Source organism: Bos taurus, chromosome 11 (genome assembly GCF_002263795.3).
Source record: "Bos taurus isolate L1 Dominette 01449 registration number 42190680 breed Hereford chromosome 11, ARS-UCD2.0, whole genome shotgun sequence".
NCBI lineage: Eukaryota > Metazoa > Chordata > Mammalia > Artiodactyla > Bovidae > Bos > Bos taurus.
In genome coordinates this window covers 72607110-72668057 of record NC_037338.1, presented here as the reverse complement: position 1 = coordinate 72668057, position 60948 = coordinate 72607110, and the positions used below count along the sequence as shown (strand labels likewise).

General features: G+C 46.8%; 1 protein-coding gene, 1 long non-coding RNA gene and 1 other non-coding gene across 5 annotated transcripts; 2 read left to right on the top strand and 1 right to left on the bottom strand.

The window, feature by feature from the left end:
* Positions 1 to 2998: 2998 nt before the first annotated feature.
* MAPRE3 (microtubule associated protein RP/EB family member 3) lies at positions 2999 to 58406 on the top strand. Of its 3 annotated transcripts, none has more exons than XM_005212998.2 (7): positions 2999 to 3173; positions 53594 to 53721; positions 54704 to 54849; positions 55363 to 55564; positions 56812 to 56966; positions 57083 to 57235; positions 57475 to 58406. In XM_005212998.2, the coding sequence occupies exons 2-7, from the start codon at positions 53601 to 53603 to the stop codon at positions 57541 to 57543; spliced, it is 846 nt and encodes a 281-aa protein (XP_005213055.1). In that variant the 5' UTR covers positions 2999 to 3173; positions 53594 to 53600; the 3' UTR covers positions 57544 to 58406. The 3 variants fall into 3 exon arrangements, with proteins under 3 accessions (XP_005213055.1, NP_001069385.1, XP_024854582.1); NM_001075917.1 differs by having other exon boundaries at positions 3022 to 3173; positions 55363 to 55519; positions 57475 to 58404; XM_024998814.2 differs by lacking the exon at positions 2999 to 3173 and adding an exon at positions 45065 to 45283.
* LOC112448909 (small nucleolar RNA SNORA62/SNORA6 family) lies at positions 42674 to 42823 on the top strand. Its single transcript, XR_003037370.1, has one exon. It is a non-coding gene; the product is annotated as a small nucleolar RNA SNORA62/SNORA6 family (small nucleolar RNA).
* On the bottom strand, positions 55396 to 56812 carry LOC132346606 (uncharacterized). Its single transcript, XR_009496497.1, has 2 exons — positions 56578 to 56812; positions 55396 to 56046 (listed from the first exon to the last, which is right to left on the bottom strand). It is a non-coding gene; the product is annotated as an uncharacterized lncRNA (long non-coding RNA).
* Positions 58407 to 60948: the final 2542 nt, after the last annotated feature.

The window sequence follows — 60948 nt, the reverse complement described above, 5'->3', positions numbered from 1 at the left end:
AAGGGGACTGGTACTCAAGGAGTGATACCAAGAACTGGACCTGAAGAGCCATACTCACACTGAACCCTGAGTTAGATGATGAGATCCTAGACTTCAAGTTGGTGCTGTCATGGAATGAGACGAGGCAAGCGATGAGTGTATTTTGCATTGAGCGGGGTGTTAATTCTTGTCATCAGATGGTAGGGTGTGGCAGATTGCATTTTCCAAAGATGATTCAACAATATCTCTCATCCACATGCTCTTATCATGTGACTTGAACATGGCTTCCATTGAGAGGCAGGGTTTATGTTCCCTTTCTTTATTATTAGATAGATATGGTAGAAGTGATGTCTGAGGCTAGGTTATAAAAAGGGATGCAGCTTTTCTCTCACTATAATATTCACCCACGAAACCTACAGCTACCAAATATGTAATGAGAAAGCTAGCTCCGAGACAGTATGGGGAGGGTTGTCTAGCCAGTCCCCCAAGTTCCAGCCGCCATCTGGACTGTAACCACATGAGAAACCCTGAGCCAGAACCACCCAACTGAGCCCTTCCTGAATTCCCACCCCACACAGAGATAACGAAATGGTTGTTGTTTTAAACTGCTAAATTAAAGTGATCTGTTTTTCAGCAATGGATAACTGGCACATGGTAAAAATGTGGAGAATCTGGGTGAAGGGTATGCAGAAATTGTAGAATGGTCCTTTATCCCATGTGTGATGAATGGGTGGGGTTACTAGAATCACAGTCTCTTCTCAGGATTACTCAGGACCATCTGTACCACCCAAGTCCACACCTACAACCATAGAGATGAGCTGGAACTTCAGAATGGAGAAACAAACTGAGTCTGAAAATTTCCACTTTGTCTTTGTGGTACCCAGACACCCCATAGATACAGCTAGGAATGGCTTCAAGTCTGCAATTCTGTGGCTAGGAAAAAGTTTTCTCTTTCTAGAACATTTTCCTGTCCTAATGCCCTGATTTGTCCTGGGAATTACCCTCTACAAGAAACCCTCTCCTTTCTGAGAATTGCCTTGGATGGGCGGAGACAGTCTTGACTCACCATAGGTTGTGTCTCTCTCTTTTACTACTCACTTTGTTTGTAGTCAGCTGCCTTCTCCTTCTCCCCTGAGAAAATGGGCTTAGTCAGAATGCTTTGACACCCATAGTCCTGGGGTAGAATCTCTGTGAATTATACAGGGAGACTCAGAAAAGAATGCTTGCCTATGAATTCTTACTTCTGAGTCATTCGAAGAGAATGCAGCATGTCAACAAGCCCAGCAGAATCCAGTGATGTTCACCAAGAGTGCTCAATTTCAGCAGGGTTAGGAATGGCAGAATAGTAAGGCATGAAGAGCTTGCACTGATTATAGAGGGTAATGAGAGTACATTGAGAAGGTTAGTACCATGTGAGAAAAGTTATTCAGTGGAAATATTAGGGAGAGTGTAGAAGGGAGACTACCTACAGGTGAGAAGGCAGGAAATAGAGAATGCCAGAGTTTCAATTAATAGATGACTAGAGTTTTGGTGCAAAGATGGAGAGCGAAGGGAGTGAGATAGCAGTGTAACAGTAGCAGTAGAACTTAAAGATTAAATATGTGTAGGACTTCCCTGGTGGTCCAGTGGTTAAGATTCTGCCCTTTCACTGGAGGGGGCATGGGTTTGAGTCCTAGTTAGGTAAGTTCTGCATGCCACACGGTGTGGCCAAAAAAAAGACTAAATATGTGTAAAGATAAGGAAAATGTTGATGGAGACTCTGAGGCAGTTAGGTCAGAGAAAGTAAGAAAATATATTTTTTTTAAGTTTTATAATCTTTTGATTCCTTTCACCCATTTATTTGGGGTCAAAGAAAATCTTTGAAGAAACTTTGAAGAAAACCTTTGTCTTCACTTGATCCAATTCCATAAACACTTACTGTTTGTTTCACATTCAGCGCTAGATGCTGAGGGAGCAGGTGAATAAGACAGAACTCCTGCCCACAAGGGGCACATAGTCTGATTGAAGAGACACACGCAAATGAAGGTCAACACTATAAGATGTGTGTCATGAAAGGAGGCATGTACAAAATAGGCACAGAGGTGACCTTAAGATATCCATGGGAGTCAGGGCTGAGGGAGGGAGACCCAGAAATAATCTGCACAAACAGAACCAAGCTTAGGAAATCACAAACTGGTGAGCATAGGGAGCCTGGGGCAGAGCACTGGAGGACAAGGACAGGAAGAAGGATCTAGAAGAACTGGAGAGATCCACAAAAACTGAACTAGAACAGGGAATTCAGGAACACCAATGAATATATCAAAGAGGGAGCTAGTTATGAGGGGGTAGAATCTAAGCCAGCTAGTAGGCAAGCAGGAGTTGTTTTTACAAATGCATTGGTAGAGAGACAATAAGCTTGGTTTTTAAAAAAAAAGTGTGTGTATAGACGATTTTGTTAGCTCCATTTGGGGGTAAAAGTGTTGATTTTCTTCTGGTAAGAGACGGAAAGGAATGTTTAACACAAGTAAAGGAAAACTGAATTTTAATATTAGAGTAACACACTGCTATTGAAAAGCATAAACCAAGAGAGGAAAGAAAACCCAGCCTTAGCACTCTCGTGTTGCTGAAAAATAAATATTCTCTTTCTCCTTTGCAGTAGCCGTGAGACAGATCTGTCTTCGGGCTACTATGGAATCAGGTTTAAGCGCTTGTTCCTTCTGTCCTCAGTTAAGGCGGAGGAATTGTTACCCTGTTGCTAAGGGAAAAGGAAGGGGCTGTTCCCAGTTGCCATGGTGACAAGGTGAGCGCGTTCCCTCGATACCGCCGTAAATTTATGAGACGGTGGCCTCTCCTTGTTACTGTGGCAACTTAGAAGGACTGTTCTCGTCGCCCCCCACCCCCCACCCCATCTCCCGTCTCCGTTGCTAAGACAAGGTGAAGGTACGGGCGCTCCTTCCCTCGCCAACCAGTTACCTTGGAGACGGCGGGTGCCCTGGCCCCGCCCCGCTCGGACTGACAGCGGCGGCCGCATCGCGCCTGCGCAGTGCTCTCTTCCCCCGCAGTCTCTGTGCGTTGAAGCCGGAGACCGCGGCGGCCTCTACTAGGACCCTCCGCCCCGGAGCCGCCGGCCGGAGCCGCAGCCTCAGCCGCAGCGCTCCCCCCCCCACCGCCTGCCCCCCTCCCCCGCCGCCTCTGCCGGAGCCACCTCGCGCACTGTGAGTCCGGGCCGAGGCGACCGACGCCGTGGGGCTGAGTCAGCGGGAGGCCCGGGCCCGGGCTGGGGGAGGGGAACCGAGCTGCCCCCTTGGCCTCCCCAACCGCGCCCCCGCGTCCCCCAACCGCATCTCCCCCACGCCCGCGCCTCCCTTCCTCCATCCCCCTCTCCCGGGCTCCCCGCGGCCTCGGCGGTCAGGCCTGCCTTTTCTCCCTCCAGATCCACCTGGGGGGTTCTTCCCCGCGACATGCGGCGCTACCGCACCTCCGCTCTGGACAGATTTCCCCCCCACCAAAAAAAACTGCCTCCCGTTCGCCCTTCTCCCTTCTCCTTACTCTTCTTGGGCCTGACATCTCCGGCCTCCCCGGTTTTCCCCAGTGATATGCCAGAAAAAGAGTGACAAGGGAGAGAGCGAGGGCAGACTTGGGGGAGGGGGGGACGTTGTGCCTGCCCAAACCTTGGGGCCTCAGGCTTCCTACCCACACGCTCCTGCCCCGGCTGGCGTGGGGAGGCAGGTCTGGACAGTTCTCACTGGCTGCTGAGAGCGTGTGGGGCTTTACGGCCCCATCACCGTGATCAGCTACTGTTCAGTGAACAGCCGCCGGTGCGCGGTGGCTTTCTAGTGGGCTGAGCTCTGGCTTTGGCGGGCGCGGTGGAGAGGGACTGGAGGGAGGGGGGAGAAAGGTTGCGTTTGGGAGCTGAAGTTCCTGCGCTTCCAGTGTGGCGTTGTGAATAAGCATCTTGCAGTACTCTTTAAAATGCGTTCCCCCACTTCACCGGCCCCCACGCCCCCGCAGTACAACCTGGTGTAATAATGGGAGGTTTGGAAACAGGCCTGATATCCATAGCAAGTGCTTAACTGTTTGTATGTTGAAGGGTTGTGGCAGGACTTGATCTTTGATACCTGTAACTTCCAAGGGGTAACCAACTGGGTGAGCGTGAGTTTTCAGGTAACATGCAGAGTCGACAAGGAGGAACAGAACTGAGGTTTCTCGCTGGTATAGGTCTGAGGCTTGCACCCGCTGCTTGCTGCAGCTGTGAGTCTCTCTGGGGGCTGTCACCTGATAGGGGTTCTAGCATATGTGAACAATTCCCCAGGGTTATGTTTGCTGCCCATCCACCTGCCCATCGTGCATTCCCTGATCTTGGAACAGAGGAGGAGCCCAAATTGTTTTCTTTTTCCCGGAGAAATAAGGCTGAAGTCAGAGTTGGTGCCCATAGCCAAAAGCTCTTAATCAACGTGCCTCAACTCGAAGGCTCCTAACTACTTACTGTGTGTACCTCATTGCCAACTTCCTTTGATTCTTTTTTTTTTTTTGGCTTTAGATTTTAGTGTACTATCAGAAACTATGTGTAAATATCAGCCAGTTAAATTGTAGAAGCAGCTCAGGTTTTATTGACTTCAGGCTCAAAAAGAGTAGATGGTTCGGTTTTAAAAAATCATGCCGAGGGACACACAGATTTGGAGTTTCTGGCTTGCAAACAGTGAGGAATAACAATTTAGCTCCTTGACTTTGCTCTATCATGGCCTATTGGCAGCCTCCTCAGAGCCACTCCCCACCCCCATGCCCATCAGATTAGTTTACAGTAGCAAGGACGGCTGTCGCCCTAGTTTTAAACATAGAGATGAAGTTCAGGAAGACTACTGCCCCCATGTAGCAGTGCAGTTTCTTCTGTTTCAAATGCCAGTCTGGGGTTTGGCGGGATGCACCTGCCTGTGGGCTGATGGGAACCATGGGGCCTGAGCGTTACATTCCTTCTGTGTGGTCCTCTCTCTGTCGCATAGCTCACCGAAATACCCAGGCAGGGCCGGAGCAGACAGCTGTGCTGGAGAGCTGCTCCTCCTGGGTTGAGTGTATTTTGGGAATCAGTGATATTTACTGGGGTGGAGGGTGGTGAACTAAGAAGCAAGAAAATGTGTCAAGGCTAGATAGATCAGGAGGGTGTGAGTAAAATGTTCCCTTTGCAGTTTGCCATGGGATAGGACATTTTCAGAGCATCCCAGTGGTTTTTATATGGGTTAATTTGCCTTTGAAATCCATACCAGCATTTTATGAGATAATGATGGAATGCCTTTTAAACTGCTGCTGTTGGGAAACTAATACCTGTGTCTTATACATTGCCTATTCAGTTGTCACTGAGTGTAATTGTTAGGATCAAGGAGAGGGACATGATTTGAACCAAATTAGACCTACGTCTATGTGATCCGTGTTGTAGTTTTACAGCACTACATTTCCTTGATTCTAAGACACACCAGCAGTTTATCAGCAGCTTTTAGGTAAATTCATTTAACACTACCAGATCAAAATATATATGTTGAATTTAAGGCACATCCTAATTTCAGGAACATTAAAATATCTGGGAAGTGGCAAGACTTGAAGGAGGGATTTGCACGTCTTAGAACTGAGAATGGTATTTATAATATTCCTGGGTACGTGATCATCCTGAGAACACATGCATTGTGAGGAAGGATTTCCTTAAGTCCTTTCTGTAAGCCCACCTACTTTTTGGAGTTATGTGTGTAAGATGATTGACTGGAGTTAGGCATGACAGTTAGCTGTTGAACAGAAGAAAGTTACTGTGTAGGAATCTAATGCAAGGCCTTCATATAGTACCCTCCAGAAGCTGAGCCAACTAGCTGGCAGCAAACATCTTATGAGCTATACCTGAAATAGCCAAGTAACATCTCTCAGGAGCTGAACAGAAAGCGTAATTTTTCTGAGCCAGAATCATCTGATTTGTTTACCGACACATTTGTAAAGATCCTAAGAAACATGTCCTTCTCCCATAGGACATTAGAAGTAGAGAGGACTTCAGATGATTCAGTATTCTCATTTCCAGATTTTGACATGGGACACCAAGAGTTAGTGACTTGCCTGAGGTCACCCAACTAATGTAGAAAGTATGTGAAAACACTTTGTCAACTGTATACAGCGTGCAAATTAACAGTAGTAGTTATTAGTGGCTGAGTCAGGATTAACACCCAGATTGCCAGTCTAGGGCTATTCTTCAATGCCGTGTTACCTCATCCCTCATTTTTAATTTTCCAGAGGGTTTTAATAAAAGTAATTTAGTAGTCTGTAATTAGCCCTGTTGACAAGGGCTTGTTTTATTGTCTGAGACGTCACAGAGCCAGGTGAAATTGAGTGTCACACTGTTTAATTAAATATTTATTCTTGCCACCTTGAAAATAATCATTTTCCCTCACGCATTTCCACTTCAAGAAAGTTTTTCCTTCCTTAAATTTGAATCATTTAACATAAAGCAAATGCAAAGGTGGGTATCTGAAGTCATCTCAGCTTCTTATCCATGAGGCTAGTGCTGTCTTCCAGGAAACAAGGTGGAGAGGGCTGAAAGGGGGCAGAGAGGAGGCACAAACTGGATTATCTTCTAGCTCCCAGAATGTAACCTTCTGCGGTTCCCGGAAGCCATAGAAATTTCTAGTCCCTGGCTTCCCTAGTGGCTCAGTGGTAAAAAACCCACCTCCCAATACAGGAGATTCTGGTTCAGTCCCTGGGTCTGGAATATCCTCCAGAGAAGGAAATGGCAACCCACTCCAGTATTCTTGCCTGGAAAATCCCATGGACAGAGGAGCCTGGCAGGCTACAGTCCATGAGGTCAGAAAGAGTTAGACATGACTTAGTGATTAAACAACACCATTCTTGAGAAAGGGAGATGGTCTGGCCTCTGGAAGCAGACAAACCTGAGTTCAAGTCCCAGTCCCACCACTTCCTGGCCATGTGGCCTTGGGTGACTTACGGAACCTGAGTGCCAGTGTTCTCATCTGCAAGCCTGAAATGATAACCATCTGTTTTACAGGGTGGTTGTGAGGATTAAATGAAAGGAAGTATGTAGAGTACCTGCTTAGTAAAGGATAGCAACCATCTGTTTATATTACTAAAGTATAAAATAAAAAATAATGGTTTCAAAATTTTATCAGGACCCAAATCCATCTTGGACCCTCAATTGAGCAACCCCCCATCTCCCAGCAGCCCTTTTGGTTTGTTTGACATGCACAGAGGGCTTTATCCTGTGAAGACCTGGCACTTGCAGTGTTATTTCAACTGCCAAAATAGGAGTATATGAACTGCCCCTTTGTCTCCATGTATCCAGCTGACCTGGTTATCTGAAAGGCTGGCAGGGTGGGAGCAGTTGAGGAGGAGAGCACAGACTTGGTGTGTTTGTCTGTGTTGTGGGGGCGGTTACTCCTCCCTTGGGGAGGCCAGTCTGGGGAGGGATCTTAATTTGAAATGGAAAAGCTGCTGAGCTGTCCCTCGTGAGTAAAGCTCGCAGTGGCCTTCATTCAGTTCCTCTGCTCTTAGAGGCGTTGCTTTCATCAGTGACTGTGCTCTGATCAGCTCTGCATCTGGGAGACATGGAGAGCCAGGGAGAGGAACAATCCATCTTCAGAGGGAGACCTCCTTGCTAGTGAGGAGAGTAAAGAGAGATCATTTGGGGTGGCACCAGTTCCAGGTAGAGTCAACCACATAATTAGGGAGCCAGGACAAGCCATTCAGGTGGAGCACAAATGAACTTAAATTCCTAAAAAATCTCATTTGGAAAGAAAATACTCCTAAATAGGCATGTAAAGACTGAAAATTAAAACACAATAGTTTTTACCTCCAGAAAGTGGAATTTGAGAGTGGAGGAGTGAAAAGGAGACTCAAGGGAGAACTTCTCCTTTTTTCATATAGAATTCTATATGTGAATTCTATGTATATGTGATTTCTCCTTTTTTCATGTATAATTCTACATGTGAATTGTTACAAGAAGCAGGTACGCTTTTGTATTGAGGTTGGGAGGAGAAGGGGGTGACAGAGGATGAGATGGTTGGGTGGCATCACCAACTCAATGGACATGAGTTTGAGCAAACTGGGAGATAGTGAAGGACAGGGAAGGAAGCCTGGCATACTGCAGTCCATGGGGTTGCAAAGAGTCGGACGCGACTTAGTGATTGAACAAGGAACAACAAAATGCTTTTGTGATTTAATGAAGACCAATAGGGTTGGTAGTGGTTGTTTTCCAGTAATCACATTTTGGTGCGCAAGAACCAGATGCCTTTACTTGGAGCCAGCACTGCTTGGGGCAGATAGGGTTAGACTACTTCCTTCCAACAGGCTGAGCTGTTTGTACCAAACCAGGGTCAGGAAGATCTACTGGAGAAAGGATAGGCTACCCACACCAGTGTTCTTGGGCTTACCTGGAGGCTCAGCTGCTAAAAAATCTGCCTGCAATGCAGGAAACCTGGGTTCGATCCTTGAGTTGGGAAGATCCCCTGGAGAAGGGAAAGGCTACCCACTCCAGTTTTAGGGCCTGGGGAATTCCATGGACTGTATAGGCCATGGGGTCGCATAAAGTCAGGCATGACTGAGTGACTTTCACTTTCAGGCTTGTAAGAGAACTCAGGACCTTCCAAAGTGGCTGCTTCCTGGCAGCCCAGTGTTCATCACTAACCTCCTACCTCACTGCCTTTTCCTAGTCTTTTCATTCCCTTCTTGAGAATGATCCCTTCCTTCTCTTGAATGGTTGACATAATCATTGCTATCTAATATGCTAATTTAACTTTCAACTATTGATGAAAATGGCATCTAACTAGATGACCTTTATGATAAATCCAGGCCCCTTATATCCGGAGAAAAACATGATCTGAAAGGATGCTTCTGCTGCTACTGCTGCTAAGTCACTTCAGTCGTGTCCGACTCTGCGACCCCATAGATGGCAGCCCACTAGGCTCCCCCGTCCCTGGGATTCTCCAGGCAAGAACACTGGAGTGGATTGCCATTTCCTTCTCCAATGCATGAAAGTGAAAAGGGAAAGTGAAGTTGCTCAGTTGTGTCCGACTCCCAGTGACCCCATGGACTGCAGCCCACCAGGCTCCTCCGTCCATGAGATTTTCCAGGCAAGAGTACTGGAGTAGGGTGCCATTGCCTTCTCCAGATCTGAAAGGATACATGTACCCCAATGTTCACTGCAGCACTGTTTACAATAGCCAAGACATGGAAGCAACCTAAATGTCCATCGACAGAGGAATGGATAAAGATGTGGTACATTTCTGCAATAGAGTATTACTCAGCTATTAAAAAGAATGAAATAATACCACTTGCCACAACATGGATAGACCTAGAGACTGTCATACTGAATGAAGTAAATCAGATAGAGAAGGAGAAATATTGTATGACATCTTTTATATGCAGAATCTAAAAAATGATACAAATGAACTTAACTTACAAAACAGAAAGAGACTCACAGACTTAATATCTTTAACTTATGGTTGCCTGTACACACTGCTATATTTAAGATGGACAACCAACAAGGACCTACTGCATGACACATGGAATTCTGCTCAATGTTATCTGGCAGCCTGGATGGGAGGGGAATTTGGAGGAGGATGGATACATGTATATATACGGCTGAGTCCCCTTGCTGTTCACCTGAAGCTATCACAACCTCGTTAATTGGCTATACTTCAATACAAAATAAAGGTGTTTTTTTTTTAAATTTTTAAAAAGAAAGATCCATGCCCCTTACTTAGCATCAAGAAGGCTTGAAGTATAAAGGTGTGCAGCTGAAATGCTGACACCCTCTATTACGGTAGCTGCATTTCAGATCAGATCTGGCCAACAGAGTACAACTTTCCAGAGCAATTTTTTAACCACTTCCCCTAGGAATCACTGATAACTGACAGAATTATTAAATATTGTTGAGCTTTAATTTTCTCATAAGTTTCAGTCCTGTTTTCTAGCCAGATGTCCTGTTTATTATAGGAAGATGACACACCTATCACTGGACACGTGCTTTGACTTACTTAACCCAGAGCTAGCATGGGTTGTGCTGAGTAATCCACATTCCATCACCCAACCTTCCCTTTGGCCAAGAGTACAAATTCGTGTGACAGTTGGCCAAGGATGGTTTTTCCTCTGTGTAGAGCTGACTGGCCAATACCGGCTTCAGTCTAATATCTTGTTCTTACTAGCATCATGCCCTGCCAACTTTGTTAAATGGAGTAACATAACACTGGTGTCTTGAGCTTTGGACATGTCATTTGCCTGAAGTAAATAAAGATTTGGTCTATCTAAATGTTTTGACTCAATGTAAAATGATTTTTTTCCTGAAACTATTTCCTGTGTATAGGAGATACATACCAGTTGTGGGATATGTTTAAAATAACTGAGCAAGAGCATGTCTTCAAATCTGCCCTGTCATTTTGACAGTATGTATCAAAAGCCTTAAAAGGAACATACATTTAGATCAGAAATTGCTGTTCTAGGAATATTGAGTAAATCAGAGTTGCATATAAAAGTACCTATACAATGATTTTTATTAATGCAACATTATTTATTATAATCATTATTAACATAATCAAATAGTTAAAACAACCAAAAAGATCCACAATTAGGCATTTGGTTAGTTCACCCAGATAGAATACTGCACAGGCATTAAAAATCTCCTGGAATATTTATTGATATCAGAAACTTTTGATATAATCAATTAAAAAAGGATGCAAAATTGTGTGTCCAGAATGATACCAATTTTACTTTAAACGATATGAAAAGATACTAGAAGGGCGTATGCCAGAACCATCAGTGATTATCTTTAAGTAACAGGAATACTTTGTTTTCTGAGTGCTTTTCAGTGTTTTCCAAACTTTTCTGCATTAAGCAACTATAACTTTTATTACAAAATTTTTAAACCAATGATGTATAGATTCCATGTAGTAGAGCAATCTCTTAAGAAAACCCCAAGGTATTTAATTTTTTACAATTTTGTTTCACTGTGGTTTTGATTAAAGATAAACACTTCTCAAAGGTGTTCCTTTGGATGCTGCTTCATTTCTTCTTTGAGAGAGAGCATGCCAGTGAGTATGACAGTGTGGGTGTGTGACTAAAAACACAGCCTAGAAACTCCCAAGTCCAACCACCCAAATGAAATAGTTCCTCTTGACTCAAATGAGATGTAAAAAAAAAAAATTTTTTTTTAAGAGAATGTCTTACAAAATAGTCTTCTTTACCTCTTAACTTTTCCTTTTTAAGCTTATCAGGTTTCAGTAAAACCCTGTATGGCACAGGGCTCCATTTTAGGGGGGCTTTTTCTCCCCCAGTCTTTGCAGATTCTCTGGTGTTGCGGTTCCCCCATGGCTCAGGCGCCTGATTTGAGGCTTTCTCTCTTGCAAGAGTTGGACATGACAGCGATTACACCACCACCACCACCACTCTTGTTTTGGTGGTTGTCTACCTATCTGAACTACCTGTTTTGAAAGACTGTGCCCAGGCCTCTGGCAGCCTCCTCTCTCCCTTTGCCCTTGGCCATATTCTGTTCTGCCATGGCCCTTTTTCTTCCAGGCGTGGAAATTTTGGGTGCCCGCCAGTGGCCACCTGATGACAGAAGCCCTCAAGGGAATGAGCTGGGCAAGTCCCTGGAGCTGGTGGCTGTGAAGGGACAGGCTGGCCCGGCAGCTGTCCTCTCGCTCATTTTCCCATCCCCGAACACGCTGTGCATCATCTCGATGGCCCGTCCAATGGGCCGATCGCTGTCCTCCACCCGCGGTGGTGTCTGCCCACCTCTGAGCACTGGGGAGCCCGGATGTAGACTTGAGGAACTGTGTGGCCTGTCACACAGCTCAGCCTGTGCTGTGATATAAAATGTTTTCTTAAGCAGGATCTGCTGCTTCTTCCAAGTGGTTCTGACTCCCAAAACACCGCCCCAGATGGGGTGGAGGCCTCTCCTGCCCTCAGGAATTGTTAATGAGCAAGTCTTTGGGTATGGCTCGCTGGAGACGCTCCACCACCTGGAGAGAGTGATTGAGGAAGAAGCATTCATCTTCTCTTGAGGGTGTTATTGTCCTGGTCACCTTCTAATTTCAATGTTGTTTCCTAACTGGTAAGAAATAAAATCTTAGCTCCTTTGAGTCAGCAGGATCCTAGCTGAACTAATGTGTGTTGTGCCATGTGAAAGGGGCAGGCTTTGAACCACTGGATAAAATTAAATATCCCTTCCTGTATGAGGAGTATCTCCAGTTAGGGTAATACGTACTGTGTAGCTAGACCTTTCTGTAGCACCACACTCTTGGCAGATGGCCATCAGGCCCCTCTCCCGTCCCTGCAGATTATTGCCACTTATCAGGGACTCAGGTTTAGTCTCTGATCTGTTCTGATTTTAGATGGTAGAGTTCACAGCTGAAAGCTCCCAGTTTGGGCATCCTATTAACACCTTTAAGTGACAGGACCACTGCTAAGTGAAGAGACGTGTTGTGCTGGCCTTAAAATAGCAAGGTGCAGTGTTTTGAGACTTGATAAGACTTGTATTCCCCGGGAGGTATAGTTTCCAGGTTTATAGGTTATTCATATAAATTTGCATGTTGTCATCTCAAGGGCTTATTCGAAGTGTCCTCTCAACAAGTATACTTTCTGTTTTGCATTCTGAGTCATTGTGGGGTGTAAAAGAAATGAGATTCAGCCCCTATCCATGAGAGACTGCAGTCTGGTTTGGAAGATAAGGTGGATGTGTGGAATGACCAGTGTGCATGACAACGCTGGACGTCGGTAATGCATCTGTGCTGCTTCGTTGTGTAAGACACGGTCTTTGCCCTTAAGGAACTCAGCTAACATTCTGGCGAGAGAATTGGACACAAATTTATATAGATCACCGTAACACCAGGGGATGGAAACTCCAGCAGTGATGGGAAGGGGTGCTTTGGGAACCCTGGGTGCAAGAGTGACTCTGAACCTGTAAGACCCCTGGAAGGCTTCAGAGAGGGAGGCGCATCACCGCTGCTGGGCAGGGTTGACAGAGGGTCCCACCCACCAGACGACAGATGAGTAAGACAGTTCAGGCAAAAGAAATGAAAAAAACAGAGTATTGTGTTATGTCACTAGCGCTGTAGAGTCTAAACTCAAAAAGGACTCCGAGAGGAAAACAATCATTGTGAACCAGAGAAATCAGAAAAGACTTCACAGAGGAAGCAGAACCTGAGCTCATGTTTAAGAGGAGCAGGACACCAGAGAGGGCCTTCCACGAGGTAAGGGGCCATGTCCTGGAAGGACTGGCTGGCTGAGGAGCATCAGTTCAGTTCAGTTCAGTTCAGTCGCTCAGTCGTGTCCAATTCTTAGCAACCCCATGAATCGCAGCACGCCAGGTCTCCCTGTCCATCACCAACTCCCAGAGTTCACTAAAACTCACGTCCATCGAGTCAGTGATGCTATCCAGCCATCTCATCCTCTCTCGTTCCCTTTTCCTCCTGCCCCCAATGCCTCCCAGCATCAGAGTCTTTTCCAATGAGTCAACTCTTCGCATGAGGTGGCCAAAGTACTGGAGTTTCAGCTTTAGCATCATTCCTTCCAAAGAACACCCAGGGCTGATCTCCTTCAGAATGGACTGGTTGGATCTCCTTGCAGTCCAAGGGACTCTCAAGAGTCTTCTCCAGCACCACAGTTCAAGAACATCAATTCTTTGGTGCTAAGCTTTCTTCACAGTCCAACTCTCGCATCCATACATGACCACTGGAAAAACCATAGCCTTGACTAGACGGACCTTTGTTGGCAAAGTAATGCTTTTCAGTATGCTATCTAGGTTGGTTGTAACTTTCCTTCCAAGGAGTAAACCATCTTTTAATTTCATGGCTGCAATCACCATATGCAGTGATTTTGGAGCCCAAGAAAATAAAGTCTGACACTGTTTCCACTATTTGTCCATCTATTCCCCATGAAGTGATGGGACCAGATGCCATGATCTTCGTTTTCTGAATGTTGAGCTTTAGGCCAACTTTTTCACTCTCCTCTTTCACTTTCATCAAGAGGCTTTTTAGTTCCTCTTCACTTTCTGCTATAAGGGTGGTGTCATCTGCATATCTGAGGTTATTGATATTTCTCCCGGCAATCTTGATTCCAGCTTGTGCTTCTTCCAGCCCAACATTTCTCAGGATGTACTCTGCATATAAGTTAAATAAGCAGGGTGACAATATGCAGCCTCGACATACTCCTTTTCCTATTTGGAACCAGTCTGTTGTACCATGTCCAGTTCTAACTGGTGCTTCCTGACCTGCATATAGGTTTCTCAAGAGGCAGGTCAGGTGGTCTGGTATTCCCATCTCTTTCAGAACTTTCCACAGTTCATTGTGATCCACACACTCAAAGGCTTTGGCATGGTCAATAAAGCAGAAATAGATGTTTTTCTGGAACTCTCTTGTTTCTTCGATGATCCAGCAGATGTTGGCAATTTGATCTCTGGTTCCTCTGCCTTTTCTAAAACAGGTCACCCTTATCAGATTGAGTCTGAGAATTTGGACAACATTGGTAACAGTCAGAAATTAGGAAGTTGGAGAGACGGTTTGAAGATAAGTTTTGGCTTAGGCACAGAGAGCTAAAGGTGACAATTGGTGACATCCAAGTGGAGTGATCCCAAAGGCCCAGAAGCTGAGGGTGAGGTTGGATGGAGCCGTGGGTGTGAGAGTCAACAACACAGAAACACTGGCTTCCCTGAAAGAGTTGGGGGGTCTCTCCAGGGGTCTTGGGTACAGAGCACAAAGACCAGAGCTCCTGGTAGTAAGCTTTGAGAATTGCCCATAATGAGAGAAAAAATGAAGCACTGTGGGAAGTAGGAGGCTTCAGCAGCAAGAGCAGAGCACTGCACGGCTGCTGCTTCAACTAGACTCAAGGTTTTATCCAGATGAAGATCATGGCAAGAGTGTTGTTCCAGTAAAACCCTGGAGTTGGAAGCCAAGTTGGGTAGGGTGAAGTGGGACCTGGGTGTAGAGAAAGTAGAGGCGATGGGTGGTCACCATAGAGCAGCAGAGAAGGGGAGGAAAGCAGTGACCAGAAGCAGCAGGATCAAACTTTGTTTTGTTGTAACTGTATTCTTGATCAGCAAACAGATATAAAATTTTAGTTAGCAGGTATTTTTTGTTTATATAATTTTTCTGTATTAAAGTATGCTTCATATATAGATTTCTCTGTATCAACATAAGCCATATATTTATCACTTCAAATATGCTATTCCTTCTGTGGTATTCCATTACACTGATACCAAAATGTGCTTAACCATCAATCTATTACTGAGCAGTTGGGGTGTTTCCATCATTTTGCAAATGTAAATATCTCTGCTCTGAGCATCACTTTACAGATTTACTCTTTTTCTTTTGTGGGCTATTTCTTCAGGGGTATATCCTATAAAGTAGAATTACTGAGGCAAAATGCACAAACAATGTTGTTTTTTTTTAACAGATATAGTTGACATAGCAACGTTATATTGGCTTTGATGACTTAATATTGATGACTCAATATTTGTATATACCTCAAAATGATCACAATAAATCTAGTTAGCATCCATCACCACACATAGTTACAGACTTTTTCTTGTGCTCTTTTAAGATGTGCTCTCTTGGCAACTTTCAAATATACAGTACAGTATGATTAACTATAGTCACCATGCTGTCCATTATCTTCCCCAGCACTTACTTATTTTATAACTGGAAGTTTGTACCCTTTGACCACCTTCACCCAGTTCCCCCACCCCCACTCCCAATCTGGCAACCACCAATCTGTTCTCTGTATCTATGAGTTCAGTGCTTTTCGATCTCACATGTAAGCGAGATAGCACAGTATGTCTTTCTGTGTGCAGCTTATTTCTCCTAGTGTTAAGCCCTCAAGGTCGATCCGTGTTGTAAATGACAAGATTCCTTTTCCTTTTTATGGGTGAATGATATCCCCATTGTGTACGTATACATTTTCATTGCCCATTCATCTACTGATGGGTACTTAGGTTGCTTCCGTGTTGTTGTTTCAGTAGGCTTATTATACATTGTTCTCCATGGTGATCCCACTAACTTACAATCCAAGTAAGAATTTGGTATCAACTTAGAATGATTTCTGATAATAAGACCTCAGCGTGTTTGATAGTGGGAAGGAAAAGGGGTTATCTGAGGGAAAAAGTCTGATTTCTACTGCAAAATGATTACCTAGCCAAGGCCCCAAACTCAAGATATTTATTGAAAATGGCTTCAGATGCAATAAAAACATTTTAACGTAAAAAAACAAAACCCAAGAGAGAAGGGAGGAAACAGGAGTAATCTTGAGGACACCAGGGTAGGGGTAACTTTGTAGGAGAGGGAAGGGCTGCCTTCCTCTGAGACTGGTAGGAGGAGAGAGTGGGGCTCTTTCTATCCCTGACTTGCAGAGTGAAGTCCAGGGGAAATGGCTGGAGTTCCCGCTAATAAAAGACCTTTTCCTTAGTGAGATAGAGCCAAGGCCAGTTGCTGAGGTGGGGTGAGGTCCTGGAGGTCTGAATTAACCACTGTGAGAAATGAGCCTGGGCGTTTGAGAGATGAATGAAAGTCTTGTTGTGCAAGGGCGGGGGCTGAGTTGGACCCATGAATTCCTAATGGGCTAAGTCTCTGAAGTCTTGTAGTCTAGAGAAGCAACAGTAACTAGGGGGGCACCAGGAAGGGGGCGACTTGGCATTCTCAGGGCAAGGTTTCTGGGGAGGCAGAGTTTGAGATGGCAGTGGAGGAGCTGGCCCTGAGGTCAGAGGTGGAGGGAAGCACTGCAAATCGAAGACAGGCGCTGGTTGTCAAAGGAATGAGGGGGAGAGTCATTACAGGCTCCAGTGAGAACAGAAAGGGGGTGTGGAAAGTGAAGGATGAGCAGGAAGGAGGTTACTGACAGAAGGAGATTTTAATTTTAAACTTTGGCAAAGGCTGTTTTTACTTTTATGTAAGTTTTAAGTTTTAGTCTTTTAGGTTTTACATTTAGATCTATGATCAATTTTGAGTTAATCTTTGTATACGATGCAATGTATGATCAGTTGCTGTTGCTGTGTTTTGCATAAAAGTATTCAAGTTTCTGGACATGAGTTTGAGTGAACTCCGGGAGTTAGTGATGGACAGGGAGGCCTGGCGGGCTGTGATTCATGGGGTCGCAAAGAGTCGGACATGACTGAGCGACTGAACTGAACTGATTCAAGTTTTCCAGCACCATTTGTAGTTCCTCACCATCCCATATGGGATCCTAGTTCTCCAGCTAGGGATCAAACCCATGCCCCCTGCATTGAAAGGCAGAGTCTTAACCACTGGACTGCTGGGGAAGTCCCTGTTTTTACTTTTACTTATTCACCTTTGTAGAATGTTTGGTTTCTCTCTCTCTTTTTTTTGTAGAATGTTTTTGTTTTTTTTTCCTTAACATGGGCATGTATTACCAACAACATTTTTTTAACTAATTGAAATCTCTGGAGTGGAGCTGTGCCTCCAAGGTGTGGCAGGATTATGCTGAGGTTGATGAAGGAGAAGTGAAGATGGAAGAGCATCACAGAGTTTGACTAGATAAGGTGCTAGCACCATGAGGTGTCTCTGCTTGTCAGCTGTTGCTCTCATGGTCACAGCTTGTCACTACAGAGTGGAGCGGCACCCAACCACCAGTCCGTACCCACCCACACAGTTTTAGCATTTAAAACCTGAGCAGGCCAACCTTCCCTAGGTTTGGCAGCCATATTCTTGATGTCCTGTTGCGTGGGCCTGGCTGTTTTCCCACTCTGCCCAAGTGTCCTACTCTGCCCTTCCTCTCTGACCTCTGTCCATGAAGACGCTTCCTCCAGGCAGAAGGCAACGTGCCAAGAACGCAGTTTTGTGAGCAGGCTGTGGGTTCCACCTCAGCCTCACTCATCCCCTCCCAGGGTGCTTTGTGCAGTGTGCAAACTGTACACCTATATAACGCGGCCCTGTTTCTCTCTTGCCTGTTTTGAAACCTGGCCTAAGGCCCTTGCCTCATCTGACCCCTCTTCCTTCTCATGTCCTCCTCAGCCATCCACTTTGACCCTGACTCTGACTGACACCATTGGTTGTGGCCTGTCTGTCACTTGCCAGACACACATTACGTTCATGCTTCACCAGAAGCCCCTTACACAGCTAATCATGCACAGCGATCACAAGGGCCAAGCAGGGGCCTGAGCAAGGTGGAAACACATGGAAAGTGAGAGCCAGCATCAGCACAGGGATGCGAAAAGCCCAGGCCAGTACCTTGTATCCTTTCCAGGGCCTTCAGCTGAGTCTAAACCTTGCCTGAACATTCTGAAATATCAATAAGTGATGTTTCCTTAAAGCCAGGACTAAGCAAGAGTATGGTTCCCAGCCCGTCCCTTCCAGGAAGGAACACGCAGTGCAGGCCCCAAGCTAGGTGGGGCAGGCACCGAGGCGCATTGTTTTGTGTGGAGAATTAAACAGGCTTTTTGTAAACCTGACCCCCCGCTGTTGGTCTTCTCTCTTTCCTCCTAGCGAGCCTGGGTCTGAGTAATTCACTCTTGGCTCATCATTAGTAAAATGAAGAGGAAGACTTGTTACGACTGAGAGGTGGCTGTACTCTTGAGAACCATGAGCTCAGAATCACGAGACCAGGACTTAGAGTTATGTGACCTTGAACAAGGCACATCTCTTCCTTGACCCCCACTTTCCTTTTCTGTTAAGTGAGGAGTCTTTGCATATGCTGTTCCCTCTGTCCAGAACATTCCTTCCTGGCCTTTTTAGGCTGAGTCTCCGTAACCTCACCATGCCTTGGCCTAAATGGCAATCCCTCAAGGAAATGTTCTGTGACCTCCAGCCCATCTCCACTCCAGTTTGGGAGCCCCATGACAGGGTTTTTCAAGTGGTGGATTTCAACCACTGACTGGTTGTGAAACCAATTTATTGGGTTGTAACCAGCATTTTCCAAATGAAAAGACCAGAAAATATCAGAGGGTATCACTCGTAGTAAGAATTGTTGGATGGAACTTATATTTTATTATCTGTGTCTGTGTGTGTGTTTGTATATATCAATATATTAGATTGAATGTAAAATGCATTTTTTATAAGAGGTGGAAACTCTCTGCTTTGAAAACACCCTAATCATGTATGTTTTTTTCTGCAGCACTTATTGTGATCATAATTACATAGTTATTTGTGTGATTTCATTACTGCTGGGCTATTTCACTAGATAACAAGCTCCATGAGTCCAGGATCAAGACTGACTGATTCATCCTTGTAAGAACTGGAAATTGTTGAGACCCAACAAATAGTTGCTGAGTGAGTGGATTTCTGAGGAGTACTTTGTTGCTGTCAGTCCTCAGTTCTATGAGGCATTTCTTAGAAGTGGAGGATCGTGACTGCAGTAATAAACCAATTACCTTCATCACTGCTGGACAAGAATGACAGAAAGAGTGGTTCTTGGGTCTCTCAGTCTCCATGTTGAGAAGGAGGGACACCGGAAACCAGGAAGGCCAAGCTAGCTCCCCTGAGAGAGAAAAGGGAAGAGGAGAACGGATACCAGCTCCTTCGGCAGCAAAGCCTCACTCAGGCAGAGATCTCCTTCCAGTGACACAGGATCTTCAGAGACTGAAACAACTGCATAATCTGAGCTCACATAAAGACAATGGCCACTTGCCTAGTATAATAAGCTCTCCCGGGGGCCCATTTCCCACTCTCCTGGGTACAGGAGACAAGCCCCGACCTGGGAGTGCCTAGTGCCCTCAGGGTAGACTCCAGAACTCCTTTTCTCCCTGCAGCACCCCCACCCCACCCACGAGCACTTCGGAGAACTGATCTTCTTGAGGCATCTTTTTGCACCTGGCCATTCTCACAACAGGTAGAATGAGTACCCTGCACCTTCCCAGATGTGACAAGCCTCTGGTTGTAGCGCAGAGGACTTCCCATGGCTTGGAAGCCTCCGTTAGCAAGACCTAGCCAGGCACTGCTTCGGCCCAGAGCTGTTCCAGGATGTGCCAAAGGTCATAACTCAAGAGGACTTTGCTTCTGAGGCCCGCTTGAGGGCGTTGGAAACCCAGTGATAACACAGGCCCTGTCTGGAGTGTTTAAGAAAGTCCGATTTGCTGCTTTATCTTCAGAGTTCATCATCTGAACTCAGATGGTTCTGGCAGCATCTAGCTGTGAGGAAATTATGTTACTTCCTGCCTGGAGCAGATGACCTCTTTGGGAGGGATGAGGGAATAATAACTAGTTATTTTAGAGTTCTCAGAACTCTTAGCTAAAGCATCTTAATTTTGTTTTGACCACACCGTACAGCATGTGGGATCTTAGTTCCCCAACCAGGGTTTGAACCCATGCCTCCTGCAGTGGGAAGCATGGAGTCTTAACCACTGGACAGCCAGGGAAGTCCCAAAGCATCTTCATGTATACACTGCCTTCAGCTTGGTTTTCTGGAATTGTCAGCCCCTTCTAACAGCCTCTCCAAAGAGACTGCCTATTGGCTTCTTCAGGAAGATTTCTCAGGTACTTGAACAGCACTTGGTAGTTGAGGGCAGGTGGTGAGTTAAGAGAAATCATCAAGAAGCCTTTGACTGCAGGTTGTCCCTGGGCAGCAGCCACCTCTCACCTCTGGTCCTTTCCCCCTATTGGGGATTTAGGGCTTGGAAAAGTATTCTTCAAACAGCTACCAAATCCTGGCATTTCTCTGAAAAACACTCTTGAGACTTTTTGTATCACTTATCTCACTCTCACCCTCATGATCTGTATATCCTAATTTTTATCCATGCATTAGCTTTTCCATGAATTAAAAAAAAAAATTCTAAAAACTCTATCCCATATTTTCAGCAAAATTTCTAAGAATAATGTACATTTAATGCCTTTAGTGTATAGTAGTCATCAAAAAAATCCTTTCTTGTATAATAAATGTAAATCAAAATAGCCTTTAAAATATTTTAAAATTAAAACATTACGAAATGCATAAGTAGAAAGTGGAAGTCTTCCATAACCTTGTCCCCAGAGAAGAAACTGGTGGCACAATTTTGTTGAATATTCCAACTTTTTTTTTCCTACACACATACTAATGTATTACTTCTTTCTAAAAACTTGGGATTCTACTATTTTTAATTTATTTTTAAAAATGGAAAAATATTGAAAAAATTAAATGTGGTCATTAAAAGTGCTGTAATTCTACCACTCAAACAGTAGTGGCATCAAGGAGTGGCCAAGGTGGGCTTTAAGTACTGCCCCCTTGCAGAGCTGCCCCAGGTGGACCTGTCATCCAAATACAACCATATGCTGGTTCTGCAAAGACAGTTTCAAGACCCTCTTCTGTCTCCCTCTTCCCACCAGATTACCAGCCCTTAAGCCATTCCACTCACGAAACCTGTTGCCACCATGGCTGTTTACTATGGTGAATATGTTGCCACCTTTCTTCCAGTTTTCAGCTACATTAAAATCGTGTCCACTTACAAGGTTTCCGGTAGTCATGTTCAAGAACCAGTGCAAGACATGCGTGGGAAGCACTTTCCATTGTCCCAGCTAACATTGTATTTAGTTTTGTCCCCAGTAGCGCTGTTTCCAAGACACTGAAATAACATGTCAGGGAACTTTGTTTTGAATCCATCTCTGGAAGATGCTTTCACTGTGCTAGTGGAGGAGATGAAACACAGGGCCAATGACTTGTTTAAGATCAGAATAAAACTCTGCCTGAGCTGGACCTACAGATGTCTAAATGTGTCAGGGTTACTGGTTCAATTGCCTAAATGCACTTGAAACACTTGGAAAGGAGTAGAAGGGACATTCCCAGATTTTGCATTCTTCCTTCCCCAGCCTGCTTGTCAGCTGCTTAGTACCGTTTAGATAGATGTGCTTCCGCCCCAAGAGGGGTTAAGATATGTGCTGTTGGAACTCTTTTCTTTCCTGTGGGAAAGGATGATGGCTCTTCCTCAGTCAGTTGGAATTCCACGTGGACCCTCCTCCAGCTGCAATGTTTCACAGTATTCTAGTTCTGAGCTCTCTTCTGTACATCTCGTTTCTCCATGTTCTGACGGTGTGGATCTGAGCGGGTGAGGCCTGCCTTATAGAAGTAAGGTGCCAGAAGAAGGCTCTAAAGAGGCCCAGTCCACCACCATAGGCCAGAGCAATCTCCACAGAGTGGGAGAACCAGAGGGACTCTTCAGCTTAGAGAGTCCAAGTGGGAGGAAATACAGTCGGTCTGCATATTTATTTTCTATCGCTGCTGTAACAATTACCGTAAAGGTAGTTACTTAAAACAATGTAAATCTGTTATCTTACAGTTCTAGGGATCTGAAGTAGATATAGTGGGCAGAATGCTGACTCCCCAAAAGTCCTAATCCTCAGAACTTATGAATATTACCTTATATGACCAAAGGTGTGATTAAGAATCTTGGGGCACTTGCCTGGTGGTCCAGTGGTTAAGAATCCACCTTGCAATGTCAGGGACGCCGGTTAGATCCCTGGTCTGAGAATGTCCCATATGCTGCAGGGCAGCTGAGCCCATGCACCACAACTAACGAGCCTGTGGTCTGAAGCCGGGAGCTACAACTACTGAAGCCCCCCCGCCCCAGACCTCATGCTCTGCAACAAGAGAAGCCACCACAATGAGAAGCCCAAGTACTGCAACTAGAGAGCAGCCCCAACTCGTGCAACTAGAGAAGAGCCCACGTGCAGCAGCAAAGATATAGCACAGCCAAAAATTAATTTTTTAAAAAAGAATCTTGGGAAGGGGTGCTTACCCTTGATTATCTGGGTGGGCCCTGGTGGAGTGATGTGGTCACAAGCCAAGGAATGCCTGGAGCCACCAGAAACTAGAACAAGCAAAGACAGGTTCCCCCTAGGGCCTTCAGAGGGAGTGCAGCCCTGCTGACATCTTGATTTTGGACTGCTGGCCTCTAGAACAGTAAGAAAATAAATTTCTGTTCTTTTAAGCTCTCCCGTGTGTAACAGTTGTGACAGCAGCCACAGGAAGCTAAAGTCATGGGTTAAAATCGAGGTGTTGGCAAGGCTCTGTTCCTTCTTGGAGGCTCCAGGAGAAAGATCCTGTCTTTGCCTTTCCGGCTTCTTGGGGCTGCCTGCATTCCATGGCTTGTAGCCCTGCATCACTCTGACCTTGGCTGCCAGCATCACATCTTCTCTCTGACCCCTCCCTTCCCCCTTATAAAGACCCTTGTGATAATGTTAGGACCACCTGGATAATGCAGGCTGATCTTTCCATCACAGAATCCTTAACTTAATGATACCTGCAAAGCCCCTTTTGCCATTTAAGATAACATATTCACAAATTCTAGGGATTAGGACAGGGACGTTTGGCCGGGGTGGGGGGGGGGGGCATCTGCAAATCCTAAGGGGTGTGGATAGGAATGGTGGAACTGTTTACCACATCCCTGAGTGTTCAATTTAGATGCTATTCCCTGAAGTGAGAAATGCAGTATCAAAGGAAACACTTCTTTTGCAGAGGTAAACATGGAATGTGTTACCCTCACATTTACAGAAGTGATTCTTCCAGGCATATGATGGTAATAAATAGATAAATAAATAGTTTTTTTTAAGCTGGAGTATGAAGGTGAGCTAGACGAGGTGCTGCTAAGTCACTTCAGTCGTATCCGACTGTGCGACCCCATAGACGGCAGCCCACCAGGCTCCTCTGTCCCTGGGATTCTCCAGGCAAGGATACTGGAGTGGTTTGCCATTTCCTTCTCCGTAGGCAAGGTGAAGTTCTCCCTTTAAGCTTTTGAGGTGATGATAATGTATGTGTGGTGGGGAGGAGGGTCTCCTACAACATTTGCCTTTGATGCTTATCCAGCCAGCTAGCTGAATGGGTCTGTAAGGGCATTTCATGCAGCCATCAGTCATAGAACTGTTGGTATGGAGACAGCCTCTTGGAGATGAGCCAAAGGATGAGTCACCAGAAGTATACATGGTACTGGGTCTAGAGGTAATGGGGCAAGTGCATTGTGCCGGCTTGGGGAGTTCAGCGTACAGGGCGTGTGGGAGATGCTCCCAGAAAAGAAGGAAGTGGTCTGAGGGGTGTTGGTCAGAAGGGAGAGTGAGAAGCTGCAGATCTACCATTTGAAGCATATTTCCATCTAGACGTGTCGGAACTCCAGAGTGACCCAGTTGCTCCTGAAGGCAGATGGAATTAATTGAGTCAGCTTGAATCCACATCAAGACCATTGAAAGCCGAGTTCCCATTCTGCTCCTACCTGTCTCTCTGACTCTGAGAAATACTTACTTCTTCCTCAGAAGTAAATAAAACTTCCTACTTGGAGAGGATGACAAATCATTAATTATTAATGTTTACTTTCATATCTACAAATGAAAGGCTGACTTCAAAGAAGTACACTTAGGGTGAGGGAAGATAATTAATTCTCAACGTTAACATTGTCTACTAAAAAAACACTCAAGGCCCATTTTGAAAAAGGTTTTCAGGGTTGAATATAAAGTTGGAGAATCTTAAAAGGAGATTTGACAACCAGTAAAGAGATCAGAGAAGAGTCTGTTAGGACAGCAATGTTTGTGTTCCTAACCACTCATTTCTAGGACAAAGCATTAAACAGAGGTACCCTACATGCTGGTGAAACTCGATGAGAAGTTATGGTGAGTGCCTCGGAACCTCGCCAAATAATTAAACGGGCTTAATTCTGCTTCAGCTCCTCTCTTCACAACACAAAGGTCTGAGACTCCAGTTAATGAAAATTTCACTTTAAAAAGAAGCAGCTTGTTGGATCCATGCTGTAGTTTAGCACGTGAAGCTCAAGATAAGGGACAAAAAGGAATCCATCACTTAGGGCCACCTCTCTGTAGACCACTCTACTCTCACCTCCGAAGCAGGCAGACCTGCTGGGGGCCAGGCTGTGACCGCCAGTGCCGTTGTTCCTGGTATGTCTCTTGGTCTATTGGACTGAGCAGCACATAAAGAAACACTGCCCACTAAGCTCTGGAGGCTCTGGGCAGCCTCCACTTGGTTGCTGTGAGGAGAGAAATGGCTTGTCTCTGCCGTGAGCTGGGTGCTATGCAGGATGCTTTCCACCTCCCTGCCTCGATTAATGAAAAAAGTGATCCAAAATCCATAATTCAGGGGAAAGGACAATAATATCGTGAGCAGAATGAAAGGCACGTTTGAATTCTGTTCTCAGCTTCAGTGTTGACTCACCGTGGTAGAAAAGTGAGGTTCCTAGTGCCTCTGTTTATCCTTCTATAAAATTAGGTTATTACCTGTTCCCATTGCCCAACCATGAGGTCAACACTGGGAATACTTTGAACGTCTCAGATGAAAGATGATATAAAACTACAAAGCGAAAAGTTGGTGAAGTAGATGTGAGAAGACTGAGATTGAAATGGCCAAGTGAGAGCAAAGTGTAAGGATGCCAGGATTTTCCCACTAGGCAACCATGGAGCCTTTCTGGGCCATTATCTGCCTTGCTTCTCTTATGAAGGATGGTGTGAATACACACTGTTGTAGAAGGGAAGGCAGACTAGCATCCTGGCAAGAGCAAAGACTAAGGGGTCATGAACCTATTGAGTCTCAATGTAGGAGACAACATAGCTTCAATTTTAAGAAATTCTCAAGATGATTATGATGCCAACCAAAGTTCAGAGAATACCATGTCCTCACCAGGCTGCTGCTGCTGCTAAGTCGCTTCAGTTGTGTCCGACTCTGTGCGACCCCATAGACGGCAGCCCACCAGGCTCCTCTGTCCCTGGGATTCTCCAGGCAAGAACACTGGAGTGGGTTGCCATTTCCTTCTCCAGTGCATGAAAGTGAAGTCGTGCCCAACTCTTAGCGACCCCATGGCCTGCAGCCTACCAGGCTCCTCTGTCCATGGGATTTTCCAGGCAAGAGTACTGGAGTAGGTGCCATTGCCTTCTCCGCACCAGACTGCTGAGGGTTCTCAAAGATGCTGCATATCCCACACCTCTCAGGCACGCTCAGGCTGTCCCCACCCACTTCCTGCATCACAAGAGTCGTCTCTTGGCTTTTCTTACCATGAAATGAACTCCACCTCACCTTTCAAGGCCAGATCACTATTTGCCCAAAACTTTTCCTAACCTTTTGAGAGAAATGAATGATTCTTAGGTACAAAAGACTGTGTAACCATGAGAGCATAGAAAAGTAACCATGATATGTTTCAAGGGAAAAGGAGTCCCAGGATATTTATATTTTCTTTAAACAATGGAACAAATATGTGTATACCTAACTTCAGTATCTATATTAAAAGATCTGAAGAATACACATACCTGATACCAGCAACTTTACCTTTTTATTTTACACCCATGTATATTATTTTAATTTCAATAGCACTTTTTTTACTTTCTCAAATTCATTAATGATTAAAGTGATTGCCAAGAGAGTAATTGCTCAAAGGATCAGCAGGGAAGAATGGGTTGATGTTATAACCCTTGTGCATGTCATCATTCTGCGGGGTCTCTCTCCACAGCTCAGATGTGAGCTCCTTGGTGCAGGGGCCTCATCCTATTCATCTGCCTGTCGGCAGTGCCCCGCACTGGCCCTGACACATGGTGGGTGCACAGGATGTACTTACTGAATTTAAAAGATCAAAAACAGAGTCTGGGAAAGCTTAGTTGATCAGCCCCAGGACCACACAAGTGAGACTTGATGTCCTGTCTTTCACCACCACCACCACCCCACACATCCTTCCTTTGTGCCAGCTTCCTATAAGAAATTGGATGTGTGTAGTTGTTTAATCTCATGATTTGTGGAAATCAGAAGCTGTTATTAGTTTTATAATTAAGGGAGAAGAATAAATGAGACGTGTCCATATTTATATCTAAAAGCTACAGCAATACATTTTGTCCAGAAAGTGATTTTAAAGTCCTGTTTTATGGAAAGCAGGACACTCATTCTCACTGAGTAATGTTCTCAGATTTTTTTAAAATACTAACCTATTCTAGAAGTTATGGATGGATTGTTTGAGGGGAAGAGAAAACAGGTCACTCAAAAGACAGTGGCACTTATTTTGAGCCAGGCTTTAGAATTAAAAATACAAATGTGAGCCACTGCCCTTGCCCCCAAATTCATGTTGTAGTTTTAACACACTCTGCTATAATCACTTGGTGCATATGGGTATGATTCCCTGCCCAGGGACATGGCAGGTTGAGTATCAGCTGCTGAGCCCTCTGCTCCCTTCTCAGCCTTACCAACACTGATGCTTGCTAGGTTTAGGAAATGAGGCAGTTCCAGTCTTCTATCCTACTAGTGTAGGCCCAACTTGGTCTTGGCCACAGGTTGGGTCTGAAAGTTCATACTTAGCAGGAAAGCCAGAACTATAATGGACACCTTAAGAACCATGTTCTCCCAAGTAGAGGGTGAGCTTCTCCCACAAGACAGAGACTTATTGAGAATGCTGACTTTAACTGACTTCCAAGATAACCCAGAATTTGGCTTGAGCCCCAGTCTTTACAGGTAGGAGCTGTCCAACATTTCAGCAGACTTTTGCATCTGCTCACTTCGTTTTTTGTTTTTTGTTTTTGCTGTACCACACAACTTGTGGGATCATAGTTCCCTGGCTAGGGATTGAACCCAGGCCCTCAGCAGTGAAAGCTCAGCATCCTAACCACTGGACCACCAGGAAATTCCCTGCATCTGCCCACTTTGAAAGAAATGTAGTGACAATCTGTTTTGACTGTTTTGTTTTATGCCCTGTTCTAAGGGAACTGACACAGTTTGGGATCTAGCTTCTCAGGTCCTTATATCTGATACTTTAAAGATCAGCTCTCCCTTGCTATATGACAAAGGCAGCCCAGCCCAGTGCTCTGTGATGACCTAGAGAGGTGGGATGGGGGGAAGGGTGGGAGGAAGGCTCAAGAGGGAAGATATGGCTGATTTGCATTGTTGTATGGGAGAAACCCAACACAACATTGTAAAGCAATTGTCCTCCGATTATTAAAACAAATAAAGATCAGCTCTCCTTAAGGTCACTGAGTCCCAAGAAAAGTGATTTATATTTACTTGCTCAGACACATTTGTACCAGAAACTAAATTTAATATAGCAAGGGATACACTTCTTCCCTATATCATGATACCTTGAAAATCAGAAAAATAATCAGAGCTTGCTTTGTGAATGTGAAATCAGAGCAAGTACAGTTGCACAATGTTAAGAAAAGATGTATCATCCACACTGTGGTCAAGCTTGATTAACTCTCCCCTCTCTGCCAGAAGAGACACTCTCCTAGTGACCAGAATGCCAATGCCAACTACACAGAGTTCTACTCCTTGGATAATGTTGAAATTGCGGTAACAGCCTGGAGAATCCCAGGGACGGGGGAGCCTGGTGGGCTGCCATCTGTGGGGTCACACAGAGTTGGACACGACTGAAGCAACTTAGCAGCAGCAGCAGCAGTTTTATTTTCCAGTCATCTTTTTTTCAGATTCCGCAATAACCAGCCCTCAGTTTATAATTACCTTTTCAACCAGATTCTACATGATGACATGTGGCAGTTTTTCTAAGTTTGTAACTTCTTTTGCATTGTTAAAAGTGCTGCCTTGTGACCTCTAAGGAAATGTCTTATTTACATATTTCCAAACCACACTGTTCCTCATGCTAGGTAATCCTATCTGTAACGTGCAGATACGTGTTACCAGGGATCAATAGATAGTTTCTGTAAGGGCCAGAGAGTACATATTTTACACTTTGTAGGGTGTACAGTTGAGTGAGCGTGGTTGTCTTCCAATAAAGCTTTGTTTGAAAAAAAAAAAAAGGAGCTCTAGCTCTTAAGTGCTGACCCCTGTTTATTAGTCATAATCACAGAGGGGGCTCTTTCTTGTCCTTTCTTGACTTTACTTCAGTCCTCTTTTATCATAAGTATTAATATGATGCTTAAGTCTTCAAAAGAGATTTTTACTCTCCCCTTATAGGACCAGAAATCCTTAGAAAAATGACTTCTTCCCAGATGGAGGCATGAGAAGTGCAAGTTGAGCCTTGAGCATTTTTTACCACCAGGAACTAAGGGGCTTCTCCAGGAATGATGGGGGTGTGTCATAGAAGACAGAGAAGCCAGCTGAAGGGCGCTCCCAGTGGCCAGTACTCTCGGGCTCCCAGTGGCTAATACTGGCACAGTTTGAGCATCAGAATAAATGATAGTAATGTATCATAGCCCATTGAATAAAACAATCTATGAGTTTGTACTGATCTAAAGAGATAAATGAAAAATAAATGGAGGAGGAATGATGGGGTTAATGATGGTGTTAGGAGGAAAACGTGGTTCTCACACAGGTTGAGGGGCAAATAAGAATCACTTGGGGAGCTTTTCCACATACAAACCTCTTTCTAGAGAGGGCTGTGTGTGTGTTGGAAATACAAACCTCTTTCTAGAGAGGGCTGTGTGTGTGTTGGAAAAGTTCTTTCTGTGAGACACTGCTGAGCCTTCCCTGTTTGGAGACCACTGATGTGTGGGCTGTATAGGACAATGGAAAGACAGCAGATGGAAGGGTTGTGTCTTCAGTGTGCTTGGCTCACTCATGCCTGCCCATCATGTCTAGTCCTTCAGTTATCCTTATCAGAGTGTTTGGTCTTCTTGGCAACTGGTGGGTTCAAAAGTGGAGCTCTTGCCTCTGGGGTCCTTGGGCAACCATAAGAAATAGAGACTGAAGTTTCCCTAACTAGCAGAGACCACTTCCTATATTGTTTCCATTTTAAGCTCTTCACCTGAGGAACAGAAAATATTAATACCTGGAAGAGGGGCTTCCCTGGTGGTTCAGTGGGAAAGGATCCACCTGTCAATGCAGGAGACTCAGGTTCGATCCCTGGTCTGGGAAAACAGCACATGCTGCACGGCAGTGAACCCCTGTAGCACAGCTATTGAGCCTGCACTATGGAGCCCAGCAGCCACAACTGCTGAAGCCTGACACCCTAGAGTCCCTGCTCCTCAACAGGAGAAGCCACAGCAATGAGAAGCCCTGAGACTGCAAGTAGAGAGCAGCCCCTGCTCCCCACAGCTGGAGAAAAGCCCATGCAGCAACAAAGACCCAGCATGGCCAAAATGAATAATTATTTTTTTTTTAAATACCTGGAAAAAAAGTAGTGAAGAATTAGTTCTTACTTTCCAGTGAATTTTCAGGAAAAAAGTTCAAACCCTTTGGCAGATAAAGTTGTAAAGTGAGCATTTAAAACATTTTTATTCTTTTTTGAACAAGTATAGATATGTGGGGCCCAAGCTGTATATTACATGATATGTGATCCCTGACTTCAAGGCACATATCTATTGGGAAAGATATTGTGGATAAGCTAAATGACAATATAAAGGATAGATTGATACCTTAGATGCTGTGTGGCAGGCCACATATATACTTAATCACCAAGTGAACTACGTAAACCCATAAAATTCCTTCAATATAGAGGGATAAAGGGCTTGCCAAAGGCTGCAGAGGTCAGAGAAGGCAGAGTAATACAGTCAGCATCTATTGGAAAGGATCTTAAGAGGTCGCCTGAAAGTAAAACTCACCTAGTCCACCCTTCAGTCTGGTTCTTGGCCCCACTAGGACATCCCCAGAGGGTATTATCCAGCTTCAGAACTTGCCATGATGGGACTTTACCCCTTCCTGGAAAAGCTATGCTGCCTTTAGCTCTGCTGGAATTTTTTTTTTTTTTCAGTTGGTCAAAATCTATCTTTTTGTACCTCCAACACTTTGGTCAGAATTACATCCCTTGTGCCCACAGAGAAGTCTAATTCTTAATCTTCCCCTGGTAGCTCTTCAGGTCATTACAGAAGGTTCTCGGGTCAGTCTGAGTTTTACTTCCATCTAAACCAAACCCCTAGTTTCTCCATCAGATCTTCACGTGACCTGGATTTGAGTATATTCACTGCCTCCACTATGATGGTCACTCTCCTTCAAACCTACCCCTGCTCGTGAATGTTATTCTAAAAGTTTGCTTCCTGAAACTGAATTCGGTATTCCAGATGTGGTCTGATAAGCCCAAAGGGGAAAAATATTATCACTTTTTTCATCCTAGAAGAAGGACTTTATAATCAGGTATCTGGCTTCAAACCAGTTCTGTTCTTACCAGCTCTGTTACCTTGGGCAAGTTACTTAAGCTCTCTGAGCCTCGGTGTAGTTCTGCTAACATCTAAGAACATACCGTGTGGTGGGTGCCACACGAGACAATAAGGATATGGAGACTTAATCCCAGCCCTCAAAAAGGTCATGGTGAAGTGAAAGGAAAAGATAAATACTGTCTGTGTTAGAAGTGCACCAACATGTATTAGAGAAACTCCTAGAAGGCCAACCTAACTCAGCCCAGCAGAAGAGGGTGAGAATCAGGGAACTGACACTTGAGTGAATCTGGAGGTTAGGTTGACACTTTCCAAGTGAAGATCAGTGGCAAGGAAGGGAAGGCATTTCCAACAGAAGTGTGAACGAATAGCACTGAAGTCTGACTCGGCCTGGTACAGTGCCTTAGAGCTGGAACGTGGTGTGGGAAGGGGGTGTGGTGGTGGGAGGCTGGAGAGACAGACGGGTGTCCATCATGGGGAATGTTCTAGAGGGCAATGGAAGACATCGAATCAGGGGTTACTTCAGTAGTAGTCTGCAAAGTAGTGGATATGAAGCCCAGAAAATGGAGCTGATGGTACCCTCAGGCCAGGGTACTCTCCATGTTGTGAGGAGTAAGTGAGGTGAATAATATACACAGTAGGGTCAGGGCCATGATGGACTCAGTCAGTGGGGTCCTCTTCCCAGCCTCTGCCACCATTGCCTTTTGTCAGTCCCAGCACGGTGGCACCTCACACGGAGCTGCCATCAGTTCAAACCCCTTACATGTGTGCACACTCTGCTTGCAGATCCTTATGTCCCCTGCCACAACATTTCTTTCCATTTGGTTTTTTAAGATCCAAATGCAGAACCTCACGTGTATTTTGAATGGTTTAGCCTCTTGGCCATTATCCCATCACAGCAATCTGGGATCCTGACTCTGTCACCCGTGGTCAAGGAAGTGGCAGAACATGAATGAGCCTCACCTTAAAAGGAAGAAGGCATCTGGGTACAATCAGGGCTAGCAGGGCTTCAGTATAAGGGAGATTGGTGGGAAGAGAGCACCAGTCTGAGGCTGAGAGTCTAAGGGATGGAGAATCCAAAGGAAAGAATGGGAGGGAAGGAGTGAAGTGGAATTGTGAGCACCAGCCCAAGAAGTCTGATTTTTATGCTATAGAATACGCATAGGTGTGAAGGGCCCCTGGAGGTTTAGCAGGGGGTGGGAGGATTAAAGGGCTTCCCAGGTGGCGCTAGTGGTCAAGAACCTGCCTGCTAGTGCAGGATACATAAGAGATGTGGGTTCAATCTCTGGGTGGGCAAGGTCCCCTGGAGGAGGGCATGGCAACCCACTCCAGGATTCTTACCCGGAGACTCCCATAGACAGAGGAGCCTGCTGGGCTACAGTCCGTAGGGTCAGAAAGAGTCGGACATGACTGAAAAGACAGCACACATGGCTCAGGGGGTGATTAAAGCGATGTTTTTAGAAAGTTTGTCCTGCAATGAGGGGTGAAAAAGTTTAAAGGAGACTAAAGGCAGGAATACCATCAAGTCACAAAGTCCCAGTTTGGACAACGATGATGTCAGAGGGATTGGAAAGGATGAGATGGATGAGAAAAAAATAAATGGTTTGACAATTTGGCCAGAATGGGAGACGTTGGACTGGATTCAAATACATGTTTTTTTAATGTGGCATTTCATGGATCCTTGCAAATTTTTTTTTTTGTCATTTTAGTATATAACAGATATAAACTATAAATTATAATATTTTACCATGAAATATTTGTTCCCACTTTATCATTATGTTCCCATTTCAGTTGTAAATACATTTATCAATATTGCAGTTTGGAAGAAAAAAAATTAGTTTTTCCAACCTGCTAATCTTGTCAATTCTCAGTTCTTAAAAATACTCTGTGAGACTTTAATTTTTTAGATGCACGTAACACATTTCTACTTACTTAGATGGAAGACTGATTTTACACTGACATTACTGAGTGAGTGTTTGTGTTTTATCCAGATAACAAAACAATCTTAAAAATGTACTTCAGTGATATCAGGCAAACGTTTTCCAGGAGTGTACTGTGAGTCAGGTGTTAGAAGTTTCTGGGGGTCGAAATACATGGTTCCTGCTCAAGGAGCTCACTGCTGAGCAAGGGCAAGAAGCCTGTAAGCAAATAAGTACAGGACAGGGTCATGTGAAATATGACAGAAGTCCAGGTTCAAGGCCATGCAGGCTCCTCGTGTCCTTGTTATACCATGGCAGGGGGAGGGATGGGAAAAAGAACAAGGGAAGAAGAGAAAGGAAAGAGTGAAAGCAGGCAGGGAGAAGAGGCAGAAAGGACAGAGATAAAAACAACTTACACTTTGTTACACTTTATAGTGTACAAAGTACTTTTAGATAAGTTGTCTCATTTGATTCTGCCAAGAAGCTTAGGGGAGAGCAAGAAATGAGATGGAGTTAGGGGATGGGAAGCAAGCCCCTCAGTGAAGAGGAGAGAAAGATGCGTTGAAAGTGCTCAGAGCCCATGTGGCCTCATGGGGTGTCCCTGAGGATGGTGCCCTGCTGGTGGAGGTGGGCCTCAGCAAGCCTCGTTAGAACCCAATGGGGACCTTTCAAAACCAGAGAAACCAGCAAGAAAGGGTAAGAAACACCACTCCAGGGAGCCTGAACCACCCAGACAGTAATAGAAGCTGTAAAATGGTTATTTTGGCAGCTATTGTCAAAAACTTCTTGCTGCCTGACCACAGGTTTCTTCCATTACTTCTCTACCCTGTTTTTTTTTAAATATATATATATATATTTATCAGGCTTTTTCCTTGCCACAGGAATTATCCGTGTTTGTTGTAAAAAATTTAGAAAATCCAGATAAACCCAAAGAAGGAACTCAAAATCCCCTATAACCCCACAATCAGACAAAATCACAATTATTATTTTAGAATACACCCCCTCGTTATTCTTCTATGCCTGTGGGTATACTTCTGCTCTGTAACACTTTCCCCTGATTTAATATATTGTAAACATCTCTCCATGTCTTTCAGTTGGGATTATGTTTGGGTACAGGTAATGGCAAACCCTAAAATAAACCAACAGTGGCTTAAACAAATAATAGGAATATGTTCCTCATATGACAAGAGTCTGAAAGTAGGAGATCCAGGCTGGGAGAACAATTCAAGGATGTCATCAAGGACAGCCCAGCTCAGCAGCCTGTTGGCTGTTACCTCATGTCTCAAGGTGGCTCTTAGTTGTAGGAGAGGCTGGAAAACAAGTGTTTCATTTTTCTGGCCTCTCTAGTGGAGAAAGGCGAGGGGAAAGGGTGTTGGAAGTGGGTGCTAAGTCAGCCAGCCAGCGAGCAATGCCAAAGAGTCACTACATATTCTTTTACAGCAGCATTGTCCTAAGCAGCTGCATAGTGTAGATGTACCATGATTTGTTTAACAATTCATTGTTATTGATCATTTCACTTGTTTCCAGTTTTTCTTTATTATAAAAGTTTTATGTACTGTGTTTAATCACTCTGTCATGTCCGACTCTTTTTGCAACCCCGTGGACCATGCCCCACCAGGCTCCTCTGTCCATGGGGATTCTCTAGGCAAGAATACTGGAGTGGGTTGCCATGCCCTCCTCCAGGGGATCTTCCCAACCCAGGGATTGAATCCAGGTCTCCTGCATTGCAGGCAGATTCTTTACTGACTAAGCCACCAGAGAAGACCATAAAAGCTTTATGTATACCCATAATTACTGCTTTAGTGTAAAATTCCTTAATTCTGTAAGTAGAATTAAGGTGGAAAAGTATACAAAAAAATGTGAAGGCTTTTAATGCCATTTTTTGGCCAAATTGCCCTTCAAAGAGATTGTACTGAATTCTACTCTCACCAACCATGTTTAATGGAGTACAGTCCCCTGCACTCACCACAGCAGGTTTTTGTTTGTCACTGAGCTGTTATCCTAGGACCATCACGTGGATTTAACTTTGCACTAGCCCTGACCAGACTGAAGCGCCCACAGCCTCTGGGAGCCCAGAGCAGGGACGCTGAGAACCTCAGCCAGCCCCTGCCCGGACGTGCGGGTCTGCAGGGCTTCCTGTGCTTCCAGGTGGATGCAGGCCCGTGTCCTGACGAATCCTGCAGAGGACTTGTGATGTTCGGCACATGCCTCATTCATCTACCTTTATTTTGAAAGTCCTTTCTGCCACTGCAGAGTCGTCATTTGTCCCATCTTAGTTCTAAGTCAAGGCCATCCTGGCTTGCATGGGACTGAGGTGCTTCTGGGGTCTGGCCTTTTTTGAAACAGCCCTCCCCACACCCCCACATCGTGAGGTACCTCAGGTGAGGTGGCCTTCCAGACCTATTTCATCATCTGTAACAGAGAGAAGGCTGAGAAGACAGAATTGGTAGATTCTGCCTGTTGGTGGTGGAGGGGGGATTTTAATCATATGAAGTTGCTTTCAGGACATGCTGCAGTTTCCTGGGGAGGCAGCCAGAAAAGTGACTTATCCCTGCACATCCCTTCGAGATAGTTATTAACTAGTCAGCAGTTAACCACTGCGTACAGCCCTCCTCCTCAAATGAGAAGTCATCTAGGGCTGAAAGAAGGATTCCTCTGGCCAGGTCATGTCTGTGCAGACAGTAGGTGCTTCAGTACTCATACATGGAAGCAGAGATTCATGTGTGAACAAATAAATGACTGATGAACCCAAGTGAGTCTGTGCTCAGTGGGACCAGGCCCCACCACCACACTACCACCATCTAGACTAAGAGAAAGAAAACTCCAGAATCGTGATTCCAGGAAGGAAATGATAAGGATTCTATTTAGATGGTCCCATCACAACCTTACCTTGACCTCCAGAGAGGTGGCACGCAGAGTGTGAGAAGCACTGTTCTAAGGACACTGAGTTCTCTGAGTCCCTCTGAGGGCAAGCTACCTTCAGTTATTACCACCATGAGGAAAAAGAAAGGAAGAGTATGTTTATGTACATGTGAGGTCTAAAAAAGACCTTTGGTGTTACAAGAATAGAAAGCAACCCTGCCTCCCCTTGAGTGGCCAAAGTTTTGGTTCTTAAATCAAGATCCAGTTTTTCTCCTTCTCGAATTATCCAGCAGTCTCTTTTTCCTAGAGCAGAAACCAGTAGACCAAAATGACCTCGTTGAGAATAAGACATGTAAAAGTAGAGCAGCAAAATTCGAAGAAACACTACAGTAAACTGAAGTGTGTGGCAGAGAACATAATAGGATTTCACTGGGGATAAGCCTGCCTACTGAGACACGTGTGTTTTCAGTGAGCTACAAACACTGTACAGCATGAAGGACCGTCAGATTTAAAGGACACCCTGAAACCAAGTGGACAGAAGCCCCCACTAGCTTAGCCACTAGGGCTAATTCCCTTAAGAGAGCTGAGTAGGCAGGCAGGCCTTGCCACAGTCAAGAGAGTCTGCGGTAGACTTGATGTCTGATGAGTCCCATGAAAGTGACTCATAACACCAACAGTTTGTCCAGATCTCACAAACACAGACAGAAATGTTTATGATAATTAGGTGAGCCCAGAGTGGGAGGCTGCTGAAGGGCTAATTTAACTCACAAAAGGCCTCTTCATATTGAGATTCCCAAGGGAGGGACTTGCATACCAAGGACGGGGTTAAATTGTAAGTGTCATAATTTCAGAAAAGTTGGAACATTCTAAATGGCCTATAATCAGAAGTAAAGAATTTACCTTCCTGGGATAAATCATGCCTGCATAATGAACTTTACTTTGACAAAATTGTAACTTCTCTTAAAAAACCTTATGCACTTTGAGACTTCCCTGGCAGGTTAAGACTCTGTGCTTCCACTGCAGGGGGCATGGGTTCAATCCCTGGTCAGAGAACTAAGATCCCGCATGTCGCATGGGGCCACACACAGACACACAAAACACGTTTCGCCCTTTCTGAAAGAAAACAGTAGCTAACTAAAATCAGTCTTAGAGCTTTTCTCATCATTAGGATACAATAAAAGGTCAACCACATAAAGAATCACAGGGAAATTTAAGATCCTTGAGGTTATGTTTGGGGACTTGTGAAAAGTAGGAATCGCCTCAGTAAATCTTTTAGGTATAACAGTCCAGGTACATTGTTGATTTTCCCCCAAAGAGGCAAACAAATATTGACTGTTTTGACCTAAAGGAACACTAAAGAAAGCAGAACATGAATCTGTGACTGTAAAATATGCAACCTCAGGAGGCAGTGGAGATAAAAGAAAGAGTATTTGGTTCTGGTCAGGAAATTACTATCCTATTTATGACCCCAAGGTCGTGAGTAAATCTGTATCCCCACACACTGGGTATTATGAAGACTTTCTTGTTCAAGATACGATGAGTCCTTTCTCTGTTATGCTTTTGACTATTTTAGTCTTTCCTTGGCTTCTGATTTAAGAAGATTTTGTGCAAGTTGGGTAGAAATTTAGACAGGTCTTTCTGAACCTTAATGGATTCAGCTCCAATGATCCTGCAATCAGTTTTGTTTGAAGCTTTGTCCCCTGTTGTTTTAAAGCTCCTCTCAATTTTGCTCCAAGGCTGCCTGAACTGCCACTGTGATCCCCAAGTATCCTTGCTGAAATCATACATCTAGAAAGATGAGTTCACAGGCTTGGGTTATGGTATAAATGCATGTAAGAAGTAGGAGCCTGGCCTTGAGGGACACAAACTTAGGTTTAAACTGAGACAAACCCATAATTTTTGGAATGGTCCAAAGAGTTGCTTGTATACTTGTGTCTTCTCAGCTCCTCCCCAACCTATTGCCTAGGTCTCCCACCTACAAAACCCAGTCAGATTTGTTGTTCCAGAGGACAGAAAAGTTTGGAACAATCTCTGCCAAAGCAGAAACCTGTTTGCAGGTCAGAAAGCAACTGTTAGAACTAGACATGGAACAACAGACTGGTTCCAAATAGGAAAAGGAGTACGTCAAGGCTGTATATTGTCATCCTGCTTATTTAACTTATACGCAGAGTACTTCATGAGAAACACTGGGCTGGAAGAAGCACAAGCTGGAATCAAGATTGCTGGAAGAAATATCAATAACAAAAGCAAGTTCAAATATCAGGAACAAAGCAAGATATGCAGATGACACCACCCTTATGGCAGAAAGTGAAGAAGAACTAAAGAGGCTCTTGATGAAAGTGAAAGAGAAGAGTGAAAAAATTGGCTTAAAGCTCAACATTCAGAAAACTAAGATCATGGCATCCAGTCCCATCACTTCATGGCAAATAGATGGTGAAACAGTAGAAACTGTGGCTGACTTCATTTTTCTGGGCTTCAAAATCACTGCAGATGGTGATTGCAGCCATGAAATTAAAAGACACTTACTCCTTGGAAGGAAAGTTATGACTAACCTAGACAGCATATTAAAAAGCAGAGACATTACTTTGCCAACAAAGGTCTGTCTAGTCAAGGCTATGGTTTTTCCAGTGGTCATGTATGGATGTGAAAGTTGGACTATAAAGAAAGCTGAGTGCTGAAGAATGGATGATTTTGAACTGTGGTGCTGGAGAAGGCTCTTGAGAGTCCCTTGGACTACAAGAAGATCCAACCAGTGCATCCTAAAGGAGATCGGTCCTGGGTGTTCATTGGAAGGACTGATGTTGAAGCTGAAACTCCAGTGCTTTGGCCACCTGATGCAAAGAGTTGACTCATCTGAAAAGACCCTGATGCTGGGAAAGATTGAGGGCAGGAGGAGAAGGGGACGACAGAGGATGAGATGGTTGGATGGCATCACCAACTCAATAGACATGGGTTTGGGTGTAGACTCCGGCAGTTGGTAATGAATAGGGAGGCCTGGCGTGCTGTGGTTCATGGAGTCACAAAGAGTCAGACACTACTGAGCGACTGAACTGAACTGAACTGCCAAAGCTAGACTGTCATGAACAAAGCAAGAGAAGGCTGAGGAAGGTTCTCATAGGGTTTTTTATAATCATCCAAAACTGGGAACAACCCAGATGTCCTTCAGTGGGTGAATGGATAAACTGTGGTATGTCCACACTTGCACCATTATTGTGTAATGTACTTGGACCATACTTTGTGATCCCATGGACTATACAGCCCATGGAATTCTCCAGGCCAGAACACTGGAGTACTGGAGTGGGTAGCCACTCCAGTGCTACCAGAAGTACTCCAGAAGCACTCCCTTCTCTGGGGGTTCTTCCCAACCCAGGGATCAATGTACTTGGACCATACTTTGTGATCCCATGGACTATACAGTCCATGGAATTCTCCAGGCCAGAACACTGGTGCTACCAGAAGTACTCCAGAAGCACTCCCTTCTCCGGGAGTTCTTCCCAACCCAGGGATCAAACCTAGGTCTCCCACATTACAGACAGATTCTTTACCAGCTGAGCCACCAGGGAAGCCCAAGAATACTGGAGTGGGTAGCTCGTTGCTTCTCCAGTGGATCTTCCCGACCCAGGAATCGAACCAAGGTCTCTTGCATTGCAGGTGGATTCTTTACCAGTTGAGATACCAGGGGAGCCCCCATTTCTATAAAATTCTTAAAATTACAGAATTATAGTGATAGAAAACACATCTCTGGTTGCCAGGGATCAGAGTAGGAGGAGGGCATGGCTATGAGGGGGTAGCATGAGGGAGTTTCTTTGAGGTTATAGAACAGTCTGTGTCCTCGGGACATGAATCTATACATGTGATAACATATCTTAGACTGTACCACAGCAGCAGCAAAATAAGAGGGTGTGTAAAAACTTATGAAATCCAAATAAGGTCTGTAACTCAGCAAATAATGTACCAACGTCAATTTCCTGGCCTTAACAATTGTTATGTAAGATGTTATTGGGGAAGCTGGACGAGGATACGTGGGAATTATTTGTCCTATTTTGCAGCTGTGAGTCTAAAATCATTTCAAAATAATGAGTTGACAAAAATTTGGAGGGACACTTGATTTCTACAAGGAGCACTTGGAAATCTCTTCAGTTTTTGCCAGAAAAGATAATATAAGCTAACGCCCCAAGAATTATACATTTAATGCAGTTTCTAAGCACTATAATTTCATTTGCTGTATTTTTGATTTGGAAATGATGCTCAACTATTTTAACTATAGTAGTGTTAGGGATATTTTTGCATTGTTGCAAATATCTTGTATTTGTGGGGGGGGAAAAATCCCTTGATGAGCTTCTCCCAGGATGGAATAACTCCCAGTTCTCTTATGGAGCTCTTGCTTGTAGCTTCTACCACTAACCACATCCTCTTCTGCCTCCAGCATGCGTTTTGGGGTAAACTATTCAAAATCTCCTCCCTCCTCCCAGTCTATTCCTCTATTGTCTTGACTCTTGTTTGCTTGATAAGCTTCTTCAAGACCCCATTCAAACTATTCTTTTTCTAGAAGCCCTGACCCAGACAGCAGAGTTACTCCAGCAGCATGCCTTTCCTGCATCTGGGGTTGTAGTGTAATGTGTCACCCTTTGCTTATTTCGTCTACTTGTCTAGCTCCCAGACTAGTCTATGAAATCCTCAAGGACACAGAGTAGGTCCACTTCCTTCCTATAGGCCTCATGCCAGGCTCAGTACCTGGAACACACACTCCACAAACAGTGATCAGTGAGTAAGTGAATTGGAGGCTCTGAAATAATTTACTTTAATAATTTTCAAAACTAAAGCCCAAAAGGGGGTTTGGTTAACCACACTTAAACAGAACAGTATATTCATATTTAAAACATTCTCCAAACATTCAACTTAGTTAAGACATTATTATGTTGAATTTCTTGTTCATTCCTTCATTTCTTTCGTGATGCTGCTGCTGCTGCTGCTAAGTCACTTCAGTCGTATCCACTCTGTGTGACTCCATAAACAGCAGCCCACCAAGCTCCCCCGTCCCTGGGATTCTCCAGGCAAGAACACTGAAGTGGGTTGCCATTTCCTTCTCCAAGGCATGAAAGTGAAAAGTGAAAGTAAAGTCGCTCAATTGTGTCCAACTCTTTATAACCCCATGGACTGCAGCCCACCAGGCTCCTCCGTCCATGGGGTTTTTCAGGCAAGAGTACTGGAGTGGGGTGCCATTGCCTTCTCCATTCTTTCATGATACCATGTTGTAAAACTTTAGAAAGACCATGAGATTGCACTCATGATCCCCCTTAGACAGATACGACCTAGAATTTAAGGATAGGATATGAATTTTCCAGATTTTACTGAAAGAAGCAAGGTATTCACCTCGCAAGCTGTCACTCTCTATCAAGTCCACCTGCCGCGCCACAGCATACCCACTGGCCTTGGTGACAAACCCCTGATTTCTCTCCTCCGCATCCTCTCAGGCAAATAATCTGGGGCTCCATAATTGTCTTCAGGTCGAGATTCAGTCCTCACACTCCAGCACGACGACTCAGAGTTTCATCATTTCTCCTTGCACAATCTAATGAGCACTTCTCCATCCAAGGTCTGGTAACTTCGTTAAACAGGGCAGGTAACCTCCTCATCAAAACTGTCGCTCCCTTGGCACCAGGGACACCGCCTGCCTCTCCCATTTCCTCTCTTGATTGCATCCTGTAACATTCCTCTAAGATTTGATCATTGGTCTCATGCTCATTTTTCAAAGGAAAGTAATCACAAACATGTTTCCCGTGTCCCAAATTTTCCATTTTCTCTTCACTTCTCTCTAACATCCTACCATCTTTAAAGTCTTAAATTTGGTGCCACTTTCCCCCAGAAGCCGTTTAACTACTAAGGCCCCTCTCAGCCTCCACACTCTCCTGGAGCACTTAAAAGCCAAATGCACTCGCACAAGTTAGTGCTTCATATATTCTGGTTTGTGGAATCTTGTGCTGTTTCATTAGTTACTCTTGTTTCTTCAACCAAACAAAGGCTCCTTGAAGAGAAGACCCAAGATTTAAAATCATCCTATGTCCTCATGGTGCCTCATGGAGGGATTAGCACATTACAGAAATGGTCAATAAACCCTTGCTGAGTGAGCAATGCTGCAGTAGCTTGGAAAGAGAAATATAAAGTAGAAAACCGTTGACATTTCCTTTCCTTTCTCCTAATGCTCAGGAGCCGAAATCGGGGCAAGTCATCCTGCACTGTGCTGTGCTGTGCTTAGTCACTCAGTCGTGTCCGACTCTTTGCGACCCCGTGGACTGTAGCCCTCCAGGCTCCTTTGTCCATAGGATTCTCCAGGCAAGAATACTGGAATGGGTTGCCATGCCCTCCTCCAGGGGATCTTCCCAACCCAGGGATCGAACCCAGGTCTCCCACATTTTAGGCGGATTCTTTACCGACCAGAGCAGCCCCATCCTGCACTAGCACTGTGCAGAACCAAGTCAGTCTTCCCGCCTCAGGGCCATGGTGTGGGAGGAGCACAGGATTTGGGTGCAGATGGCCTGGGTCCATGGTCTGGCCTCGCCAGTGGTTGATCTTAATTCTTAGTATGTCGCTTGAACCCAGAGTCTTCATCTCCTCCTATTTAAAATTGAGATAATAACTAAGGTTTTTTGGAGACAAATGCTATATAATTCACAAGAGTGGCATTCGTGGTGGGAACATCAAGCACCATGGTAGCTCAGGAGAGAAGCTATTTAAAGGCAGACAGGCCTGAATGTGCCCCTCACTGCACATCCTTGCTGAGGGGGAATGGCTGTTGCCTGCAGTGGGGCAGGTAAAGTCTTGGGGATGAATGACAGTCTCCACGAGAGGAAGAGACTCAGATGTTGAACGTTGCCAGGTTTGTTCTGGACATCGTCAGGTAGACCTGCTGGTGGAAAGGTCAGAGTGTAATAAGCAGGTCAGTGAAATAAGCAAAAAGCCAAAAGGCGAGGAGATGCACATTGTTAGAGCTTGGAGCTGAGGCTGCTGGCTAATGAACTCACAAGTATAGGTGATGTGCTACGTGAGGGGCAAGTTTTTCTCTACCACCACAAGGGTGGCTGGCCCAATGAGTGGAGTTTGATAATAATACTTGCTACAAAAGTATTTTTTTTAAATAAAAGGCCAGGAAATAAAACTGGTGGTTTGGCTGTGGTGGGGGAAGAGGAGCGGGGCTCTGAGAGCAGAGAAAGGCCCGGGCCCAGGCTGGAGGGAGAGTAGACTGAATGATTCATAGAGTCCAGTTTCAGAGGAGGGGAGAGCATGCCGCTTGGCCAGATGACAACTGTCAGCCATACGGGCTGACTGAAGAAACAGCCTGTGAAAAGATTAAGTGACATGATTTGAATGTGCCCCCAAAGAAGCATGAAAGATCAGGAAGGAGATAGCAAGCCTACTAGGGCTGCAGACGCAAATGTTCTCTACCCTACGCGTCCCAGCTGCTGCTGCAGCCCCCTCCCTCTCGATGTTCAGGCCACAGGTGGGCTAGCATATGCCTCCCCTGAGGTGTGCACAGAGCTGGACTGAGAGCCAGTCCCAACTGGGGCGTCCTCCCAACAGGTACCAAGTTCTGTTCTCAGAACCATCCCAGAGCCCTGCTCTGGGGAGTCTGGCGGCTATATGGGCTTCTTCCCCTGTGGCTCAGATGGTAAAGAATCTGCCTGCAATGCGAGAGACCCAGGTTTGATCCCTGGGTCGGGAAGATCCCCTGGAGAAGGGAATGGCAACCCACTCCAGTATTCTTGCCTGGAGAATTCCATGGACAGAGGAGCCTGGCGGGCCATAGTCCATGGGGTCACAAAGAGTCAGACACGACTGAGGGACTCTCACTTCACCTCATTTCTCTTTTCCTTGTATCAGAGGAAGAGGTCTTTTTCAATCTCTTGCTGAGCATACAGGGGCTTCAGGGTGCATTTGGTTGTATGTGGCCAGCAGGTACAGCCTGTTTTCTCCTATCCTGCTCCTTGTGGTCAACAGAAAGGAAATATGGCCAGAAAACCACCCTTTCTGAACCCACCTGCCACCAGAAACCCCACACTGCAGTTCAGCCGCTTCCATTCATTCATTCATCCAGCAGTGTTTATTGAGCAGCTGTTGTGCCCAGGGCCCCAGGCTAGTACTAGTGAAGGAAAGAAACGGGCACCAGAGCGCCAGCATAGCTGCCGAAGAACCACAACCTGAAGCCACACCTGCCCCTGCTCTCCCCCTGCTCAGGCACCCGATCGGAGCTCTGTGGGGAGTTTGCCAGGGTCCTGGGAAGAAGACCATAAGTCAGACACATTGATCATCCTCTGCCTGTCATTAAGGTTGCTCAACCCCCAAAGTGGGGAGATGATGAACCTCTGGTTCCCAAAGACAGGGTATCTCATTAAGCCCACAGCAACGCCATACTCAAGAGAATCATCCTGACCCTTCAGACGTGAAAACTGAGGCTTGGATACTTCAAACTATCGTGTTGGCCAAAGAATTCATTTGGGTTTTCCACAACATGTTACAGAAAACCAGTATGAACTTTTTTGGCCAACTCGATACTTGCTCAAAGTCTCACGGGCAGTGAGTGGCAGAGCCCATAGCCGAGCCACATCTCCCATTCAACCTGGCTTCCCCACACCCGACAGCTCCAGGAGTCTGCTGCTGGTAATCTTGCTCTGATGGTGGATCCTATCATGAAAGTTTGTTGGCTTAAAAAGTTAAGTGTTTGTGGAACTTAAAGATCTTCAGTAGAGAGCCACTGGAAAGAAAGGTTTGCCTTTCTACCTGCCCACCGACACGGGCCCTACTAATAATGATTAATTTTAGCAAGTGAGGAGTTCTGTGTACTCCCCTCCTGGATTCCCATTAACCCTTTAAGTAATGACCAGATAGAGCAATCTGGCTAGGACTCCCCAAAGGACACCTTCCCTGGGACAGCAGCTGCAAGGGCAGAGCCCCATTATGTGGACCTGCCTGTTTAGAATTCAGATCACAGTCAGCAGGGCGTGTTCAGAACTCCAGTGGCTGGGACCTCAGCAGGGTTCAGGATCTTGGGGAAGAGCTACATGACCTAAAAGTGCAATGAGAACAGAATCCTGGAGAAGCTCCAGTTCCTACCTGAGCCTGCATGGTCCAGATCCCTGTCCTGGATCTGCTGGAGTGGGCATGTTCCCCAGCAGCCCTGGAACTACTACTCCTGCCCATCTCTCCTTTTTAAATTCAGCTTCAGGAGGCTGAGCCTCCCCATGAGTCAGGTCCTGGGTCAACCATGAGAAGAAGGTGATTGGCTGGGTCTGCCAGGGCTTTGTGACCCGCTGGCAGGGCTCCTCCTGTCCCTCAGAACCCTGCCTCCCTGCCTGCACTTATTGCCTCCATGCAATCCCAGTATAACTTGGGTGTGTAACCCAGGGGGCACGGGGTAACAATTTTGCAGACTTTCCAAACAGGTGACTTCAGCCCCCTGGGCCCAGGCAGGAAGGGGGCCAATGACAATGGGCATTGCCCCATGTCAGGAGTGGGAAACATTTTGGCAAGCTCCTCAGAGTTCTCTCTCGTCTGATCCCACAGCATCTGTTCCAGTTTTCCTGACCGGTAGGATGGCATCTACAAAGCAGAATGTATGGGAAATCTGGAGTTGGGGAGGGATCGTGGTTAGAAGCCCCAGCTTCAGGTAGCCCAGACGGTTATTCCCAGGCAGAAAGAGCAGAGAAAGGCACAATTCTGTGGTCTGTCTCCCTCCTAGACTGGCATTCCAGGATCTTGGAGGCCTGAACCTGGATGTGTGCTGGGTGCCTGCTTCTCAGGAATGTGACCTTGGATCTCAGTGTCTGCCCTAATAATGCCGATAATACTGACCAAGTGCTTACCAGGTGCCAGGCTGTGTCCAGCACTTTATACACATGACTCAATTAGTTCTTGAAACAGCTCTGTGAAGTGGGGACTCTCATTGTCCCCATTTTATTGATGAGGAAACTGAGGCCCAAAGTCAAGCAACTAGGAAATGTTAGAGCCAGGATTTAAGCTCAAGTTGTGTGACTGGAGATCTGGTATTCTTAACCATTTTGGAGCCTTCTGGAGGCAGGTCCAACACCCACTACAGGGCTGAAAGACCCAGTGTGTCCCTCACAGCTGTGGGGAGCAGAAGGAACTGCAAGGGAACTGGGAACTGCAAGGAGTTCTAGGGACCAAAGAATTAGAGAAGACTGAGTAGATAACCCCTGGGTTATCTTCAAGACATATTTGTGCAAGGTAGAGCTCCACTGAATACTTAAAAAGTTAGAGTTAGGCCAGTGATAAGGTTATTAAACATTAGAATGTGAGCTTTCAGAGTTATTCAGTCTTATTTATGATTTAGGAATATAAATGCTCTCAGTACAGCCCTAGGGATCTGGGAAGGAACTAGATGGTCTCTGGAAACTCTTTCCAGCCACGGGATGTTCAGATTTGGTCTTGATGACCATGTTGGAAGCCTCTGGCTGCAGAATGGCTGACAGCTCTGCCTCCCCTGATGAGTGATAACTGTCTTTCCCATTACCAGTGACTGCATCGTGAACCTGACGGTCCTCGCATAGGAAATGATTTTGCATATCACCAGACTAAACCTCCTCAACTTTTCTTTCCCTTGACCCCCGTCCTGGTAGCAGGAGTCAAGACCCTGCAGAGCAGATTGTTCCCAAGGCCGTGTCCTCAGTCTGATTCTTGGATGGGGTTTCAGGCTGGACGGTAACATGCTACAACCCGGGCAGCTGTTTCTCCTGACAGTCACCATGTGGCAGAGGCCAGGGTGGAAACACAGGGATGGGGGTGGAGCAAGACCCGGCTACTGTAGCCCTTGGAACACAGCCTGCCTCCTCTAGGTGTTGCCTACCGTTCTCTCAGGGGAGGTGACCCAGCCCTTGGTTACAGGTGCATTCACTTTAAGAGTTGTCTCAGATTTTGTCTCCGCTGCAGTGGTGGGTAACTGGTTCACTTAGGGCAAGATACCTGGGCGGATGCTTTATATACCTTCACCCCAAGAAGCTGGTCTGGCTTGAGTCTAGGCCTGAGTCAACCCCCAGTACAAAAAGTCATTGGAAGTTGGATCCACTGATGCATTTAACTTATGACTCTGGGGAATTGGGGGGTTGGTTTAGTTGAGTCCAGAATCTTAGAGTTGACCCAATGCCCTAGCCAATTACAGTTTGTTCAGTTCTTAGAGGGCACTTGGATCAAGAACAAGGATTCCACTCAAGCCGCTGCCCTGATACCACCAGGTTTGACCCAACCAGGCTTCCTCTTTGAGGGATAGGGTCAAAGTCAGGAGCTCTTCCTTGTCTGAATTGAGCTAGGGAGAGGGGAATTTAGGGATGGGAGAAACTTCTAAAGGAGTCTTTGCCCAGGACCTGGTGCCACCTGCTGGTCACAATTTAGCTGTATTTATAGGGCCAAATCTAGGAGAGGAGCATTAAAAGAAGGGCATCCTGCCCCTCCACCCCATCCTGACAAGGAATAAGAGAACTAGGAGATGGGTTTCTTCATGACCCCCAGCAAGTGTGACTGGAGATCCTTGCAAAGAGCCCTGAGTGCCTTGGATGAGTTGTCCTGAGCCAAAATGAAGCTCAGCTGGGCCAGAGGGTAGCATCACCTGAAAGAACCAGAGGCAGTCCTGAGTGGAGACAAGGCTCTGTTCCACGTATCAGCTGCCCACCCATACCGACCCCACCCTGCCACCCTGCTTCATGTGACCTACCCCCCAGTATATAGCCCGTGCTATTGCAGTGCGGGCCACACCATGCATCAGATGAGGACTGTGGTTCTAATACCGGGTTGTGTATCAGGAGTATGTTTTAAATTATATAGACATAAAAGCTGTGTGTGTGTGTGTATCATCAAATATATTGCACAGTCAATTCTCCATATTTGTTGGTTCCATACCCACGGATTCAACAACCACAATTTGAAAAAAATTTCAGGAAGTTCCAAAAAGTAAAACTTGAATTTGCCATGAAACAGTGACTACTTACCTCATACTACTTGTATGAGGTATTATATGTAATCTAGAGATGATTTAAAGTATACAGTAGGATGTACAGAGGTTATTTGCAAATACCATGTCATTTTGCATAAGGGACTTGAGCACCCATAGATTTTGGTATCCACAGTGGTCCTGGAGCAGATCTCCCATGGATACTGAGAGCCAACTATATCATATATAAATATATTCATATATACCATATATACATACTATATATGAATATGTACTACATTATGTATTGTTGTTGTTCAGTCGCTGAGTCATGTCTGACTCTTTGAGACCCCATGGACTGTAGCCTGCCAGACTCCTCTGTCCATAAGATTCTCCAGGCAAGAAAACTGGAGTAGGTCAGTTCAGTTCAGTTCAATCAGCCATGTCTGACTCTGCAGCCCCATGGACTGTAGCACACCAGGCTTTCCTGTCCATCACCAACTCCCGGAACTTGCTCAAACTCATGTCTATTGAGTTGGTAATGCCATCCAACCATCTTATCCTCTGTCATCCCCTTTTCCTCCTGCCTTTAATCTTTCTCAGCATCAGGGTGTTTCCCAGTGAGTCAGTTCTTCACATCAGGTGGCCAAAGTATTGGAGTCTCACCTTCAGCATCAGTCCTTCCAGTGAATATTCAGGACTGAGTTCCTTCAGGATTGACTGGTTTGATCTTGCAGTCGAAGGGACTCTCAAGAGTCTTCTCCAACACCACCACTGAAAAGCATCAATTCTTTGGCACTCAGCTTTCTTTATAGTCCAACTCTCACATCCATACATGACTACTGGAAAAACCATAGCTTTGACTAGATGGACCTTTGTCAGCAAAGTAATGTCTCTGCCTTTTATATGCTATCTAGGTTGGTCATAGCTTTTCTTCCAAGGAGCAAGCGTCTTTTAATTTCATGGCTGCAGTCACCATCTGCAGTGATTTTGGAGCCCAAGAAAATAAAGTTTGTCACTGTTTCCATTGTTTCCCCGTCTATTTGCCATGAAGTGATGGGACCAGATACCGTGATCTTTGTTTTTTGAATGTTGAGTTTTAAGCCAGCCTTTTCTCTCTTCTCTTTCACTTTCATCAGGAGGCTCTTTAGTTCTTCTTCGCTTTCTGCCATAAGGGTGGTATCATCTGCATATCTGAGGTTATTGATATTTCTCCCAGCAATCTTGATTCCAGCTTGTGCTTCATCCAGCCTGGCATTTCGCATGATGTACTCTGCATGTAAGTTAAATAAGCAGGGTGATTTATTTAACTTATATATTAACTGGAGTAGGTAACCATTCCTTTCTCCAGGGGATCTTCCCAACCCAAGGATAGAACCTGGGTCTCCTGCATTGCAGGGAGATTCTTTACCATTTTAGGCACCTATGTATAAATATAATTAATGTATATTTATATAGTGTACTATATATATTATATAATAATACACATGACATGGCTATATATAATATAGAGATGTTGAGAAACCACAGGAAGGCTGCCCGCGGGTTGGAAGATCTTTGAAGCTCAAATGATTTCAGTCAGAAACTGGAGGACCGGTTTAGAGGGGGACCAGTGCCTGTGCTTTCTTTCAATAATCAGCACTTGAAAACCATACACAGTAAACAGGAAAAAAAATTCTTTAAGTGGCTCAGGAGCTCCCAGGACCAACCTAAGACCACCCTATGCCTCCCGGAACCACCCGTGACCAGTTCAGACTCTTGCCTCAGGAGCCCAGGTCCAAAAGAGCCCCCAGGGCCTCATGGAGAAATGAGTCCCCAAGCCTGTGAGAAGCCTTGTCCCCTCTGCATTCAGGTCCCGCAGGCCTCTGCACACCTCCTCCCCCCGAAGGCCTGGTAGGGCCTGACCTTTCATATTAGGGTCATTCAAATCCACTCTCCAGCTCTGCACACTCTCTCCTTCCTGTCTTCCTGGAGCACCTACTGTTTCCACCACACTTTGGGGCATTTGGTTGTATTGTTCTGGTGTATGTTGGTCTCCCAGTAAGACTGTAAACTCTTTGAGGATGGGGCAAATCTGTCAGTTTCTCAGAGTTCCTAATTAAATACTCATCAAAATACAATACACTTGCCTTGACACTCCCCACCTGCCTCCCCAGTCAAGTCTGGGACCCTCCCCACATGCCTCCCTAATCAAGTCTGGTGTCCACACACTCCTGCCTTGCCTGCTGAGGTTACTTTAGGTGCTGCTGCTGCTGCTGTTAAGTTGCTTCAGTCGTGTCCGACTCTGTGTGACCCCATAGATGGCAGGCCACCAGGCTCCCCCATCCCTGGGATTCTCCACGCAAGAACAGTGGAGTGTGTTGCCATTTCCTTCTCTGTACTTTAGGTGAGCTCCCTGGAAACCAAGAGGCACTCTCCCAACTCCAATCTCTGTGATTATTGTTCATTGAGAATTGATCTAGAACCCCAAAGTGAATGAAACAGCCTGGTCACTGAGGAGTTTACAGTCAGGTGGAAGGGACAGACACACAAGTGGTTTCAAGAGAGTGGAATCAATGCCATGATTGAGTATGCTCAGGGTGACAGACACAGAGCAGGGCCATGCCTCCCTGCGCAGCAGCTCAGAGAACATTTTCTAGAGGAGCTAGAGCCCCAGCTAAGTCCTGAAGGTTGAGTTGGGGAGGGAGGGTCCAGGCCAGAAGCTGATATAAGAGGATTCAGAAAGAAGAGAGAAGGTGTCACTCAATCATTCAACAAATTTGCTCAATACCTTCCCTGTGACAGGCCTAGAAACACCACCCCTGGCTTTGAGGTGCTTCCTGATGCGAGAGGCAGGCATTTCAACAAGTCCAGTGGTTAGTGCAATGGTCAGATTACAGGGTAGTGGTTCAGAACCACTGTGTAAGAGGATACTCAAGTGCAGTCAAAATTACCCTTGGAAATCCCCGCAATTGTTAGCTCCTGAGTCCTTGGAAGCTCCCAAGACAATAATTTTTGTTTCCCTTGGCTTTCCAGCCCTATCTTGGCCTTCCTTCCTTTAGGCAATGAAGGACAAAGTCTATTTTTAAAAGGAGGAAAGACTAGGAGTATACAGGAGGGTGTCCTGATTTTTTTTTTCAAAAAATGTATTGAAATTAAATGTGCATCTAGTGAGGTTCCATTGTCTGTACTTGGGTGGGGCTGTGGGGGAGCAGAGCCTAGCAGACGCCAGCTGAGCCTCCTCTCTAAAACAGCTTCTCTAATTTGACTGTGCCTGTAGACCCTCTTGGTCAAGTGCAGATTCTGACTCAGTAGGTCGGGGGCAAAGCTCAAAAATAGGAATTTCTAACTTGAAATCTCTAACAAGCTGATGCCCACAGAGCACCAATGGTGCACCAGGGACCACAGTTTGAGAGCCTTTCACTTTCATGCACTGGAGAAAGAAGTGGCAACACACTCCAGTGTTCTTGCTTGGAGAACCCCACGGACGGGGGACCCTCGTGGGCTGCCATCTGTGTCGTCGCACAGAGTCGGACACGACTGAAGCGACTTAGCAGCAGCAGCAGAGCAGAGAATGAATGAACTGTGGGGGTGGGACTGCATTCCAGGCAGAAGGTGAGTAGAGAGCTGCCCATGACTCCCACCAGGGGATCAAAGAAGACCACAGGGCTAGAGAGGGAGGGCCCATTGATGAGCTTGACAAGTGGTGGGAAGCAGGTCACGTTACAAGAACAGATGCCCTCTGGATGGGGAAGTGGGGTGGGTGTATTCTTCCTTCAGGGAGACACTTTGCATATTAAACCTAAAAAATACTCTTCACTCCAGAAATATGTACTCTCCCAATTCTGGGAATATGCAGTCCTGTTTCTCCATTTCTGATAAAAGATCTAGTTACAAGAAAGTTTTCCCTTGTAACAGTGCAAGTCAGTAGTAAACAGCAACCGACACTTGACCTCTGCGGGGGGGATGAGGGGAGAGTAAGAACACGCTCACACCCACTGGCCCGAGAGGGCCGCCTCTGCTCAGCTCCAGCTGTAGGTTGCTGCGTGGGAACACGGACTCGGGGTTGCCAAAAGAAGCCAGAAATCCCAATTTGCCTGTGTGGAACATCCCAACTTTAAAATCTTGAGTTCAGTTCTGTTCCAGAAAAATCTTGAGTACTAACTCAAAAATGTTTCCAACACTGTGAGTGCTAAACCATTCAAGTCTGCAGGACAAGTCCGGCCACTGGGTGTCTCGTTTGTGACCGCTCATTTGTGTCTCTAGCTCATTTGTGAGCTAGGGGTTGGAGAGACCAGGGCTGCTTTCGAAGAGTCTGAGTGCAGCAGTGTCAGTGATGGAGTAGAGCAAGGGAGAGCCTGGAGGCTGATGGGCCCCCAGGAGGCTCTTGCTCGTCTTGGCCAGAGAGAATGGATATGCAGAAACCCCAGGGCAGCAGGAGGCCGAGAAGAGCAGGCACATTGGAGGGCAGTGCTGCCTTGCTGAATGATGGACTTTGAGGATGAGGGGGAGGAGCTATCTGGACTGACCCCACAGGTTTCAAGCATGGGTGATGGGGTGATGGGTGGTGCATTCACTGGGATAACAAATGCAGAAACAGAGCATGTACTAAGGGAAGTTTCTGTATAAGCGAAATTCAGGTGTCTGTGGATCCATCAGCAAGCCACAGGGATATAGAGTTTGAAGTCAGAGCAGATGTGAAGATGAGTCAGCTTTCTAGAACCCAAATGTGGTCAAGTACTATCTGCTTAAAATCCTCTAATGGCTTCTCTTGTTTAAACAGACTCTTCCTCATGGTAAACAAAGCCCTGCGCAACCAGCCCCTTCCAGCCTCTTTGTACCACACCCCAACATGAACACGGTTTCCCCTGCCTGCTGAACAACTCAGAGTCCCAGCAATAAGCCATAACTTTGTTCTTGCTAGTCCTGGGGCCTGCACAGCTCTTCCACCCTGTCCCCCCATACATTCAGAAAATTCCTACCCCTTTCAGACTGCTCTGAAGTCTTCGCTGACCCTGTCAAGCAGAAAAGGTCACTCCTTTCCTTGTGCCACCCCTGAACTCTGCTTGTCCTGCTCTTCCTGCCCCATCACTCCCTGCTCTGGACATCTGCCTGTCTGTAAATTCTTTGGAGGCAGAGACCACTTCTGACTTCACCATTTCTTAGCACGGGTCCATCGTATAGTGTGTGTGTGTGTGTGTGTGTGTGCGTGCGTGCATGCGTGCGCTCAGTCATGTCCAACTCTTTGCAACTCCATGGACTGCAGCACACCAGGCTTCCCTGTCCTTCAGTATCTCCCAGAGTTTGCTCAAACTCATGTCCATTGAGTCAGTGATGCTATCTAACCATCTCATCCTCTGCCACCCCCTTCTCCTGTTGCCATCAATCTTTCCCAGCATCAGGGGCTTTCCTGGGGAGTTGGCTCTTTGCATCAGGTGCCCAAAATATTGGAACTTACGGGGTTGCAAAGAGTTGGACACAGCTGAGCAACTGAGTAACAGCAAAGTGGTAAAGAATCTGCCTGCCAATGCAGGAGACACGAGAGACGCAAGTTCAATTCCTGGGTCCGAAAGATCTCGTAGAGTAGGGAGTGGCACCCCACTCCAGTATTCTTGCCTGGAAAATTCCATGGACACTCAGACACAGCGGAGCACACACACGCACCCTGTATAGTATGTGTGTGTGCTCCGTCGTGTCTGACTCTGTGGCCCCATGGACTATAGCCTGCCAGGCTCCTCTGTAGGATTCTCCACACAAGAATACTAGAATGGGTTGCCATTCCCTTCTCCAGGAGATCTTATAGTAGGTAATCACCAGATGTTCAAGGGTGAGTAAGTACCCCTTCCCCAGGAGATAAGCTGCTAGTCTGGAGGAAGATGCTTCTCGTTTTTCCAGGGACCCCCAGCCCCTTCTCTCCTTTGGGCCCAAGAACAGCACAAGGCCCCCAGGAGCTGACCTTGTCTTTCCTTTCTTTGCAGCTGGGGCATGGCCGTCAATGTGTACTCCACATCTGTGACCAGTGAGAATCTGAGTCGCCATGATATGCTTGCATGGGTCAACGACTCCCTGCACCTCAACTATACCAAGATAGAACAGCTCTGCTCAGGTTGGAGGCTGGGAATGGGGAAGGGGGAGTGTGGAGGGGAGGGCAGCGAAGGCAGGAGGCAGAACAGCCTCAGCGGACATTGAGGATTAAGGAGATTAAGGAGACCTGCAGAGCCCTCAACCAGCCACAGTTCTGGAGTTGAAGGAAGGAAATGGGGGTCTCAGTGGGGTGGAAAAAGTCCAAAGCGCAGAAGTACAGTGCAGGGCTGCAGGAGAGGCAAACAGTGAACCAGAGATCACCGGCACCAGGTCCAGCCCAGCCACTCAGGAGGTCCCAGTCTCAGCTCTTCCTGTAGTGCAACCCTGGGCAAGTCAGCACCCCTCTTTCTAGGTCTCAGTTTTCCGGTCCATAAATGGAGATGACAGCAGCTGTATAAGTAGGGTTGCTGTTAGGACCAAATGCCATACATGCAGTGTTTGATATGGTGTGTGCATGCTAAGTCGATTCAGTCGTGTACTACTCTTTGCTGTGGACTGTAGCCCACCAGGCTCCTCTGTCCATGGGGTTTTCCAGGCAAGAATACTGGAGTGGGTTGCCATGCCCTCTTCCAGAGGATCTTTCCAACCCAGGGATCAAACCTACATCTCCTGCGGCTCCTGCACTGCAGGCGTATTCCTTTAACCCCTGAACCACCAGGGGAAGCCGGTGTTTGATATGGTGCTGGTACCTCATTGTATCATTATATAGTAATTGCTCCTATTCTTGGGAATTCTGGTTGTGCCTATCCTTCAAGTATTGGAGAAGGAAATGGCAACCCACTCCAGTCTTCTTGCCTGGAGAATTCCATGAACAGAGGAGCCTGGTGGGCTTCAGTCCATGGGGTCACAGAGAGTTTGACATGACTGAGTGACTTTCACTTCACTATTCCACAAGTGTGACTGGCCCTGGCCCCAAAGAAAGAGGAGAGGAGATGGGGACGTTCAGGGGAGTAGCCCCAGGGGGCCCAGGAAGGTGAAAGCAAGCTGCCCATGTTGCTCCGCAGGGGCAGCCTACTGCCAGTTCATGGATATGCTCTTCCCTGGCTGTGTGCACTTGAGGAAGGTGAAGTTCCAGGCCAAGCTAGAGCACGAATACATCCACAACTTCAAGGTGCTGCAAGCAGCTTTCAAGAAGATGGGTGTTGACAAAGTAGGTGCCTGCGCTCTGAGGGGCCCCCGAGGAGCTCTGTGACCCCAGGGAAGATGGCCCGCAGCAGGGGCTGCTGGGGTCCTTCCAGCTCTGATGCCACTCTCCACCCACTGCCTCTCCAGGGGGAGTGCTCCCCCGGCTCAAGGCTCAGTGGAAAACCCCACAACATTTGACACCCCATCCTGACCGCATTCCCATTCCTTCCTCCTCTCTGGACCCTACACTTGAGACTCTCGGTGTACTGCTCCTGTTAAGTTCCTCCTCTGTAGGGCCCATGAAGTCTCTTGGCTCACTGCTGCCTCGATGGCCCAGGACCCCGGTTCCAGCAACCCCCACCCCACGTGCAGGGAGCAGCACCAAGGGACGTCTCCCCACGCACTTCCTCCTGTGCCTGGAGGAAAGGGCTGTCTCTGGACCCCGGGCGGGGGACTCTGGAAGGTGGGGCCACTGCAGCCCCAGGGCTTCCTGACAGCAGCAGCCCTCCAAGTTCTCTGCTTCTGTGGTCTATTTCAGATCATTCCTGTAGAGAAATTAGTGAAAGGAAAATTCCAAGATAATTTTGAGTTTATTCAGTGGTTTAAGAAATTCTTTGACGCAAACTATGATGGAAAGGATTACAACCCTCTGCTGGCGCGGCAGGGCCAGGACGTAGCACCACCTCCTAACCCAGGTGATCAGATCTTCAACAAATCCAAGAAACTCATTGGCACAGCAGGTAACGTGCCCGAGCTGGGGAAAGGGTGTGGGGGGCCAGGCCGGCGGGGCTCTGCAGCCAGCAGCGCCCCCTGGGCCACTGGCCCGCCCGGCCCCCGGCCAGCCTAAAGGAGACTGTTATCACGGAGTTCAGATGATGCCGCCTGCTGCCCACTTAGACCAGGGGGAGTCGCAGTGGGAGGAGAGCCCCCGGTGCCAGCTCAGGTGGCCGCTGGTGGTGGGAGGCCCAAGCCACTTCTTCCTGCCGCCCAAGCTAACTTGCTGACCTTGAGGTGATGGGGCAGCCCTTGGCACGGTTCCTGTGTCCAGGTCATCCCAGCCAAGGGCCTGGGACTGGCACAAAGGACTCCTTCTGCCCTCTGCCCACCTGATTCCCTGGGGATGGGAGTTTGTCCAGATGGACCAAATCTTCCTGCGTTTCCAGAATCTCACAGCCCCAAGTCCTCAAGAGACAATCTCTGGAAACGAGGCTTTGTCTGGGTTCTAGAAGAGAAGGGGGAAAAGCAACAGGGCCTCAGGGAGACAGGAGGATTGGCCAGGAGGATTGGCCACCCGCATCTGAACCCGTCATAGCAGAGCGGCTCCTCTGTGTGCGCTGCTGCCCCCTGGGCCTGCCCCCACTCTCCTGCTTGCTTTGCATTAGAGGCTCTGTCCTGGGAGCTGCCTTTAGCTGGAAAATAAGTGGCCAAAGCATGACGGTGTGCGGGGGAGGAGCTGGGGTGCCCGAGTCAGGCCCAGCAGAGGGCACCAAGCCCATCCTGAGGCCCGGGCAACCCAAAGGGCCAAGGGAAGGTTTCTGTGGTCTCCTGCAGTCTTGAGACTCTGAAGTCACCCCCAGGGAGGGTGGCTATGGGCTGGGGCTTCTGTTAGGAAAGACCCAGCAAGAGCCAGACTTGAGGCCCTGTGCCCGCTGCTTTTCCTCAGGCCCCAGCTGTCAGTACAGGAGGGCCCTCACCCCTCCAGCCCCACTCCCCAAATTCGCTGTCCCAGTTCCCCTCCCTCCCCACACCTTACACTTTCTTCAGCTCCTTGTCATCCCTGCTGTCCCAGGCTTGCCAGAGGGCTGCCCAGCTGCTGTGGTGTCGTATGGCCGTGGCTTGAGGTCTAGATGTAGAGTGGGAGAGGAGGGGAGGGCGAGAGTGCCTGCCTTTCGCATGGGCCTGCCCCGCCATCACACCAGGCTGTCTCGTGCCACATCTGTGGGCTGTGGGTTCATGCAGCCCCATCTGACTTTCCTCCTCTGGACAGTTCCACAGAGGACGTCACCCACAGGCCCCAAAAATATGCAGACCTCCGGCCGGCTGAGCAACGTGGCTCCTCCCTGTATCCTCCGGAAGAATCCTCCGTCAGCCCGAAATGGTGGCCACGAGACTGATGCCCAGATTCTTGAGCTCAACCAGCAGGTGAGTGGCGTGCGCACGGGCAGCTGAGAAAGCCAGGCCCCTGGGGCATCAGGCCGGGAAGGGAGGCTGGCGCCGGGGTCTCTGCTTGAACACCACTTTCTCGCCCACTCGAGCAGCTACTGGATTTGAAGCTAACGGTGGATGGGCTGGAGAAGGAGCGCGACTTCTACTTCAGCAAACTTCGAGACATTGAGCTCATCTGCCAGGAACACGAAAGTGAGAACAGCCCTGTCATCTCGGGCATCATTGGCATCCTCTATGCCACCGAGGTGAGTCCTGCCGGGCACCTGATGGGCCTCCCCCATTCCTATCAGACCCTGAGACCAGAAGGAGCCTTGGGGAGCATGGGCCAGTGAGGGCAGCCGGCTGAAGGCACCAGCCCAAGGTCCCACAGAGCATGTGCAGTGGGCAGGGGGCCGGAACCCAGGCCGGCTCCAAGCCACCTGCAGGAGTCTGCAGCTTCGGCCTGCCTGCCTGGCTCAGCATCTCTCTCCCTTCCACCCTCCAGGAAGGATTTGCACCCCCTGAGGACGATGAGATTGAGGAACACCAACAGGAAGACCAGGACGAGTACTGAGGGCGGCCCCAGCCCTGGATGACTGCACGGCTTCCGTGCCTCCCCACCCCGCTCCCACCCCCACATTATAATCCTTTCCTGACAGCCAGTCGGCCGGTGCTTTGTGTCAGTGCCGCGGCATTGGGGAGCCTGGCGAGCAGGGCTTGGGGGGACGGGGCAGGTGAGCAGGCGGAGGCCCCTCTTCCTGTGGCACAGGCCCAGTGCGCGGGACCCCTGCCCACCCCACCCCTATTTATTTCCGTTGTCTCTATGCTGTGTCGGCCAACACTCCCCCAGGGTGCTGTGGCCACCCGCCCCAGCCAACCACCCGCTCCCCTGACAGCCAGCAGCTGTATATTTGACAAAGTCATTGGTATATTTTTACTTACTGGATTTTCCTTGCACTTTACCTGTTCTTTTCCCAGGGCTGGCAGCACGGGCTCCGGGGCAGCGTGCCTGGCTTGGCTTCCCTTCCCCCGTTGCCAGGGCCGTGACTGGACTCACCGATTCTTATTTATTTTGTCTTTTGACTTCCCAGTAGTTGAGGGAAAGGCTGATGTCAGGAGAGGGATAGGGGACTGAGGAGGGGGGTTACCTAAGGCCCTGGTGGTCAGGGAGAGGGAGGGGAGCATGTGAGGGATGAAAACGACCTCCTGGCACCAGGCTCGCCCACCCTTGGCCCCCTGCGCCCAGCACCACAGCCCGGCACTGCGCTGCGGCTCCCAGCCACTCCCCTGCAGCTTGGTTCATACCACACAGACTCTGCCCGGACCTCTTGTACGTCTGCCTTTTCTCTGCCCGCCTCCCCAACCCCAGCCCTTCGGGCCACCCAGCCTGCATATGTGTTCACTTTTATTTAAATAAACTTGTGTGGTAAAAGTCCATACTATGTCTCCCTCAGCTGAGCCACAGCCTGGGTCTCAGCGCTTTTCTCTGAGTGACCCCCTCCCTGGAGGTGACAGCCATGGGGTACAACACCACTGCCATCCTCCCCCAGGCCCAGAAAGCTTCACCGGCTTGACCCAGCCCCCATCTCCCAACGCTGGTACCAGGGCTTTAAGGGGAGGCACGGAGGCCTGAACTCCCATTCCCTGAAGAGGAACAGAATTCAGGACCACGGCTGTGATAATGGGCAACCCAGCCAAGCAGCTGTTGGGTGGTGGGGGGGCCTGGCTGAGAGGTGCCTCGTTTCTGTCCCCTTTGGGCCAGTATGACCGCATACTGTCCGCCACCCTCCCAATGTCAGTAATCCATATGGGGACAAGGGCTCACGTGACAGAGCTGAGTGGGTGACAAAGAGCAAGGGTTCTAAGCACTGAAGCCCAGGAGGAAAGCAATGTCCAAGGGGTTCCTCCCACAGAACAGGCTCTCATGGGAGCCGGGAGCTGGAAACTCGGTCCCATCGTATTTGCACAGCCCTGCATTCCTGGTGCGTGCAGGCCAAGGGCCATGATAACCAGTGTCCTGAAGGTCCAACAGGGACCAAGGGCACTTAGCTGAATGTGGGTACCAGGCCCATTTAAACAGAGCCTTAGTTGCCCGTTAGAACAGCCCCTTATTTACTGGGGAAAGGACTGAGACCTGCATGTGACATGATTTGCTCAAGGTGGTTAAAACCTGGACTAGAATTGAGACCTCCTGAGTCATTGTTCTGTGCTCATCCCCAAAGACCACACAGGTGTGACCTCCAGAACTTTTCCTCTAGCTTCTGACCAGCCGTGGTAGATGTTTCCTCACCGTCCTGAGTGTGCCCAAGACACTGCTGGGATGTTGTTTCTTCCGCGGCCCTGCTCCAAGACCCTCCTTCCAGACCACCAGCATTTCTCCAGTTGACTCGTTAGAAACCTGAAATAAGCAAACCGTGTCTGTTCATCCCTCATTCACTTCACCTTCTCCATTTGACTCATACTCCCACATACAGACTTTTGAATTTATTCTCATTCTCCTGATTTTCTCCTCCAAGTTCCTAGCCTGCTTTTATTTTTATGATTAAAATTATGATTTTATCTTAGTGATTTTTAAATCTTACCATTTTTAATTCTTCTGCCTAATTTTAAAGGCTATTCCAGGTAGATACAGTAAAAGGAGAAGGTAGTTTCTCTGTGATGCCCAGCATTCATCTTCAGGCTGGAACCTCACCCTGATGGTTAAGTGGGTGTGGTGGGCAGAATAACGCCTCCCTCCAAAGATGTCCACATTATAATCCTCAGAACCTGTGGATATGTTAGGTTATTAATACATGACAAAGGGGAATTAAGGTGCAGATGGAATTAAATCGCTAATCTGCTGACTAAAATGAGGGTATCCTGGATTATCCAGAAGGGCCCAGTGTAATTGCCAAGAGTCCATAAAATTGGGATGGGCGGGGCAAGAGGTCAGAGTGATGCAATATGAGGAGGACTTGACCCATTGCTGCTGGCTTTAAAGATGGGGGATATGAGCAAAGAAATTTGGTCAGCCTCCAGAGGCTGGGAGAGGTAAGGAAACAGGTTCTCTCCTAGAGTCTCCACAAGGGACCACTGCCCTATGGATACCATATTTTACCCCAGTGAGACCCTGACAGACTTTTGCCTTCCAGAGCTATAAGACAAGAAGTTTGTGTTGTATTAAGCCAGTAAGTTTGTGGCAATTTCTTATAGAAGCAATAGGAAACCAATATAGTAGGTCAGCCTGCTTCAATGAGCTCACTGTTCTTGTCCCCACACCAGATAGCCACCCATCTTCTTTGACCCAGTCTTTTTTAACTTTTAAAAATGTTGTATTGGGGTATAGCCAATTAACAATGTTGTGATAGTTTCAGGTGAACAGCGAAGAAACTCAGCCATACATATACATGTATCCATTCTCCCCCAAACTTCCTCCCATTCAGCCTGCCACATAACATTGAGCAGAGTTCCATGTGCTATACAGTAGGTTCTTGTTGGTTATCCATTTTAAATATAGCAGTACATGTCCATCCCAAACTTGACCCAGTCTTTTGATTCTTCCCTCTTACCCCATGGGTACCTGCCCAAGCCCACCCTTCATGGCTAGTGTCTAAGGTTGCTCTTTGAAGACCTAGAGCTCCACGATGTAAAGCCACTGCCTCCTCCCCAAACTCTGGAACATTTAAGACGGTGAATTACAATTTTTCTGCTTCGTCTGTCTCCCATACAGGTTTCTCAAGTTCCTCTCAATCAAGTGACATGTGTCCTCTAGCTCCCACCTACCACTGTGCTAAGTGCTTATTAGGTACAGAAAGGGCTTAGGAAATGCTACTGGATAAGTAAGTGAATGACTTCTGTCCCGTAGGTGCCAAGGTACAACTGATGACCTGCTGGACTATTCTAAGACAGGAAATAAAGCCCCTCCCCACCCTTCTCTATATTTCCACCATGGAACACCCCCTTGTTTGCTTCTATGGAAAGCCTTTCTGTTTCTCTTCCA

Coding starts and splice junctions, on each gene's coding strand:
- MAPRE3 (XM_005212998.2), top strand. CDS start 53,601: ATGGCCGTCAATGTGTACTCCACATCTGTGACCAGTGAGAATCTGAGT. Junction 53,722..54,703: donor GATAGAACAGCTCTGCTCAG/GTTGGAGGCTGG, acceptor GTTGCTCCGCAG/GGGCAGCCTACTGCCAGTTC. Junction 57,236..57,474: donor GCATCCTCTATGCCACCGAG/GTGAGTCCTGCC, acceptor TCCACCCTCCAG/GAAGGATTTGCACCCCCTGA.